Source organism: Diadema antillarum, unplaced genomic scaffold (genome assembly GCF_040938485.1).
Source record: "Diadema antillarum isolate AM-2024a unplaced genomic scaffold, OU_Dant_1.0 seq00001497_RagTag, whole genome shotgun sequence".
Classification (NCBI taxonomy): domain Eukaryota; kingdom Metazoa; phylum Echinodermata; class Echinoidea; order Diadematoida; family Diadematidae; genus Diadema; species Diadema antillarum.
Genome location: NW_027272234.1, coordinates 946432 through 1018520, shown reverse-complemented (window position 1 = coordinate 1018520; position 72089 = coordinate 946432). Strand labels below are relative to the sequence as shown.

General features: G+C 36.9%; 2 protein-coding genes across 2 annotated transcripts; both read left to right on the top strand.

The window, feature by feature from the left end:
• The first annotated feature begins 30454 nt into the window (after window positions 1-30454).
• LOC139710089 (uncharacterized) lies at window positions 30455-41712 on the top strand. Its single transcript, XM_071622032.1, has 10 exons — window positions 30455-30815; window positions 32608-32655; window positions 33945-34156; window positions 34690-34779; window positions 35681-35831; window positions 36373-36540; window positions 36832-36837; window positions 38971-39255; window positions 40190-40392; window positions 41560-41712. Exons 1-10 carry the CDS (start codon window positions 30455-30457, stop codon window positions 41710-41712), a joined length of 1677 nt encoding a protein of 558 aa, XP_071478133.1.
• An 18374-nt stretch (window positions 41713-60086) lies between these two features.
• LOC139710072 (5-hydroxytryptamine receptor 1A-like) lies at window positions 60087-68666 on the top strand. Its single transcript, XM_071622017.1, has 4 exons — window positions 60087-60368; window positions 64127-64340; window positions 65586-66468; window positions 67711-68666. The coding sequence occupies exons 1-4, from the start codon at window positions 60259-60261 to the stop codon at window positions 67995-67997; spliced, it is 1494 nt and encodes a 497-aa protein (XP_071478118.1). The 5' UTR covers window positions 60087-60258; the 3' UTR covers window positions 67998-68666.
• The last annotated feature ends 3423 nt before the right edge of the window (window positions 68667-72089 follow it).

Sequence of the window (72089 nt, the reverse complement as noted above, 5' to 3'; positions counted from 1 at the left end):
ACACACACACACATATATATATATATATACATATATATATATATATATGTGTGTGTGTGTGTGCGTTTGTGTGTGCGTTTGTGGGCGCCCTTGATGTCGAGCTAGAGAGGACGCAAAATTTGGAGCTGCGCTTCAACCGTTATTTTTGACGGCCTAATTTCATTTGGACCAAGCTTTAACAGTTTTTTCTTTCCTGAAAGTAAAGAGCCATGCTTAGTTTCAAACGTCTCCGTGTGTCGAGTTCTGAGGATAAATCAGGAGAAGCGGACCAAGAGAAAACAGTAAGTGAAAGTGCCACTCCCATATCACCTTCCATTGCTGAGGTACGTACGGAAAATACCGAGTCTCTACTACGTAACATTCTAGAAAAGGTGTCGATGCTCGATGGTATGTGCAAAAAAATTGATGTTATCTCCGAAAAAGTCACGAAGATAGAGGGAAACATTGAAAGCCTAGACACTAGAATATCTGACCTTGAACATGGAGTGTCATATATGGAGACAGAAATGGGAGAAATCAAGCAAGATCTTGGGGAAATTCGCAAAGTAAAGGCCGACCTTGAGTATGTAAATGAGCTACGCAGGAATGTTGTTGACCTTGTCAACCGCAGCAAGCAGAACAACGTCATACTACACGGGATTCCAGAAGGGGAAGAATTATCGAATGGATCACAGGATTGCGTAACCTATGCCCGCGACTTCTTGGCGACTCATTTGAATATGCGTGAGGTGGAGATTGAGCGTGCCCATCGCACACCACGTGTACACCGCCCTACTGGGAACGAAGGTAGCCTCGAGACCACGCCCCATCCATATCAAGCTGCTGCGTTTCACTGATCGCGAAGCGATTCTGAAGCGTAGTTCCGTTCTGAAAGGTGTCACCATTCGCGGATCCAAAGTGGGCGTGAGCGACGATGTACACAAAGACACGCGGATGGAACACAAGCAGCTCATGGTCAAAGTGAAAAAGCTCAGGGAGGAAAACAAGTTCGCTTTCATCCCGAACTCGGTACCAAGACTTATCAAGTACAAAGATGGCCCTAAAGATTCCCCCGGTTCTCTGAAAACACTGAGGTTGTCAGATTTGCATAAAGTGTAGGTCGTACAGTCTTTAGTGCATAGAATGATGTTCTATGGAGGTAGCTATTCTGTTCGTTACGTCTATTGTTAATTGTATGTTTCGAATAAAAGACAAAATTGCTATCACAGAGACGTAACTATTCAAACGACACACTATATAGATCTTTTGCTCGAGATAACAAAGTCAAATAATGTGAGTTATTTTATTTCATGCTGTTTTAGAAGGCCAAAAATGTTCAAATGACGAGCTCCTTTTCGCACGCCACGGAAATGTGTGCTGGCGGAAAAACGAAAATCGCAAATCAGCAATTTTCATGTTTTACGGTTTCTTTTGGGTGGTGGTGGTTTTTGCTTTGTTTCATTTCAAATCTGCCTACAAATCTAGGCCAAAAACTCAATTCACATCACTTGTTCATACTGTGCCTTTTGAGTTTCGGAATGAAAATACATGCCAATTTCCTTCTCATATATTGTCTGTACAATCCGTATAATACTCTGAGAATGTTTTACGTACGTCATGAGTGAGCCAATTGATATCAAACTCTGTTCTTTGAATGTGAGGGGACTTGGAAACCCCTTTAAAAGACGATGCGTTTTTAATTGGATAAGAAATTCAGATTATCATGTGATTTTCTTACAAGAAACGCATTCTTCACCAGATTCAGAAAAAAGATGGTGTCAAGAATGGGGATATAAAATCATATTCAACCATGGTCGATCTGACAGTGCAGGAGTATGTATGCTTCTGAAACCTTCTGCAACTTTTGAAATAGTAAACACTGTTAGAGATGACAATGGTAGAATATTGTTGGTCGTCCTGAAATTAAATGCAAATTTGTTAACACTCGGTAATATTTACGGCCCCAATAATGACAACGATAGTTTTTTTGCTGATTTGCATAAGCTACTTGCAATGCACGGGGAAGAACCATATGTAATCGGTGGTGATTTTAATACAATTTTAGATGCTAAGTTAGATAAATTGCCGAATTTGATCCAAAATCATCCACGATGCTTCAAGGCCATAACTGATATAATGTTAGATTTTGATTTGATTGATATATGGAGATCCTTTAATTTATCAAAATTGAAATACACTTGGATGTCTCATGACAGTAAGATAGGAAGTCGTATTGATTATTTTTTGATATCCCAAAGCTTAACCACTTCAGTTGAAAAATGTGATATCCGCTTTGGCTATAAAACGGACCATTCTTTGATTTCTTTGATGTTAATGAAGTCCGTTGCAAAGCGGGGGCCGGGATTTTGGAAACTCAACACATCTATTTTAGCTTCGGCAAAAAATGTGGAAAAGATACAAAGTGTAGTAGATTTAGTTTTGACTGAAAACAAAGATTCGAACCCAATAAAGACTTGGGAATATTTGAAATACAAAGTAAGACAAAAGTGTATTCAAATTTCAAAAGAAAATAAAAGTGTCCGTCAGAAAAGATTGAGTAAATTAGAATCAGAAATTAATAAATTGCGTAATACAGATAAATTGAATGATAACAATGTGTTATTGAATGATCTGAAAAGGAAAGAAAGGGAATATGAAGAATTACAGGAAGAAGTCGTGCGTGGTATAATTATCCGCACCAAAGCCAAATGGATTGCTGAAGGTGAACGTAATACTAAGTATTTCTTTAATTTGGAAAAGAGAAATTTTCAACAGAAGTGTATTTCTCGATTATCTACAAACAATGGCATTTTAACCGATGCAACTGATATTCTTGAAGAAGAAAGGTTATTTTATCTTCGGTTATATACCAAAGACAATCTGAAAAAGTTAGATGTTGATCCAATTAAAAATTTGGTGTTACCTACACTGCATCAGAATGAAGAACGATTCATTGGTGGAAAGATTTCAGAGAAAGAATGTTATGAAACTATAATGTCATTTGCAAACGATAAAAACCGGGATCTGATGGTTTACCCATCGAGTTTTACAAAATATTTTGGTTTCAGATTAGAGATTTGCTATGTTCTATGAATAATAAATGTTTTGAGGAAAAATCTCTTCCACATTCAATGCGAAGAAGCATTATAACTTTGATTCCAAAAAAAGGTAAAGACCTGTTACTTTTAAAGAACTGGCGTCCAATATCACTTCTTAATAGTGACTACAAGATTTTGGCAAAAATTCTCTCCCAAAGACTTAAAAAGGTTTTACCTTATATAATAAGTAGGGATCAATATGGTTTCCTGAAAGGTAGATACATAGGAGAAATTATACGGTTGTTCATTGATATAAAACATTATTGTGAAATGCATAACATGGAAGGTATTGCTTTAAGCATTGATTTTGAAAAAGCCTTTGATATGTTAGATTGGGATTTCTTATATTATGCTCTTTATACCTTTGGTTTTGATCAGTCTTTTATTCAGTGGGTCAAATTGCTATACTGCAAAATTGAGGGTTGCGTAATAAATAATGGGTTTTCTTCGAAATCTTTTGATATACAACGTGGAGTGAGACAAGGTTGTCCTTTATCTCCATATCTTTTTATAATTGCAGTTGAGTTACTTGGCTGTTCAATGCGACAAAATGAGGAAATCAAGGGATTAAGAATATACGATATAGATGTGAAAATATGTCAATATGCAGACGACACAATTATGTTTTTGAAGCCGAATGAATTGAATCTAAGAAAATGTCTTGGAGTGTTGGATAGTTTTAGAGAAATGTCAGGCCTAAAAATAAACCTTGAAAAATGCAATGTAGTCAGACTTGGAGGTTTTTCAGAAACATTGTGTCGAGACATTCCATTTATTTGGCCAACAGATTTGTTTATGTATCTAGGAATAAAGATTCCCCTCTCTGATTGTACCAACGATTATGATTTGAATTTCAAACCTAAAATTGCAGAAATAAGAGCACTTTTGAATTTGTGGAATTGTAGATCTTTGACACTTTATGGAAAAATTGTTATTATAAAATCTTTGATAATTCCAAAATTGATTTATCCTTTAAGTATATTGCCAAATCCTCCTCCATCTTTCTTTGATGAGGTTCAAAAATTATTCTTTGGGTTTTTATGGAGTTATAAGAACGATAAGATAAGACGTTCTTTGTTGTATAATGATTATGATGAGGGTGGTCTGAAAATGCCGCATCTGCAATCTTTTACCTCTGGTATGAAAATAACTTGGGTAAAGAGGTACCTTGATAAAGAAAATGAGAGTAAACACAAAGTTTTTCTTAGAATGTATGTAAAAACTATGGGCGGTGATATGTTCTTTAAATGGAATCTTTCACCTCGGCACCTTATTCTAAATGATAATATTGATATTTTTTGGTACAATGTTCTCTTTGCATGGTGTCATTACAAGTACTACAATCCAGTTAAATTCAAGGAAATTGTTTCACAGCCATTATGGTTTAATTCCCATATTTTAGTTGATGGTCAGCCTATTTATTCTAGAAATTTGTTTGAATCAAACATGATTTACATAGGAAATATTATCAACCCTGATGGTTCCTTCATGAATTATGACCAAATATTACAGAAATTTAATCCAGGGTCATTCTTGATTTATTTTTCAATAGTATATGCAATTCCTCAAGAATGGAAATTCACCATAAAACAAAATATGGATTGTCAAAGTGTTATATTACTTTCGAATCCTTGTGATCTTCTACTGAACAATTTTCTTAAATCCAAAAGAGTTTCAAATTTTTGTTACCCATACTTTGTAAAGAATCATAAAACCACACTTTCAGAGACAGACCATCAAGTAAAATGGGAAACTGATTTACTGTTGAACTTACAAGATTCTTTGTTATGGAAGTCTCGATTTTCTTTGATCTATAGATCATCGATAGAGAACAGAATTCGTAATTTTCAATTTAAGTTCGTACATAGAAAAATCGCTACTCAATATTATCTATGTAAAATAGGTATCAGTGATTCTGCACTTTGTAATTTTTGTGACTCTCATCCACAGACATTATTACATTTATTTCTGAAATGTACCCATGTGTCATCCTTCTGGTATGAAGTATTTCTTTGGCTCAAAGCTAAAAATGTCCGCAATGTTATGTTCACAGATGAAGAAATCTGTTTTGGAACTTTGCATGTTGAAAGGGGACATTTCGTGAATACAATTATCTATTATGCAAAATATTTTATATTTTCTTGTAAAATCAAAAATATCATTCCAACTCTAAATCCGTTTCTGTTTTCTATGAAGCATTTGGAAAATACAGAACGCATCATAGCTATGAAAAAGAATCGTCTAGATTTTCATGTGAGCAAATGGCAAGCTCTTATACCATAGTTTTCTATGTTATACTTGTATGTTTTTTCCATAATGTACTATTCATTATTTTGCATGTATTTGGTTTATGAAGCAGCATGTGAATTGGGAAAATAAAGTTGGAAAAAAAAAAAAAGGTTGCACGTTCGAATATTTTTTCTACTCTTTTTCTATTTTTTTTTATTATATTTGACGATGTTTTATTTCATTACTTCAGTGACCATGACATCGATTGTCATATGTCTCTCTGTGTGGGTGGTTAATGGTACATTAATTAATTACATCGACAGCTCAATATAGAATGGAGTGGGATAGCCACGCTTTGCTTTGTTCTTCTGAGAAAGTATAATATTTGAGAATCGTAATTATTTGAGTTTTAAAAATAAAAATGCCTGATTGTAGTTGATGTTGATTATGGGAGAACTATGATATTACTGACGAGCTTGTAATAGCTAATGTCTGTTTTCACACGCTTCCAGCAAAGGTGTAGACACATGTCATTCGTGCGTTATCTTGGTCTTTCTGTCTTAACAACATTTCAAAACTTTCCATAATTATTGGTGTGAATGCCAATTGGGAATCCCTTTTTATTGTTATTTCGTATTTGTCTCTTCTGTTGTGGTTTAATAAAGGTACATCTTTACGTTGTTGCATATATTCTTTTGCTTAGATGCTTTTATCTTTCTTTGTTGTCGATCGATTGATGATTTAAATAGGCTAATATCTAATTAAATTACCTTTAACATGGTATACAAAACACCATTTTCATCCAGATAGTCTATGAGAAAGATGAACTTGAAAAAGTGTTTACTTTCTTTCTTTTTTTTTGCTGAGCGTATATACAGTGTGTACACACACACACACACACACACACACACATATATATATATATATATATATATATATACATATATATATATGTGTGTGTGTGTGTGTGCGTTTGTGTGTATGTGTGTGTGAGAGAGAGAGAGAGAGAGAGAGTTTGTGTGTCCGTTTAGAGACATAAAACTTACAGGAATCCCCTTTGTCAAAAGTGATCTATGCTTCCTTTTAAAACAAAAATACAGTGCACTTGTCTTTCATTGCAAACGTAATGCTATATAATGAGAATGAGGTAAGAACCAAACAACTTTTGGGGGAACCTCTCCCCACAGACACACTCTTTCATGAATAAATCGAAATTCTCTATAACTCTACAAACTTCACGCACGATTATCACTCTTAAGCTAATAATAATGAATACAATATCAGTGCAATTATCGGTTTTATTATCACGGATTTTTTTTTATGAGCCATTATTATTATTATTATTATTATTATTATTATCATTATCATTATTGTTATTATTATTTTTATTATCATTATTGTTAGAAGGACACAATATAATCCATTATTTACGTTATTTCACTCTTTCATAATATGCAAAATCCGTCCTGAGTAGGGAACTCATCTACGCCTCTATTTGGAGCAAATCTGAAAAAAAGAAGATTATATGTACTATCCGCCCGTATAGATTACATTAAAAATATAAATGAATGAAAGGATGTTTAAAGGGCTTTAGAGAAATGAAACGGAGACTCTGAGACACACCTAATCATACGACTCTACAAAAAACACCACCCCCAAAAAACAAAAAAAAAAAACAAACAAAACAAAACAACAAAACACACACACACACACATACACACACACATACGAGTGTTCTTATACGAAACTGCTAAAAACGCGATTTTCCATTCGTTTTATGAGCCCAAACATTACCACGATGTATCAAAGAAGTATCGCTCTTTCAGAAAATACGAAAACTCAATGTTGACTAGGTTGACCCATTTGACCTATTTCGAGTCCTGACACAAAATCATTGTGTGCAACTTTCTGTTGGTCATGTCTGTCTGATGCAGGGTCACACCATATCATTTCCAAATTTTCTGTGAAAACCCCATCTAATGACAGATTTTCACCAAACAGGACAGGTATAGCATCCATATGATGACAGGATCTCAATTTATTCAAATGGATACAATGTCCAGAAGGCCCCAATATCTTCAGAACAGGCACATTTTGTTTCTACAACGGACTTTCTTCAGGAGTTCTTTCGTATAACTGCAGCTTTGTCTGGAGTAATTGGAATATATCATTGATCCTTCTTGAACATCCCAAATTCCAAAGGCTGCATGTCATTGGCCTTCCACTGTTTAAATTCAAGGAAAACACCATGGCTATGAAGAAAAGCTGCTTCTGAAAAGGACGGGATGGGACCTATGGCATCACTAGTCTGTATGTGCTATAAAACTTTCTACTGGAATCGTTGGACACGGGAAATAATGTTATCTTGTTTCTCATCTGACTTCCGACTGCTTTTTGCCAACAGATGTCGGCACTTTCACAAAGTTAATGTGTGACACCGCACTAAGATATAACAAGAGCAACTTGCAGGCGAATTACTAAAGTCTTAGCTTATGTGTCGTTGCTCAAAGATAAACAATGCTCTTGATGATGTACCTCCCTTCCCACAAGTATTGCAACATTAAAGCAAGCATTAGACACGTAGGCAAATTATCACAGGTAATAAACAGATGTTTTTAAAGATTTAAAGGAGTTTAGACGTCAATTTTTGTTTACCGTTAAGGGACATTTTGGAAACAGGAAAACAAAAAATAGGTTCTACTGATGACATTTTCAGTTGTTAAATTCATTGAGGTAAAAAATGGATTATTATGTAGTAGGTCTGCTTTAAATTACAAAAATGCAAATTTGTGCAACTGGCAATCAGGATATGCGTCAATGTTTCTCATGCTACTACAACGATTGTTCTTTGCCTTTGGAAATATCGCAATTAACATTCAGCAGATTGTATAGATCGTGAAAGAATAAGGTTAGGTATAAACATGTACATAGTAATCTGAATACATTAATATCCAAGTTTTTAGATAGTGAATTAATCCAGAGGGTTGGATACACTGCAACAATGACTCCTACAGAGGTAAAATATGACTACAGACACAGAAGTAACTATCAGATTCACAGGCCCGTAGCCAGGATTTTTCAAGGGGGGGGGGGTGCGGTCACTAAAAAAACGGACCTTCGGTACCAATACCAATGATGACACACACACACACACACACACACACACACACACACACAATTATATATATATATATATATATATATCCCTAGTTGGCACCTTAGGGAGACATATTGGGGGGAAGTGTCTTCATTAGGGAGACAACTGGTCATTAAGGAGACAATTTTCGTGTCTCCATTGCGTAAACTGCCAGTGAACATGTAATAATAAATTTGCATATAAAACAAATGGAAATGTCTTCCAAATGACCCATCTAGGAGTATATATATATATATATATATATATATTTATTTATTTATTTATTCTTTGGACGACCGAACTACAAAAGTTGTATAAGAATTTGCGCGCGAAGCGCGCCGCAAATTGTGAATTTTGACTGTTTTAATGACGTTTTAAAGTCTCGAGGAAATTTGTATTTTTGTCTGTTGCATGCAATCGCGTTACGGTATTTCATCTAGGAAATAGTGAAAACTCATTTTGCCAGGAAGTTGCAAAGTTTAATTGTGTTCGAGACTCTGCGCGCGTAGCGCGCCGCAAAATTGAGAATAGTGATTTTCCTGGTGTTGTTTTAACTTTTTTTTTCTATTGTATACCCGCGTTAGCAGGTAAAGGAAGGGGGGATTGCGTTAATTAACAAAACGGTCCTTTGATACTGTCCCGGGAGCGATTTTTTTTTCCGTAACCCTAACGCGTCGAAATTGCCAATAGTGTCACTTGAGCAAAGACTATCAGTGTACAAGTTGGTTTTTGTACGCATGTGCGTGGACTCCAAGCATGTGCGTGGACTTCATGCAGTTAGGCGTTGAGTTCGTACTGTTACACAGTATACAGAGTACCATTGGCATGGTCGTCTGCTAACCACAGAATCAGATTACAATGTGAGAATGGGACGCCGTCCTTCAAGCAGAAACATAACAACGGGTTTGTGTGTATGGGTATGTGTATGCGCGTGTGTGAGTGTTTGTTTGTTTGTGTGTGTGTGTGTGTGTGTGTGTGTGTGTTTCCACTTCATATGTCATCGCCATCGCGTTCGGCTTTGCCTTAGGTGTATTTCTGTAGTTTTGTTCGCCGACTGCTGACACTTTTCCTGTGTCTCGCGAGACTTGTGTTACTATAGGATGCATGTAAACTCGACGTCGTCATCAATATCTTGCAAAAAGTAAATTGGAAATCTAATTGAAGCTTGGAATAAATCATAATCAAAGTGTTATGTATACGTATCATAGCGACACGTAGCGGTATATAGGTTAGTGAAGGAACCTTCTTTGTCAAATTTGTAATCTTCTATTTACATGTAGATTAATGTCTGAATATCTTTTCATTTTACTCATGTTTGTATTCCCATATACATTATAATCTTGCATATCTTTGAGTCATGTGTAATCTTTGAGTATTGTATTCACTGGTTTGTTATATTGTTATTTATACTCTTTGTTTGCTACTCTCATACCCCGAGAGGAGGTCGAAAGAGTCAAAAGAATTCACAAAATTCACAGATATGTAGGTCTACAGCGATTGCTATTGTTAACATTGATCATGTTTATTAAGCCCCACAAAATCATATTCGAAGAGGGCATTTGGTCTTGGGTAACATGGATGAACTCCTGGGTTAATTTGGGTTTATCCTCCAACTTCACAATGATTCAGAAAGGCGTAGTAGACTCCATTTTAGTTCAGGTTCATATATATCAACGTATATGATTACATTCTCATGCAATAACATCCATGATGAAGATGGGGGAGGGAAGAGAAACTGCGGGAGGCGGGGGAGCTAGTAATCATCGATTTTGATCAATGAAATCTCTCTATAAATGTTTTGATTTAATCAGCTTTAAAAAGGAATTTTGGATCGGCATTTAAAAATCAAAAGATGTGCTATTTCCATCAAATTCAATTCATTTTCCCAGTCCACACATGTGCAAAATTGCTCTAGTGTCACGGTATGAATGGCTCTATCAATAATTTGTTGATGTTCACTTTATCATTGCCAACCCTATAGTCCTTCTCATCACTTACCATCGTCACCTCTACCATCACGACCATCATTGAAGGAAACCAAAACCCAAAAAGAAATGTGGATTGAGTGAAAGGAGCAACATTAGTAGAACACATCAGTGAAAGTTTAAGGAAAATCGGGCAATCGATGCAAAAGTTATGAATTTTTTAAGTTTGGATGTTGGAACCACTGGATGCATGACATCATGGTATTGTGAGGGCAACAACATAAAGAAAAGCAAAGAAAACAAATATGTTTTCACTTTTCTTGAGTAATGGAAGAGCATTTGATTAACCACTTTCAGAGAGTATAGGGGGAATGATTACTACCCTTAACATAAATTATGTCAGTATCAATTAAGTTGATGGAATGTATCATTTCAACGATTTTTTTTTTTGATGGAATTCTCTTCATATTTTCTTTACACTGTTGCCCATCATGGTCTCTAAGAGTCTCTTTATTCAGTGATTACAACACAGAAATATATATCAACGAAAAACTTTGCATCGATTGTCCGATTTTTCCTCAACTTTCGCTGATGTATAATGCTAATGTTGCTGCGTTCACTCAATCCATATTAGTCTTTGGGTTTTGGTTTCCTTTAATATCAACCAATCATCACTATATACCATCATTGCTTTTATTAGATTACCATGCACGACCATAAACATCATTACTATCATTTATTTTCACAACTGGATATCATCTTATCACCACAATTATCACTCGTATTATACCATCGTATACATATCACCACAAGCAATATATCTTCCACCACTATCAATACTTTTTCCATGTCATCAATCCATCAACAACAACTTCACGAAATCTCTTTCAAAGTTTTCAGCATCATCATCATTATCATCAGTCTAAATAAGCATTGCGACTGGCAATATATTCATACTCGATCCCTCCCTTCAATGCGCACATGGCCTAGCACCCGTAATTGAAATGATGAAGAGAAACGATTGAATATTAAAACACTGATTTGTTGGTTGGTTTGTTTGTTTGTTTGTAAGAACACTAGCCGCATTCACACGTACAAAATAGCTGGTTTTTGTTTAATATACTCGCAACTTTTTATAAACTTCATGATCGATATATTATAGAAACAAACACCAGGCTTTAATTGGTATCAGATTCCCAGGTGGGTTCATGACTTTAAATGTGTATAAACCATTTGTTGTCGACTGACACCCAAAAAGGGAAGCCATGCGTGATTTGTTGTCTCGAAGTCGGGCAGTATCGTACACATAGAGCTGTGATAGAAGTTTACCAGTATATGGAGTTTATCAATATCAGCAGCCATGTTTACTATGTGAGAGAGAGAGAGAAAAAAAATCAAACCCACAGCTCCGATTCTCATGTAAAACACATGTGCTTTGTAGAATAGATTTGAAACGATCGTTTTATAATGTTTTATTTGGCACAAAATAATTTCACTTATTTTTAATAATATTAATCGATAACCAAACTAAAATCAATTTGCCCGATATTCAGCCAAATTTAAGATCTTTTCATTAAGTTGGAGCAACGAGCATTAGTTCAGAGTCATAGAGGCTACTTTCGAGTTTTTATGAAAAGATAAGCTATAAGTTTGAACGATGATAGCACCCAAAATATCATGGTTACAGCTCGTTATTGAGAAGGTTCGTTATTCAGAAGGTTCTTTGTTCCGAAGGTTCGTTATTCCAAAGATTCGTTATTCCGAAGTTCTTTATTCCGAAGGTTCGTTATTCCGAAGGTTCGTTATTCCGAAGGTTCGTTATGGACCCTATTTCATTGTCGGATCGATGAACCTTCGGAATAACGAACCCTATTTTATTTTCGGATTAGCGAACCTTCGGCATAACGAACCCTATTTCATTTTCGAATAAACGAGCCTTCAGAAAGCGAACCCCATTTTTTTTTTTGGATAAACGAACCTTCGGAATAACTAACCTGCGGAATATCGCCACAAATGTTCGGAATAACATACCCTTTTTTGATTTTCGGATTAACGAATCTTCGGAATAACGAATATCCGAAACACACAAATTCCCTATATACTTAGAGGTTTGTTAACCCTAAATTAAAGAAAGGTTCGTTAATCCGAACATTTGTGACGTTATTCCGGGCTCGTTAAAAGGCTCGTTTATTCGAAAATGAAATAGGGTTCATTATTCCGAAGGGTCGTTAATCCAAAAGTCAAACAGGGTTCTGGAATGGGTCATAAGACTTTTTTTGTTCAAAAGTTATCTGGATGTCTATAACGTATACAAACGCGTTCTGTCGGTCCTTAAAGTATTAGAAAGGTTTCTTGTTATTTTAACGTTTAAAAAACGTTTTTATAACGTCCAATTGAAACGTTTTGAATACGTCGAAAATCTTCCAGAAAAATGATGTTCTGAAATCGTTTTGACAAAACGTCCAAATAACGAACTTGGAACGTTTCAAGAACGTTTAGAAACGTCCAAATGTCAGCTAGGACCCAGATTTGTATCATGGTTGTACTTTGAGGTACTCACAGTCATGCTCTTTATTAGACCTTAACCGCCCACGATCTAAAAATGACGTCAAAATCACGTCCATTTTCCTTGTTCACATAGTTTTCGTGAAAAAAGCGTCTTTCAGACGTCTTCCTTTTTTTCTTTTCCAATATACATCACAAAGGCATGAATTAACGTGTAGATGACGTGCTCGTGACGTCATTCTGACGTAAATCTTGTCTTTAGAATTGTGATTTACACGTCATTTAGACGAATCTAATGACCACCAATGACATCTTTGGGACAACTTCCATTTGAGCAAAAATACGACATAATTTATATTGACGTCAGTTTGAAAAATACGACATATTCACGTCAGTTTGAAACGATTATGATGTCAAGTATCTGTGTTTATTTTCGTCTATAAGACTTTAAATTAGTAATCTACACGTCTTTACAACGCCTTCGTATAACCAACCAGGCGTCAGAAAGACGTCACAAATATGACGTCTTTTAGATATGGGTTCAAACAACAATACGATTTATTGGCGTCAGTTTGAGACGTCTTAATAGCGTCTGTTTTCTTTGCTTATTTACCGCAAACAAACGACGGTTATTACGCCTTTCTAAAGTCTAGATAATGACGTCTCTCTATGTCTTCCATTTGAGCAAAAAAAAAATCTTATTTTTGACAGTTGACTGACGTGAAATTGTCGTCGTTCTGACGACAGTATATATGTCGCAAACTGATATAACTCTATAAAATTATAATTCCTAGGCCTTATCATATGAAGTTACAAAGACGTCGCAAAACTGACGTAAAGTTAACGTCACGTCATTAATATGACGTGGTAAATAGATTGCAAAGCAAAGTAAATTTTATTTCACTAATACGTCGTAAATATGAAGTGAAAATAATGCGTCTCAAAACTGACTTGAATTTTACGTCTTTACCCAGCTAACACAAAGACGTTTTCTAAACGTTCTTGAAACATTCCAAGTTCGTTATTTGAACGTTTTGTCAAAACTTTTTCAGAACGTCTTCTTGTGGAAGGTTTTCGACGTATTTAAACGTTTCAATTGGACGTTTAAAAACGTTGTTTTAAACGGTAAGATAACACTAAAAAAACTTTCTAAAGTTTTAAGGACCGACAGAAAAACGTTTGGACGTTATAGACATCCAGATAACTTTTGAAAACCCTCTAGAAGGTTTAAAAACGTTCTAAGAACGTTCAAAAAAAGTCTTATGACCCGTTCCAGAACCTTGTTTGATTTTGGGATTAACGAATCTCGGAATAACGAACCCTATTTCATTTTCGAATAAACGACCTTTTGGAATAGCGAACCCTATTTTATTTTCGGACTAACGAACCTTCGGAATAACGTTACAAATGTTCGGATTAACGAACCTTTCTTGAATTTAGGGTTAACAAACCTCTATAAGTATATAGGGAATTTGTGTGTTTCGAATATTCCGAAGGTTCGTTAATCCGAAAATCAAAAAGGGTATGTTATTCCGAACATTTGTGGCGATATTCCGCAGGTTCGTTATTCCGAAGGTTCGTTTATCCGAAAAAATATGGATCGCTTTCTGAAGGCTCGTTTATTCGAAAATGAAATAGGGTTCGTTATTCCGAAGATTCATTGATCCGACAATGAAATAGGGTCCATAACGAACCTTCGGAATAACGAACCTTTGGAAAACGAAACTTCGGAATAACGAACCTTCGGAATAAAGAACTTCGGAATAACGAATCTTTGGAATAACGAACCTACGGAATAAAGAACCTTCTGAATAACGAACCTTCTCAATAACGAACTGTAACCATGATATTTTGGGTGCTATCATACTTATCAAACTTATAGCTATCAGTTTCCTATGAATGTATTTCATAAAAACTCGAAAGTAGCCTCTGTGACTCTCAACTAATGCTCGTTGCTCCAACTTAATGAAAAGATCTTAAATTTGGCTGAATATCGGGCAAATTGATTTTAATTTGGTTATCGATTAATATTATTAAAAATAAGTGAAATTATTTTGTGCCAAATAACACATTATAAAACGATCGTTTCAAATCTCTTCTACAAATGTGTTGTACTTGAGAATCGGAGCTGTGGGTTTGATTTTTTTTCTCTCTCTCTCACATATAGTAAACATATAGCTATGCTGATATTGATAAACTTCATATACTGGTAAACTACTATCACAGCTCTATGTGTACGATACTGCACGACTTCGAGACAACAAATCACGCATGGCTTCCTTTTTTGGGTGTCAATCGACAACAAATGGTTTATACACATTTAAAGTCATGAACCCACCTGGGAATCTGATACCAGTTAAAGCCTGGTGTTTGTTTCTATAATATATCGATCATGAAGTTTATATCGATCATGAAGTTGCGAGTATAACAAGAACTCTCGAGTTTTGGAGCGCGCTCGGTAACCAGCTATTTTGTACGTGTGAATGCAGCTAGTGTTCTTACAAACAAACAAACAAACAAACAAACAAACAAATCAGTGTTTTACTATTCAATCGTTTCTCTTCATCATTTCAATTACGGGTGCTAGGCCATGTGGGCAATGGAGGGAGGGATCGAGTATGAACATATTGCCAGTCGCAATGCTTATTTAGACTTATGATAATGATGATGATGCTGACAACTTTGAAAGAGATTTCGTGAAGTTGTTGTTGATGGATTGATGACTTGGAAAAAAAGTATTGATAGTGGTGGAAGATATTGCTTGTGGTGATATGTATACGATGGTAATACGAGTGATAATCGTGGTGATGATGATAAGATGATATCCAGTTGTGAAATGATAGTAATGATGTTTATGGTCGTGCATGGTAATCTAATAAAAGCAATGATGGTATAGTGATGATCGGTTGATATTAAAGGAAACCAAAACCCAAAGACCAATATGGATTGAGTGAACGCAGCAACATTAGCATTATACATCAGTGAAAGTTTGAGGAAAAATCGGACAATCGATGCAAAGTTTTTCGTTCATATATTTTTTGTGTTGTAATCACTGAATAAAGAGACTACTAGAGACCATGATGGGCAACAATGTACAGAAAATATGAAGAGAATTCCACCCCCCCCCCAAAAACAAATCGATAAAATTATACATTCCATCAACTTAATTGATACTGACATAATTTATGTTAAAGGTAGGGGATACCTTTTACAGAACTCCCAAAATGCAGCAAAACATTAAATATGAACCTCAGGGGACTTGTTTAGGCCACTGCTTAAATTTGGAAGTCAACAGTTATCTACAATTTGAATAATGCACAAAACTCTTAACTACTCAGTAGTTTTGTGTGTCAGCACACTTAAGCCTTTTTGCTGCAGTCTTCTGTATTTTTATCTACAAACACAAATCTAAAAGTATAAGAGCTGATGTAATAACATATAGAGTGTGTGGCAAGAATGTATATAGAAATGTTTGTAAGTTTTGATGAACTTTCTTCACAAAATATACATGATTGACACACATGCAGTGCATGGGTCTGCAAAGGTAGCCTAGTAATGTACTGGAATTTACGGTGAGCCCCGAAAAAAAATTCAATTCAAAATCTAACGGTCTAAAAATGTACTAAATGTTACCTTCCACTTTCAATACTTTATGGGAGTTTCTAAAATGATACTCTCTTCAACATACCACTGTATTTATACAACTCTTCATTTAAGGCATGCAAATGGGATTCCCTACCTTTAAGGGTAGTAATCATTCCCCATATACTTTCTGAAAGTGGTTAATCAAATGCTCTTCCATTACTCAAGAAAAGTGAAAACATATTTGTTTTCTTTGGTTTTCTTTATGTTGTTGCCCACACATGATGTCATGCATCCAGTGGTTCCAACATCCAAACTTAAAAAATTCATAACTTTTGCATCGATTGCCCGATTTTCCTTAAACTTTCACTGATGTGTTCTACTAATGTTGCTCCTTTCACTCAATCCACATTTCTTTTTGAGTTTGGTTTCCTTCAATGATGGTCGTGATGGTAGAGGTGACGATGGTAAGTGATGAGAAGGACTATAGGGTTGGCAATGATAAAGTGAACATCAACAAATTATTGATAGAGCCATTCATACCGTGACACTAGAGCAATTTTGCACATGTGTGGACTGGGAAAATGAATTGAATTTGATGGAAATAGCACATCTTTTGATTTTTAAATGCCGATCCAAAATTCCTTTTTAAAGCTGATTAAATCAAAACATTTATAGAGAGATTTCATTGATCAAAATCGATGATTACTAGCTCCCCCGCCTCCCGCAGTTTCTCTTCCCTCCCCCATCTTCATCATGGATGTTATTGCATGAGAATGTAATCATATACGTTGATATATATGAACCTGAACTAAAATGGAGTCTACTACGCCTTTCTGAATCATTGTGAAGTTGGAGGATAAACCCAAATTAACCTAGGAGTTCATCCATGTTACCCAAGACCAAATGCCCTCTTCGAATATGATTTTGTGGGGCTTAATAAACATGATCAATGTTAACACTAGCAATCGCTGCAGACCTAAATATTTGTGAATTTTGTGAATTTTATTGACTCTTTCGACCTCCTCTCGGGGTATGAGAGTAGCAAACAAAGAGTATGAATAACAATATAACAAACCAGTGAATACAATACTAACGATTACACATGACACAAAAGATATACAAGATTATAGTGTATATGGGAATACAAACATGAGTAAAATAACAGATATACAGACGTTAATCATCTGCATGTAAATAGCAGATTACAAATTTGACAAAGAATGTTGCTTCACTAACCTAAATACCGCTACGTGTCGCTACGTATATATAATACTCACAAACACTCACACACGCGCATACACATACCCATACACACAAACCGTTGTTATGTTTCTGCTTGAAGGACGGCGTCCCATTCTCACGTTGTAATCTGATTCTGTGGTTAACAGACGACCATGCCAATGGTACTCTGTATACTGTGTAACAGTGCGAACTCAACGCCTAACTGCCAAGTCCACGCACATGCGTACAAAAAAACCAACTTGTACACTGATAGTCTTTGCTCAAGTGACACAATGGGCAATTTCGACGCGTTAGGGTTACGGAAAAAAAAATCGCGTCCCGGGAGGGGTAGCGACAATTAAAAGGTGGACACCATGCTCATACATGGACTTTCAAAATGGCCCCTAAACGCCGCAAAATTGAGAATAGTGATTTTCCTGGTGTTGTTTTAACTTTTTTTTTCTATTGTATACCCGCGTTAGCAGGTAAAGGAAGGGGGGATTGCGTTAATTAACAAAACGGTCCTTTGATACTGTCCCGGGAGGGGTAGCGACAATTAAAAGGTGGACACCATGCTCATACATGGACTTTCAAAATGGCCCCTAAACGAGTAATGATCATATGATTTTTTCGGGCCTTAAAAACAAGTATTCCTTAAATGTTTCCTGCACCCTAAAGAAGTACTTCATCATGATTGAACAATATACCATTTTCCCAAATTTCGGCCTTTTTGATACCCTTTGATTATATACGCTCGTACATCACACTTTCCATCTAATCCGTGAGAAAAAACGACCCCTATTACGCGTTTTCTTTAGCGAGTATGGTCACGGTGTCCACCTTTCAGTTGGAGTTTTCCATCCCATTGGATGCTGTTTGGAAGATGAAACATTCACTTTACTATACAGTATATCAGCCGTTGGTATGCGAGTTTGTCAAAAACGAAAATAAATAAGAAAATTTTTAAAACAAAATGAATTGTAAATGTGAACCATTTATATTTTGCCTCCTTGTGGTAGGATATTTCCAGCATTTCCGAACTTTCAAATAATCATTTTAGATTTAATGATATTAAAGGTAGTAGATCCGATTCGCAAACATGTCCAATATCAGTCAAATGTCATATTAACCATCATGCTAAGAAGGTTTTCTTTGTGAAATTTGGAGGTCAGTGAAATTAAAAAATTAAACATCCGTTAGCCATTGGAAGAAGTTGAGTGCAAATTCAGACCTCAGGCTTAGTGCTCAGATGTTTTCCTATTTGATTTGATCTGTCTTACTGTGCACACTAAGATACATACTGGAATGGTTATTTCTTATTTATTAAATTATAGTAGCATATTTGGTTACTAGCTGTCTCTAGGCATTTTCGAATTTGGGCTGCAAAGAGATCCACTACCTTTAAGTTAGAAGAGAGATAAGTAAATAATGATAAAATAAACAAACAAAACAAACAAACAAAAAAGAATGAGTTTCTTTTGTAATACTCTCTGACAAACTTTTTACTTTACCATTTTACTTCATAGCTCAGCACTTTCCATTCTCTCTCATACCCTCTTACCCATTACATTTAAATGAAATACAACTAAAATGAGTTTGCGTGCATGCATAATACTCTTTGGAAATTATAAGTGAGAATGTTTTTAGGTTATGGCTCACTTTAAAATGAGAACCAATAGAACTGTCACAACATGAGAAAATGTATAAGTAATAATCAACAGTACATTTCCGAATTTGGCCTGCAAAGAAATCCGCTACCTGTAAGTTAGAAAAGAGATTAGTAAATAATGATAAAATAAACAACAAAAAAGAATGAGTTTCTACCGCCGTATCCAGAACAGAGCCTGAAACGGTGCAGGCTCAAGAAATCGTTTGTACTAATACGTCTTGAAGTACTGTGTGATACTGTTGACTCAGACTTCTACAAAGCTGTAAGTGAGAGTTTTAACCCAATCCGGCTCATTACCTGTGTTTTTTATGAAAAATATGAATAAAGAATGTAAATTAAATAACGACGCGTCACAATGCAGTCTAACGCTCTCACAATGTTATCATACATAGGGTTTTTCCCTGACTGTTTTTACTCCGGAGCTCTTGCAATATTCAGGCTTTTGTAATACTATCTGACAAACTTTTTACTTTACCATTTTACTTCATAGCTCAGCATTCTCTCTCATACCCTCCTACCCATTACATTTATGAAATACAACTAAATTGAGTTTGCGTGCCTGCATAATACTCTTGGAAATTATAAGTGAGAATGTTCTTAGGTTTTGGCTCACTTCAAAATGAGAACCAATCGAACTGTCACAACATGAGAAAATGTATAACTAATAATCAACAATATATTGAGAATGTCTCAGGTTTTCGATTATAGTAATTTCGAGGAAATTTCTTTAATTTTTATCATATATGTAAACTTGAGGCTATTAGATTTTCATCCACTTACCTCTGTTCCTGTGAAAAAATGCAAGTGTCAACCTCAATGTCATCCACAAATCGCACGTACTCGGGCGGCCAGTGGAAAAAAAAAACACACCGGTCACACGCGCCAAGGGCCATGGCATGCAGTGCCAATATAATAATAGCTCGCACAAATTGATACATAACATTTGTGTTTGTGTGCATGGGGACGATCCGATGGTTCATACAACAAAAGGGTTTCGTACAATTATTTGTAACATTGTTAAACGTACTCTTCCACATTTACGTAGCATATAATGTGTCTTTATATTTATGTGGATTGTTATCTTGAGAATTGCTAAAAACCGTTATGAAAAAGTGGACCTTTCAGAATTGGGGGGGGGGGGGTGCGTACGCACCCGACGCACCCCCCCCCCCCCCTTGGCTACGGGCCTGGATTCAGTTGTAGAGATATGGCATTAACAGGCCATAATGGCGGCCATTTCCCATGCATTCACATACGAATTTATACAGACAATGTAAATAGGAATGCTCTGAAGTTATTTCCAAGATCATTTTTCTGATCGTTGACCTCAGAAACATTCTGATACGAACATTTTAATATAGGCATGTATTAGTTACATGGCACATGGGGACTATTTTGAGTCTATGAGAAATGAACTTACATGTAGGTTCTCGAATTTCAATGAACTTTAAGTATGTTATTTAAATAGCTCTGTGAGGTTGAATACAAGTGGATTCTTTTCCTTTACAGTTAGTTTGGGCTTATCTACTTTTTACATATTTTGACTAGACTTGTAGCTGCCTATTCAAACACTGCATCAATTGTGGATTCTAAAAGTAAACATGTCAAAATATAATCCTCGGCTATTTGTAAAGGGCAAAAATGACCTTCCAGAGATTAGGAAGCAAGAACTTGAATGAAAGCGTAAAAACTTGAATTTTTACTTGCATGAGGTTGATACTCCTGCCTGTTTATAGCACTCTATCAACACATGAACTGATTTTTGTTTTTGTCTCGTCTGAACACGCAATTTCAAAATGAAACAAACCAGTAGTGTACCTGCATCATCATCATAATCACCATCATTATGCATCATCATGCGCAACTTATGCGTTATTGTGACACGGATGAGTTTACGCTAAAACCCTGTCTGCTGCCAGATCGGACGCACCAGAGCAAAAAAGTCCTATGTTTTGCATGGTGTTTTCAGTCCAAGTTGTTTCGTCTCACTTGCTTCCTGTTCCCTCCCATTTTCCTTTGAAGAAGAGTCTTTTCCTTGCAATTTTTTTAAATGATAATTCTGTTTAAAACTGTAAGCATTCTAGTTTAATAATATTCCCCTACGTGGGGCTGATTCAACCTTCTGCAACACCCAATCATTTTCTCTCGTGTGCATTCCGTGATATTCCTAGTGTGCTGCGGTAACACCACATTTCAAATGCATCCAACTTATTTCCTGAAATAAGCTTGTTTCACTGCAGAAGTGTCACATCCATATCTTATACTAGGAAATACAATGGCCATTAAAAAAGAGTACCTTCTGTGCGATGTCTTTGCTTGTCAAAACCGTTGGCATTTTCATGCACTGTGTACCCCTGCCATGACTATTATAGGCTATCCTGATTCCAGGTGTGCTGGAGCTCTCTTCGATCATGCACTTCATCAATTATCTTCCCTTTTAGAATACAATTGTCTTTAATTACTCTATTCCAGTTGATCAATATGAGTTCGTTATCTTCATAATATGCTTATGACTGTACGAATTGATTGTATGTATTCCATGCTCGTTTCCTTGAATTCTTGCTTTACTCTTGCATGTGACTGTGTGAGGGTTTACGCGCCGTTGGAAAAAAATCCCTCAAAAATCAGTCAAGATGAAGAGGGAAAAAAGTTGCCGAGTAACAGAGCAATCACGCGTTAATATTACAGAGGACGGTGTACTTGCTGTGATATGCAGTAACTTCTGAGGGCAAATAAAAAATGTATATTTACATATGTATATGTATATGTATATATATATATATATATATACATATATATGTATATATATCTTATATGTATATATATGTATATATATGTATATATATATATATATAGATATATGTACATATATATATATATATATATATATATACATACATATATAGCTATATATCTTTATCAAAAGTACATACATATATAGCTATATATCTTTATCAAAAGTCAAAGAGGAGAGTACAGTGAAACCCCGTTATAACGAGGTCCGTGGGACCGGTGATATTACCTCGTTATAACCGGTGCCTCGTTATATCCGTACGCATCAAAAACAAAGAAAAACATAAGCATATTTTATATGTATATATATATATATATATATATATATATATATATACATATATATATAATTCTTCAGTTGTCAGCGCTGACAAACGTTGATGAAACACCCCCCCCCCCCAGAACGCAAGTCGTCTGGTTGACTGAAAGATCGGTCTGTATCTGGGGGCGTTTCATCAACGAGTTCGTTGGAGGTTTTCACCGACGAATTTGCTATTAGCCAATCAGACGCAAGGATTTCAGTAGCTTTTAACAGTTGTCAGTGTAAATCACTGACAAAAAGTTTCATGAAACGGTCCCCTGGTCGTCGGGGAATGTTCCGAGGAGACTACGTCTGGCTTCAAGGATCCCCTTCTTATACGGAGGAGAGCGATAACGTCAAAAATATTTAAGACTCCTCCGGACAGACGGATCTTTCCGTCTAGTCGTCTGGGTGCTGAACTAGTGTTACAGTAGTGGTTACTGCACCACACTAGTGATTACAGAATTGAGTACGTCGGTGTCATCCCGATCCCGTCGCACACGTACCCATCCCAGCCCAGTTTATCTTCATGTGTACTAGAAAACTGTACACATTACATCATTCTTCAGACAGTGTCGATGAGCTTGATACCACACTCTCCCTCACACACACACACACACACACACACACACACACACACTTTGTTTAAAGCCCAACTGCTCACGTCTGTATCACCCCTAAATGTAATATCAACGCTTAATGTAATATCGACCCTCAATGTAATACACCTTAACCCTAAGTGTAATAACAACCCTAAATGTAATACATTTTAACCCTAAATGTAATAACCGGAGACAACCCTAAATGTAATACATGTCAACCCTAAATGTAATATCGACCCTAAATGTAATACATGTCAACCCTAAATGTAATATCAGCCCTAAATGTAATACTTTTTAACCCTAAATGTAATATCGACCCTAAATGTAATACATGTCAACCCTAAATGTAATATCGACCCTAACTGTAATACACCTCAACCCTAAATGTAATATCGACCCTAAATGTAATACATGTCAACCCTATATGTAATATCGACCCTAAATGAAATACTTTTTTACCCTAAATGTAATATCGACCCTAAATGTAATACATCTTAACCCTAAATGTAATATCGACCCTAAATGTAATACATCTTAACCCTAAATGTAGTATTGACCCTAAATGTAATACATGTCAACCCTAAATGTAATATCGACCCTAAATGTAATACACCTTAACCCTTAATGTAATAACAACCCTAAATGTAATACATTTCAACCCTAAATGTAATATCGACCCTAAATGTAATACACCTCAACCCTAAATGTAATATCGACCCTAAATGTAATACATGTCAACCCTAAATGTGATATCGACCCTAAATGTAATACACCTTAACCCTTAATGTAATAACAACCCTAAATGTAATACATTTCAACCCTATATGTAATATCGACCCTAAATGTAATACTTTTTTACCCTAAATGTAATATCGACCCTAAATGTAATACATCTTAACCCTAAATGTAATACTAGTATCGACCCTTAATGTAATACATCTTAACCCTAAATGTAATATTGACCCTAAGTGTAATACATGTCAACCCTAAATGTAATATCGACCCTAAATGTAATACACCTTAACCCTTAATGTAATAACAACCCTAAATGTAATGCATTTCAACCCTATATGTAATATCCACCCTAAATGTAATACATCTTAACCCTTTATGTAATATCGACCCTAAATGTAATACACCTTAACCCTTAATGTAATAACAACCCTAAATGTAATACATTTCAACCCTAAATGCAATATCGACCCTAAATGTAATACATCTTAACGCTAAATGTAATATCACCCCTAAATGTAATATCAACGCTTAATGTAATATCGACCCTAAATGTAATACACCTTAACCCTAAGTGTAATAACAACCCTAAATGTAATACATTTTAACACTAAATGTAATAATCGAGTCAACCCTAAATGTAATATTTTAACCCTAAATGTAATAACCGGAGACAACCCTAAATGTAATACATGTCAACCCTAAATGTAATATCGACCCTAAATGTAATACATGTCAACCCTAAATGTAATATCAGCCCTAAATGTAATACTTTTTAACCCTAAATGTAATATCGACCCTAAATGTAATACATGTCAACCCTAAATGTAATATCGACCCTAACTGTAATACACCTCAACCCTAAATGTAATATCGACCCTAAATGTAATACATGTCAACCCTATATGTAATATCGACCCTAAATGAAATACTTTTTTACCCTAAATGTAATATCGACCCTAAATGTAATACATCTTAACCCTAAATGTAATATCGACCCTAAATGTAATACATTTTAACCCTAAATGTAATATTGACCCTAAATGTAATACATGTCAACCCTAAATGTAATATCGACCCTAAATGTAACACACCTTAACCCTTAATGTAATAACAACCCTAAATGTAATACATTTCAACCCTTAATGTAATATCGACCCTAAATGTAATACACCTCAACCCTAAATGTAATATCGACCCTAAATGTAATACATGTCAACCCTAAATGTGATATCGACCCTAAATGTAATACACCTTAACCCTTAATGTAATAACAACCCTAAATGTAATACATTTCAACCCTATATGTAATATCGACCCTAAATGTAATACTTTTTTACCCTAAATGTAATATCGACCCTAAATGTAATACTAGTATCGACCCTTAATGTAATACATCTTAACCCTAAATGTAATATTGACGCTAAGTGTAATACATGTCAACCCTAAATGTAATATCGACCCTAAATGTAATACACCTTAACCCTTAATGTAATAACAACCCTAAATGTAATGCATTTCAACCCTATATGTAATATCGACCCTAAATGTAATACATCTTAACCCTAAATGTAATATCGACCCTAAATGTAATACACCTTAACCCTAAATGTAATATCGACCCTAAATGTAATACATGTCAACCCTAAATGTAATATCGACTCTAAATGTAATGCATCTTAACGCTAAATATAATAACAACCCTAAATGTTATAGATTTTAATGCTAAATGTAATAACAATCTTAAATGTAATTCATGTCAACCTTATTAGATATAATATATTCAACGCTTAAATGTGATTACGGCCTTAAATGTAATACACCTGATTATAGAGAGGGTAAGCAACGCAGAATATCGGGCAAATGTCAAGGGGTATACGAAGGAGATATGACGCAACTTTCTCTCGCACTCTTGAAAGAACGACAACAGTAGTTGCTTAGACTTGTTTTTGTTGTTTACCCAGGTAAAAATCACACAGTCTTATTAAATCTATTGTTTGCTGCAAAGTTAAGTAGGTCCATGTGACATGACTCTTAAATCTATTACCTTTTTCATACTATCACATAAACATTTTGTATTCCAATCTTTATTCAGTGTTCATTATTGCAGTTTTTGTTGAAAAACAAAAAAAAAAATGGGCAAAAGTTAAGTCAGTTTGCGTTACTCATACATTCATATATCATATAGGAAAGTCTATATACAAATGGTGACTCAGAGATGATAAAAAAAGACATCTATTTCTTTTCGCTTTACTGGCTTTATTAAATTTATTTCGTGTACCCTCCCCACGACCAATTGTCTCAGTTTCGTGTCACTAAGTTTAGTAGTGATTACCAGGAGTATAGTAAACAATGTCATGAGGCTAATATTTCGGACAGTGATTTGCTGCCATGTCAATGTGTGACAGATATTTCGTCATTGAAACATTACATAGATAATGATGGTTGATAAAAAAATTTGCGAAATCTTTCTAAATCTTTCTAATTTCAAATTTTTTCAATCTTCTCGCTCTATCATCCCGTTTCATCAGTAGGTATATGTTTTTTTTTTCTTGCAATATTATTCATATTCAGATTTTCCTTGCAAAGAATATTTGCCCATTTTTTTCTTTTTCATCAAAACTTTAAACAAACATGAACACTGAATGAAGATTGGAATACAAAATGTTTATGTGATTGTATGATAAAGGTATAGATTTAAAAAAAAAAACTATGTTGAATGTACCTAATTAACTTTGCAGCAAACAAAGGAATTAGTAAGACTGTGTGATCTTTACCTGGGTAAACAACAAAAACAAATCTAAGCAACTATTACTGCTCTTTCAAGAGTGCTATAAAAAGTTGCGTCATATCCCCTTCATATACCCCCTGACCTTTTGCCCTATATTCTGCATTGGTTACACTCTCTATAATGAGTTTTTACATTCAGGGTGGCAATTACATTAAGCGTCAAGATATATCACATTTATAGGGTTAACATGAATTACATTTAGGATTGTTATTACATTTAGCGTTAAAATGTATTACATTTAGGGTTGTTATTACATTTAGCGTTAAGATGTATTACATTTAGGGTCGATATTACATTTAGCGTTAAGATGTATTACATTTAGGGTCGATATTACATTTAGGGTTGAAATGTACTACATTTAGGGTTGTTATTACATTAAGGGTTAAGGTGTATTACATTTAGGGTCGATATTACATAAAGGGTTAAGATGTATTACATTTAGGGTCTATATTACATATAGGGTTAAAAAGTATTACATTTAGGGTCGATATAACATTTGGGGTTGACATGTATTACATTTAGGGTTACAAAGTATTACATTTAGGATCAATATTACATTTAGGGTTGACATGTATTACATTTAGGGTCGATATTACATTTAGGGTTGACATGTATTACATTTAGGGTTGTCTCCAGTTATTACATTTAGGGTTAAAATGTATTACATTTAGGGTTGACTCGATTATTACATTTAGCGTTAAAATGTATTACATTTAGGGTTAAGGTGTATTACATTTAGGGTCGATATTACATTTAGCCTTGATATTACATTTAGGGGTGATACAACGTCACTGTATAGTATAAAGTCAGTATGTTCTACTTAACTTAAGAAAAATATGCCCATAGACTTTCCAGTATGAGTAGGGTTTTATACCCCAATATTTACTACAAATGAACAGTGAAACTCACTGTAAGCTGTGTTCAAACCGTACATGAAGGAAGTTGCATGCAATCCTATGTCAGTAGTAGCCGCTATAGAGTACAAATATCTAACGTTATGGACTCTAACAATCAATGGGACAATGCGAACAAATGTCACACGAGCAGGCTGTGTATTTACAGAGTTCATACAACTAACGTTAGACGTTAATGATATGTACAGACACCTCAAAACATTCACCACTCATGGTGGTGGTGGTGATAGTTGATATAAGAACTGACAAACACAGCACCTGATGGTCAGGAACAAAATGTAGCTACTGTTAACAGGAAATGTAATGCAAAATGAAAACGGAAGATGATTTAGACGAGAAATAAGATCGATGTTGAAGTTATCACACGGGTTACATTTCGAGCACCACAAATCACTGTTTTGTTACAGAAGTGAAAAATGGACTATGCAAGAGGCAGACGGCACAACGTAAAGACGTAACAGAACTTTGTCGGACTCTTTAATTCAAGGACATAAGCATATTCCCTTGTTTTTGACCATATGCATTTCAATTACAATTCGTTGATGCACTGACGTTGATAGCTAATCTTCTACCAGCAACAATTTGTCTGTCCGTTACGAATGAAAAATCAGGGCAAATCGCAATAAACCGCCTTGACCTCGCACTTGATTGTCCACTCTTAAAACAACACAAAACACTCAAATTAAGGACAATGGTCAGGTTGATTTCCCTCTTTTTAAACAAAAAAATCCAACAACTTGGTAAACATCCGCCTTTTAAGTGCAATCCACGCCATATTCACGTTGATATCAACTAACAGAGTATTAAAATCAGAGCTATGCAACTGATCTACTGGATTTCCAGGCACAGTTGGGTATATTTCCATTTCTTTATTTTTTCTAATTGCATAGTGTAGGCATGATAGGCCAATTCATGCTTTTAGAGGATTCATACCAGACACCCGCGAGTCATATCATACAGCCACCGTGTTACCAGCTCACGAGCCATATACACCCATGAGCTTTAAAGGGAAAGTCCAGTCCAAATATGTTAGTCTGATAAGAAAGAGTAGTAAAATAAGGAAGTTATGACATTTTGAAGTTTCGCTATGGGGGGACAGTTCTTGAACAGTCAATATGAATATGCAAATGACAAAGTGAGCATGTCATTCCCTCACAACTTACCATATACATGTACTTTGTACATACAATTTTGAAATTTCCAGTTTTTCATTCAAACGCAATAATGCCCGACCCTCAAATCCTCATACCACTGATCACTATTCTAAAGTTATTCAAACAGGAATAACGTCGTATTTCAAACTTCAAGGACAGAAACATTGAATTTTCGTCATTTTTTTTTTTGTACACGATCAATGGAAAATTGTGACGGTATAACATCGTTAGCTCACTCATTTGCATATTCATACCCACTGTACAAGAACTGTTTGGAGGCATTATCAATACTTCAAAATTTCATAACTTCCTTCTTTTTATTTCAATCATAAGTGACGGGATATGTTTTATTGGGTTCTATAGCTCGTGGGTTGTACGATTTGGGGTTTTATGGCACGTCGGTTAGATTCATTGACTTTTTCTTTTTCAATGGTGTCCAGCTCGTGAGATGATCCCGAATTAGAGGCCGTATATCCTCACAAATTTATCACTATAGCATGAACATAAATCCCCAATGGATAACTAGTAACACTTACTAAAATCACATGAGAGAATTAAGGTTAAAATATTCACTGAGTGCATGTGGCTGCGACTAAGCCATTTTCCTGTGAAGAATAATGAGAAAAATGTTTTTGACATCTTTCTTATTTTCTATGAAACCGTCAACTTTCTCTTTGTTTGATTTCACTCTATCGATAATATCAGTCATGTTGTTCATGATGTGGAATAGGCCTTAGGGATGTCTTGTTCATTCAAGGGTCAGTGCCTGCTTTCAAAGCGATTATTTTATCAATAACAATCTAATAAACTGTTATATTCCAAGACGACAGTTTAGGTGACCAGATGGCGACTGGGCAGTTGCTTTTTCCGGTCGTCCAGCCTTGCCCCAATAATTGAAGTGGAAAATAAACAACTTTAGTATGATATACATTTACACTTGAACTTCTACTGGGTTTTTGTTTTCGGTGTTTGTGCGCAGTGTTCATGCTGTTGGAAAGCCAACTATAAGTGAGTATCCAGGAAGTCCAAGGAGGGGGGGGGGGGGCACAAAAATATTTCTTTCTGGTGTCACTTCTTGGTTCCATTTCATTTTTTTTTCTTTGTCCAAGCAAAATGAAAGGAGGCGCGCCCGGTGCGCCCCCTCTGGATCCGCCACTGAAAGCGGTGCCACTTGTGGGTCTAAGTGATATTAGCTAGGATGTATTTCGGCCAAGTTGTCAGTGCTGAGGTTTGTCGCGTTGCGGTAACCGCTGATGACTCCGAGTTCTATTAGCGGCCCATATTGCAGCGTCCAACAAGAAACAGACGTCTCTCTGATATTCCCACACCAAGCAGGTTGTGGACAGGTATGACCGAGCTGTGGGTTTGACAGTTTTCAGTCAAACAGCAATTAATTACATTGCAATACATTGACATAATAGTTGTTAGCGATATTCTATATGGTCGCTCTGAAATTTTGCAAGATTAAAAATAAAATGTACTTTAACACTGAGTACTTAAAATGTACTTAATAATCAAACATTGGACCATAGGCCCAAAATAGTTCATGATAATAATTATAAAGCCAGACGCATCCACCTGAACTTTTGTAATAAGAAAATAAAGGAGTGCAGTGTTAAATCTTAGTCCAAGTCTTTTAAACTACAATTCAGTGTTTTCTCTTCATGATCTTATGCTATAAGGTCACTCTTTACTCTTCTAGACAAAACTTCTAATTCCACTCCTTTAAAGTTTATTCTTATTTTGCTGGCACGTAAGGATTTTACGTGTTTCTTTTCTTCTTTACCTGTCTCGACTCTGTTTTCATGGAAGCCGTAAAGATGCCAGGCCCCATCGTTTTCATCTCTATTCTGGTGTGCCTGTCGCAGCACACCCGTCCCATTGGGGCGCTGCCCAGGCCGAGCGCACTGAATTTCATCGGTGTTGGCTACAACATCTTAGACGGGAACCCCGAAGGAGCGGAACTAAGCTCTGGAGGCGTGGACCCCGGTATCAACATTGGTCGCAGGGTGTTGGGACTCACCTGGGATGATGACCTCACTTCGACGGACGGGGAGTACTCGGTCCCAGACCAGTGCGTATTTGTACCTCGCAGCAGCGCCTTCACTACGTCAACAAGAAGTACCTTCTACGGCACGGCCAGCTACGCTTCCAAGTTGTCCGCGCAGGTCGATGTATCAGGTGAGTATTCTGCTTTGTACAGTACTGTTTGAGGTAAGGGATTCATGTTTTGAACATTTCTAAGTGAGATAATGAGAAACCTCTTATGAAATATGAAAGAGCATGTCATTTTAAGAAGGATTCAACGTTTATTTGATGAAAATTGGTTTTGAAGTGGCTGAGATATCCAAAAAAGTGATAATAATAAAAGGCGACAGGCCACAACTTTATTAGGATCTCTTTGTTTCACATTGTTTTTGAATATCTCAGCCATTTCAAAACCGATTTTCATCAAATAAACTTTTGATACCCTTTAGAATTGCATGCTCTTTGACATCTCATAGAGTGGTTTCTGAGTATCTTGCAGTAACGCTAGATCCTCACCTCGTCCAGAACTGTACACACACCCTTTAAACAAATTTTCATTTTCTTATTTCCCCGTTACAATCGATGACTTTGTCGGGTTGAGTGTCTTTCCGTATAATTCTCCGATTGAAGTATTATTAAGAGGTGGGGTGGTGGAGCAACTGGGTGAGATACATTCATATTATGACATCGCTGGCATTGTAGGGTAAATAGCAAACGAAGAGCTACACGTTGATGAAGAGATGTGTAAGAACGATACTTAATCCTCAGTCTCGACGAGTGTCGGAGTTATTATTTTATTTGAGTCTGATTTTAATTTTACTGTTGAATTTCTAAGAAACATTTGAAATAAACTCAGAATATACAGTATGATTGTACATTCATTCACGTTTATATTGTAATCTTAAAGATTTGGATCACGTGTTCAATACTAAAATTTAACTGAAAATGCTTTCAACCCTATTTTAAGTGGGCTATTTGAGACCAAGTTTTTTACTGGGGGGGGGGGGGGTCAATTTGCCCCCCCCCCCTTCAGATCTCGGCCGCCGATCGCGCGATCGCCGCGAAATTTTGCCTGCACATAGAGCCGGATGTCAACTACAAGATTATAATTATGGTCATATAATAGAAAATATTTGATTTTATATTTTTTAATAGATTAATTATGCAAATTTACGCATGAAATCATATTTCATTTCATTCATATTTCATAATTCCATTAAAAAGATAAAAGGATTGCTACATTTTTGTGTCAGAGTTCCTCAAGACACATCGAACATTTTTTTTTGTTAAAAAAATAGCACAATCAAAATCAGTTTCTTTTGTTTTTTATTGCTTTGTTAATTTCTTATGTATTTTATTGTTTTTTGACCCTTTGTTTTCTATTGTTTTTTGGCCAAAATTTGTTGCAGGCACTTTTTCAAGCTTATCTACATTAGAATTGATTAATTTCAATGGTTAAAAGTTGAAATAATCTAATTTATAACAATTAAACAAAAAAAAAACACAATTTTCATTGGATTTGCACACGAAATCATGAATTTGAGCTGTTTTCGGGTTGACATGCATATGCAAAACATTGCGTAACTTCAGAATGGTGTACCCGGACGTTGCAAATTTGGTCTCAAAATATGCGGGAGACTTCAATAAAAAAAGTTGTGAAACGACGCGGCAAAATCTTTGCGCGTTGTGAAATCGTGGCACGAAAAGTCGGGGGGGGGGGGTCTATTTGACCCCCCTCCAGTTAAAATAGGGTTAAGGGGATCAAGCTGTGAGTATCTCTGACCCCTTGCCTCCAAAATATTACATACTGTCTTAGACTTCATACTTGATACTTCCGTATAACAAGTTAGCATTTAAAGAGTTAAGTCAAATTGTACTTCAGAGCACTGTGAGTGTAGAAATCAACATAGAACAGCAACCCCTTTTCTTCCATGTTGATTTCCAGGATCTTACAGCAGCCTGTTTTCCAGTGTAGAATTTTCTGCAAGCTCCCGTAAGTCGAAATCATTGATGACATTTACTATTGTTTGCAAAGTGTAACATTTTTTTTTTTAAATGAAAGTACATTGAATAAAAACTGAACATATTTATAAATGCGGTATAAGGGGAATGTCTCGGGATAGTTCACTGACCATCACTCCAGCAGAAAACAATTTGTTTTTGTATAGCGGTTTTGAATTTCATACTCTTTCATTTGTTTACTTTTTTTGTAATGTTCTACAGAGCTTGTTATTGGGGCCGTAATTGCTTTTGTTAAACATTCTTGATCTATCATCCAAGAGAATTTCTTTTTATTTCCTGGCGATATATATATATATATATATATATATATATATGTGTGTGTGTGTGTGTGTGTGTGTATATTGAAACAAGGAAGGAAAAACTGACCAGAAACAATTGTAATAATAAATAGCGAAAACTTCGAGCAAAGAAAATGGGTTTTCATCGGGTCTTCATCCTTACATCATTTGGGTTTATGTCAGGTTAATGTGTGCGTGTGTGGCACACATACACACACTATAGCTTCTGACCACACGAGCAAAGAGAGTTAACAGTTTGGGACGAACACTGATCTAGGGCTTTCAATAGCTCAGCCGGTAGAGCACCGGTCTAGTAATCCGGAGATCCCTATGAAAACCCATTTTCTTTGCTCAAAGTTTTCACTATATATATATATATATATATATATATATATATATATATATATACATGGAAGTAATATGAAACAAGTTCACGCGGTTGACTGCAGGTTCATCCGTATTTAGTGCAACTTTGAGTTTCATGCAACCTCTGTGAGGTGCAATCGTCAGGCAATCATCAGGCAATATTGCCTGATGATTGCACCAAATGGAGGTTGCAAGAAACTCAGAGTTGCAATAAATACGGATGAACCTGCAGTCAACCGCGTGAGCTTGTTTCATATTACTTCCATATATATATATATATATATATATATATGTATTTATCGATGTGTGTGTACCATATACATAGTTTATAAAATAAAGAGCTTGCTTCCAAAAAGGCGCTTGATCCATCATTTTTCAATGGATTTAGCGCCTTTTGGAAGCAAGCTCTTCATAAATTGTAAGGAATCTACCTTTGTGTTACCGCCTTGATTCGTGTCTACTTGTGACTATAACGTGTGACCCATTCTTCTGAATAAAAAGGACCAAAAGTCAGTGTTTGTTGATTAAAAGCATTCAATGATCATCTCTTAATTAGAGTGTGTAGACAGCGAAACAAGTTCAACAACTGTGTAACACTTAGCTGCTTACTGTTCAGGCTACCAGGAAATTTCCTCCAGGGTGTCGTCGCTTGGAACGGTGTATTTCTCCACCGAGACGGTACAGAACTTAGGCCATGCCCGCTACATGACGTCGCTGGCATCCAGCGGTTTGTACCCGCTAGGCGATGACTTTGTGGCCAGCGCATGCCAGCTGCCTAGTTCGTATAACGAGTATAGTTACATGACTTTCCTCAGTACCTGGGGAACGGTGAGTGGCATTGCCTATCTTCGTCAAACACCTTGAAAGAAACCACATTCTTCATTATCATATTCATTTTTACTCATTATCAACAATATTATTGTTTATGATAATACATTACCGTAATTATGATCGTCATTAATTTCATCCTTGAATTCAGTAGGAATTTACGTACTGATGCTTGTACATTGCTTAGCTCATGTAAATGAACAACTATGTGGCTTCGTTTGGCTTCTTCGAGCTTCTGCGTGCAACCAGATCATGGACAAAATTATATATATATATATATATATATATATGTATACGAATATATATATGAATATATATATATATATTTGTATATTTAAATATACAAGACAAGAAAAATGTGACAAGAAAAATGACAAGAAAAATGACAAGAAAAATGTGGAAAAGCAATTCATCAAAAGCAGCAGAGCATTAAAGCTAGAAAGAGCGAATATTAATTGATTGATTGACTGATTGATTGATTGATTTTTTTTGATTGATTAATTAATTGATAGATTGATTCGATATTCAAATAGCACGTCGTAACAGAAGTGGATGTAGGGGTACGTTCAGGAGTGAATTATGAGTCGGAAACATCGTCTTTCGTGGAATACGCTGCTACAGAGGTAGGTACATTTACTATGATATTTCAAAATTGACTCCCAAATTTAAATTATAGGCATTGTGTCTCGTCCTTCTTTTGGATTAAAATTATTTTCCAATTTGTTCAATCATCCGAAACGCTGTAATCTAACGAATCAAAACACACCATCACACGTTTAATACAAACAAAGATCCATGTTATGTTTACCTCCTGCTACCTGGAAACTGATTAGAGACATTTTAAGTACCCGCGAGTTCAATTCAAAAGTTTACCCCCCCAAAAAAACAACAACAAACAAACAAACAAACAAACAAACAAACAAACAAACAAATCCTGCTTGAACAGCAAAACTGAAAAGTACTTTATCTAATGGTGGCACGTTCTCTCTTTCGCCAATATTAGATCGTCACATCAAACACACAGCTGTTGAATACTAGTATGCTTTTAATACGGAAAGAATCAAAATATTACCACAATCGCTTTGTTCTATAATTTTCAGTTTACATGATCAGTGATAGGGTGTCCTTGTTACCGACCATATAGGATTCACGTGCAATGGTTGAATACGATTTGTTAAAAGTTGGCATGCAATTTAATTCATTTCACAAATTAATGAAACTATTGTAACGTTCATATGACATTCTACGAATGTACAAAGATGATGAATAATTATGAACTATGATGACAAGATTGAATACTACAATAATTCCATTTTTAATAGCTCTCTGCTTCATCGACTTTAAATTATTGAGCACACACTATGTTACTTCCATTTTTCTTTTTTTCGTCTAATATGAATGTGTGTATAAGAGTACGTTGAAATGCACTGTACTTGTAAATCTGTATGAGCCTTTTTCGAAAATATGAAATTTGTTTAATGCATTCCTTCAAAGTGTTTAATTCTATGAAATCACTTTATACAGACCAGTAATAGCCTCAGCGCTGGAGGGAGCTACGGAGGTTTCAGCGCCTCTCTTTCGGTCAATATGGACACTTTCAACAGTCAGATGAATTCTGGGACTTCGTTTGGGAGCGAGTACTCGTCGTATACTGTGGGAAGCACATCACTTAATGGTGAACAGTCCTTACATACAACCATTCTAGACCTAAATGCGCTTTGTCCCCATTTAACAATTTTTTTTTTTTTTTTTTGTGTGTGTGTGTGTGTGTGTGTGTGTATTTCCACAGTATTGTGACGCTGTAGAAGTCGCACAGCTGGTCGAGAATGGACGCTGATTTTCAAAGACATGAGTGACTGAATTTAACTTTCCCGCCACCACCCCTGACGATATCATCACTCTACTCTACAATACATAAAGTAGGCCTACCTACCCATCTGACGCATGAAGCCACCCCGCACTCCACCCCCCATTTTACACACACACGCACGCACGCACGCACGCACACACACACACACACTGAAAATAAATCGACATTATTTGGCGAACTTCAGAAAATATCTCGAAAAAGATGTAAATTACCATTGGATGAAAAATTATCTTCCTTTATAGGAATAATCTTACTGACATGTTACTCTCAAGTTTTATTGTTTAGTCTATGGATCATTTTGTTGGTGTTGAGTTTTTTCTTTCTCTTTTTTTTTTCTTTCTTTCAGAACCAATAAGTTTGACTATGATGACAATGAATGAAGCATTCGACGATGCATTTTGGCTCAATCGTGATTACTCACAATACTGTGCTTCCAACTGGGATCGAGCCTCTGTCAAGGGACACGTGCTCACTGCTTTGACTAACTATGCGACATACAGGAGTCTGGCAGCCAGTACAAGTAAGTGCTCACTGCTTTTGACGAACTATGCGACATACAGGAGTCTACCAGCAAGTACAAGTAAGATACTATACACACGGCACTAGTTAGCAAACGTGTGGCAACAAGTAAGGTTGGATTTGTTGGACCACTATTCAAACTTCCCCTTCCATTTCCATTTCCAGGTTTTTTCAGCTGACAAGCAAAAAAAAACAAGAAAAAACAAGAATCAAAACAAAACAAAAAACCCGCCCTCACACTTCAAGATCTCTATTTATTTCTATTTAGTGCCACTTACCTATACAGCTCCGGGTTAAACTAAAAAAAAAAGTTTGGGGGCCCAAAGTGATCACACCTTATGTATTCCTTTGTATGGTGTACAAAAAGTGTGGGGGCCCGAGCCCCCACGGCCCCCACGGTTTCGCGGTCATGAGCTCACGAGGGATGACTGTAAATTTTACGGCATCGGGGAGATTAAGAATTTGGTTGTATGGGGTGCGTAAACAGATTCTCCCCCTCCCTCCCTCCCCCCCCCCCATAAAAAGAAATTGCTCATGTACCAACATATCAAGTTAGCTACTGCCATTATAAATCATCAGGCGTCCATCGTAAGTCCTGCCTAAATATTTGACATTTCAGCTCTTAATTGAAGACCCAAGGACTGATTTTTCACCAAACTTGGCCGATAGTATCCTTGCAGGGTGATAATATCTCAGCTGATTCAAATGGGCACCTCGTCAAATGGGACCCAATTTTCAAATGCTGATTTATTTCCTGAAAAGGCATTGTCAAAATTTTGCCAAACCATGATCATTACATGTAAAGACAAATATCAATTTTAGCTTCAAGCATAACAATCGATTGTATCATTTAAGATGATTAGAATGCAGTAGAAGCAAAGGATGTTCTCGCATTAAAGGGGAAATCCTAATTTCTGCAAAACTATTCTTGTGCAGTGGATTTGAATAAACAAATGAGTGACCTGACCATGTCATAACCTCCCAATTTTGACTGTGTACAAAAATAACAAAAATTTAATGTTTCTGTCATTGAAGTCTGACACATGAAGTATTTCCTGGCAAAATAACCTCAGAATAGTGATCACTTAAATATATCAGGATTTGAGCCTCGCGCATAATTGCGTTTGAATGAAAAACTAGAAATTTCAAAATGTTATTTACAAACTACAAGGTTATAGTTGTGAGGCGATGACATGAATAACTTTGGTATTTGCATATTCATAATTATTGACTGTTCAAGAACTGTTCCCCCCCCCCCCAAAAAAAAAATAGCGAAACTTCAAATGTCATAACTTCCTTATTTTCCACTCGGTTTCAGGCAAATGTTTACTGTTGAACTCGTACGATTTTACTCTTTTTTTTTATCAGACTAACTTATGTTTGGACTGGATTTTTCCCCCTTAATGATGTAGTGGCATTCGACACAAAACTGTTACTTCTGAAGCTTTGAGGAGAACTTAGGTTGTGGTTGGAAAAGTAATCAAGGTGTTACTCTGACGTTTAAGTGCTATTTTAAATGTGGGGTTCATTGGAGTGCCTGCAACGTATGGATGATATTGTTGCCAGGTGTCATTCTCATACTTTCAGATGGCACATGAAATAGCTTACTGTCCTTCGTGATAAATGATAGTTTGGGGGAATTTTGATAAAGGGCATGGAAGATATTAGGAAAAATGCAAATATTGTCCTTTCTGAAAAATTATGAATTGATATGGGCTCAATGCAGAATTGAACTGACAAGAGCTCAAAATGCATGTTATACTGCGAAATTCTGTATGTTCATGAGAAAATACAGCTCTTTTAAAGAAAAAGCAGATATACCTAAATGCCCCCCAATGACCCGTTTTCTACGCACATCCAATATACACCCGTAAATTTCCCATTGGAACGATACAGGTACCTTGTTTTCAGACGTATATTCCCCCATGGACACTTTTTAAGAAGCTTATTACACTGGCTTCCAGTCAAAAATCGGATTCAGTTTAAGATATTGTTATTAGCATTTGAATGTTTTTACATATGTTTGCTCCACATTATTCAAGGGAGCTACTTCAAATCTACACACCAGAGAGGAACCTTCGTTCAAAAAGCAAAGATATATTTGTTATTCCGAACAAAAGCACCAAATTTTACGGAGAACGAACATTTGCTTTTAATGCCCCTACTGAATTGAATAAGTTACCTCAGAAATTAAGACAAATCACTGATATAAGTATATTTAAGTCTGCTTTGAAAACGCATTTGTTTTCGGTGTAAGCAAACTTGAAACTCGGTACCATCACGGTAATTGGAATTTGTATAATCGTTTCGAGTTTGTTTTTTTTAGCGCATAGGGACATTATCACTTTGTGTTATGCGCTATATTAGCAGTGTCAATTATTATTATTATCATTATTATTCTTATCATTACTCTGTTGTTATGTAGATCCTGGGGTTACAATCCCCATCACATGGCCTGTTGGCACATATGGTCTTCAAAAGCCGACAACTGGCTGTCCGAGAGATTGGGACGATGGTTATCGCTATCACGACACCGAAGACGACAACAGCAACAACTACTGGAGCAACCCCTTTACCATGAGTGGTTACAAGGGTAGTAACAACAGGCGAGATGAGTTCTGCATCAAGACTGTCAGCAACATGTACGACTACCAGTGGATTTGGCAGCCGGGTTCCTACTGCATCTACAAGCGAGGAGACTGTCCCGAGAGTATGTTTTTGGTGTATGTGTGTGCGTTTGAGGAAAAGAGAGAGTGAGAGCGCACTATTGTACTGTATATCATAGATGTGCGTTTATGACATCATAGTTCAGTAGACAATGTAATAGACTATGTACATGACGTGGAAGTACAAGTTTTTATGTGTGTTTGTGAATTCGTGTTCTACAAGGGTGCTGAAGTAGATTTAGTTTGGTTGCCAAGACCTTGGGTAACTTTTTTTAGTAGCATGATTTTTTTATTAAAGTTCAAATATGTCACATGCCTGTACAGTGTCGGGGCGATCGTTAAAGGGCCGTTAACATGGCTAACGATCGCCCCGACACTGTACAGGCATGCTAACCTGGAAACATTGAACTGCACATTAATTGAATAATATCATATTATGAGACCATTCTAAAGCAAATAATTTTCACACAACAATAGATATATGATGTACTCTTAAATGAATCCCAGAAGGATTGGAACAATCATCCCCCAGCATTCCCACTTATTCCCACTGCAAAAAAAAAGTAGCCATCCCCTTTAATCGCACAAATCTATACATAGCACTGTCCAAATCAAGCAATGCCTAAGCTGTAGCCCTTCTGTGTTATTCATTGCATCGCTGATAAATGTTTTGTTGTACATTGTAAAGGCAATGAAGAAATTTGCTTTGTTATATTGTACATGACACCAACAATGTATATAATGTAATGTGTATGTATCTACTTGGGCAATGATATAATGCAGGAACCAATAAAATCAAATCAAAATTATGAAAATCTTCTGGAATTCCCCTTCAATGAATTTGTATACTTATTTCCAGCTAGAGAGAGAAAAAACCCGAAGGAGTCTGCAATATCAGTCAGGGGTTGATAATGATAGCAGCCCCAGAAAATTTTCAAAATGAAACTGAATGATTTTAAGTTCTTTTTAATTGAATAGATTTTGATGAGGGCTCCATCTATTGGGACGACGAAGATGACAACAACCGCAACTCTCATGGAGGGCAGGTTCCTGACGGAAGCTTTGGAGGTAACACCAGGTTGTATTTCTGTTGCCGCAACGATGGAGCAACTAACAACGAAATTTATCTGCCAACAGACCAAAGTTTTGTTCTGTTAAGTCGTTATGGAACTTGCCAACAAGTAAGTCTATCTCTCTCTCTCTCTCTCTCTAATTATATATATAAACATATATATTTATATATATATATATATATATATATATATATATATTGATATATTGATATTAACAAGAACTCTGGGTGGCCGCTTTAGACAGGCCGCTTATCCTTATATATATGGGAATTGTGAGTCATGTATTGTTTATTTAAAGTTACTGTTTACCATTGGGTGCAGTAATTTGAAAATAAACTGAAAAAAATGTTCAGTATATCACATTTGACGCATATGTGTAGGTTAGATGTATCACAAAACGTACTACCATATAAAAAATCGTTACAAAACCTAAAATATAACGAGATGTATGACTATTTACCCATTAAACCATAACCATAGATGGTTTAGTCTTGATCTTTTTTAAATTAAAACTTTAAATATTTTATATGCAACAATGCTTAACATTCATTGTACTTATTCTTTTTTTTAATCGGTAGTTTCTACCTCGAACTTACTCAGAATTATTTTGAAGAACTAAAGCTGGGTTTTTGTTTCATGTGCAAATGGTAAATGATGAATTAAAACTTGAATGTTCTCATCATCAATCAAATACTTATATTGTCATCTATGGTCTGCACTCCTGCTGGTTATAATCTCTGGAACGCAAACAATAATCATCAAAAAGAAGATTGTGATGATATTGTATAATCGAAATCTGTACCGAGCCCTATGCAGTATTTCAGCCGGTTTGAAAATTACCTGGTCTGATTTGTGAAACACGATATCTGTGGACTGGATGACAAATTTAAATATTGATCAAGGAAAGGAAGTTTACATCACAGGGATACTGGGGTTGTGAGTTTTAGAAGATGGTCAGGCGGCATCAATGATGTTAGGCTGCATTGATAATGGTCACCGTACTTGATTACTCAACTTAGCCAATGCTTGTAGGAAGATACGAGAATAAGCGTGAGCATAATGATATGCTACATGCGATCTAAGTTCTCAGATGAATTATCCGTCGTTCTCAAATGAGACGAAAATAGGATTTCACTAAATATTAGCAAATATTTTGTCTGCTTCTACAGAAAAAAACAATAACAAAAAACGTTTACCATTCTGTTTCTCATCAGCTGATCAAGAAGGCATAAGAATGATATTGCACGTGTTTTGCGTTTTACCAATTATTTGTAGGTTTATGGAATGAGTGTGAGGGAGGAATACTTCCGATACGACAACGAAGATGACAACAATAGAGATTCCCAGACCGCAGTCCACCCGTACCAAGGTCTGCAGTCATCCGGCCATAACGTTGTACTGGAATTCTGTTTTTACCAACGAGATTAAAATGGAGATCTTACTCACTGAAAAAGTGTTGATTTGAATAAATGCGTGGTTACAAAGCTTAACTACCTCTGAAACATGGCGAAGCATCTGACGGAATGTTGAATTGGCGCTTATGATCATTAGATTGTCGACTTCGAGACAAAATCTCTTTACGCATTAAAGCGTGGTGCTCAACTGACTATCAATAATTATTCCTCCTTTTAAATGAAGAATATACGGTGTTAGATAAAAATAGACCAACAGCCTTGAATATAAGCCACAATATGAGATAATTCAATACTGAACTCAAATGGTTTAATTTGAATGAAGAAAGTCAATGCAGAGCTAAAATTCTTATCTTTTCATTAATATTTGCTAGCTTAGTATGGGTTGTGGATTGTCGGTTGATATTTTCTGTACTCTTAAACTCGGGAAAAGTGGAAAATAACTAGTTATATCAGAAAGGTAAATATTTACTTGCTTTCCTTTTACCTACAAGTGATTCTTGCAAAACTTGTGTGGCAATTCATTTCTATGAGAAGAAATAACATTGTAAAGGTGTAGTGTGATAATATGATATGAGTTATAATTCAGCCATCAAATGCCAATGATTTTGATGAACGCATGCAGTTTATGGGCAGTGACTTTAAGATACGTCAAGCGCGAACAATACATAATCGCAGTAGATGAATAATGTCTAGTTTGAATTTAAAGAACCCCCTATTCCTATTGTTGATGCAGATACAATAACATCTTGAGATTCTTAATAAAAAAAGGAAACATACAACGCACATCACATTTTTTTCTCATAATTAAGATAAGGGACGTAGGGTGATGTAAATTTAATCAGTTGTATTCTTCTACCAATTACTCATCTCTCAATTATTTTCAAATACAAGTTAAGTCTTACTACTTTTATCACTTCATGGGTTTGTGTGTATTTTTTTTTCTTATATCTTGATGTTATTCGTGTTTGGGTTTATTAAAGGTACATCTCTGGTATGCATACATCCACTCATGTTTTGAGAGCCTTTATCTTCCTACGTATTTTTAGTGCATGTTTATAATGGGAAGAACGCTTGGAAATTACGCATACCGTACGCTCAGTAATGACTTTGACTTTATTCGTATAGGACAATCATGCCTATCTTTAAAGACATTCTTAAACATGTTTCAAAAGACAGAAAAAACACAAATTAAGCTACACAGCATGAAAGGACTACACATACTCTTAGATCGAGTCTCGAAATTGTCATTAAAATAGAAATGAAACAAACAACAGGTGTAGTATGATTCAACTGAATGCTTCGAAGAAAAAAAAAACGACAAACAAACATAATTATCTGAGTATTAGGGAGTGAGAAAGCTAAACTGCCATGCTCAAGTTTCCCGGAGGGCAGTGTCAGAATATACCATTTTCTGAACGGTTAACTGGCATTGTACATAATGTTTGCTATCAATCTAAAAAGTACACATGCCTTCAGAGTTTCTCCATTTCTTTTGAACATCATAACGCAGCTCATTATGCAGAGTTTGGCACTTCTTTAAAATTGAGCCCTTACAAAAGTTGTAATGTGAGGATACTGAGCACAAAAGAAGGTGATTTCAACCCCGACATGTCTACACTTTCTGGTTGAAACGAACTTGAACATGTTTCACAAAGTTTTAAACTTAACTTACAAATTATATAGAACTATTATGATTTTTTTTCCCGATGAAACCTAACGCAGGGTCGGGTTGCATTTTATTACATGTACTACGTGTGTTCAGTGTATGAATAAACTCGGACACTTGTGGTAGACACACGCCCGCACGCACACCCACCCATCCACACACACACACACACACACACAGACACACACACACACACACACATATATATATATACAGGGCTCGACACTAACGGTGGCCCGGTGGCCCGGGGCCACCAAAAATGAAAGTCGGGCCACCAAAATTTTTTGAAAAGTATGTCAATGAATTCGTAACTTTTTGCGCCGGAAATCAGCAGTTAAATTTGTTCAAAGGCTGGATGAAAAGGACTGAATGAGTGCCTGAGAGTGAGTGTTGCAAGTTTGTTGAAGTTTATTTATGAGTAGATATGTCCAACTTCTAATTCTTACTATCATAAATCTTAAATATTTGACTCATTAAAAAAAAAAGAACTTTTATGTTTTTTTATTGGGTTTTTTTCGGGACACCAATTTTTCTCTCGGGCCACCAAAAATTTGAAATTTAGGATTTTGGTGGCCGCATCGGGCCACCAAACAAGAAAGTTAGTGTCGAGCCATGATACATATATATATATATATATATATATATATATATATATATATATAGGCCTATTACATAGGAGTAATTAGTATTCCACCTTCATCAGGATCTATAAAATGTGCCACTGCCAGCGATATTTATAACATGACTTATATAGATGTGAAATAACATTGCTACAAAGCAATATGTCATTTCGTGCGAATATAAGAGCAACCGTATACACAACATTTCATGCATATATATATATATATATATATATATATATGTGTGTGTGTGTGTGTGTCTGTGTGTGTCAGTGTGTGTCTGTGTGTGTGTCTGTGTGTGCATATGTGACCCTGCATAAAAAAACCAAACAAACAAACAAGAAAGAAAGTCGCCAGGCATGAATTTTTAGTAAAGAGTAGATTCTTGAAGAGCAGACGTTAAGCTTTAAAATGATTCAAATAAATTAACCGAATTAATTCGAATAGACCCTCCTAACCTTTCTAAATATTGGAAAAAACAAACAAACGGAGGCTCTGAAGTGTAGGGGCTATTCAAGTGCTTAAAATCTGACCGTGAGCCGTGCTGTGTGCAAGGAATGTGTCAAAAAACCAGGATATAAAACTTCATATAAGCAGCAATGAAGAGATTATCATCCATGACTAACCCTATTTTTCAAAGCAGTAGTCTCATCCTTTTAAAAGTCATCAGAGTTGAAAGTGAAGAGTGTGTAAAGGGTTTTTTGCACAATTTTCCAATTTATGATTCCAAACTTTCATTAGCATAATGTAGAAGACTTGCTCTTTCACAAAATATGAAAACCCCAAGATTGACCAGGTTGACTCATTTCACCTATTATGAGTCCTCACACAAAATCAGGGCGTGCGACTTTTTGCTGGTTTCGTGATGCACACGCACACACACACACACACACACGTATGCATTCAGATATACCAAAAACAAAGGAATCTAACTTTGGAGGGCTACTATTTCATACTAATCAGCTATGAGGAGCACAATATTGGATGTAAAGAAAGAAGTCATGCATGAATGACAATGGATGAGCACATGATCTTTAAAGACAACAATGGCAAATATCATTGCATTTTTTTCTTCCAAATTTGAGTGTCATATAAAGGAACAATGCATGTCTCACTGAATGAATGAGATCTGTCAATTAAAGTGATCAAATGGCCACCTGTCCGATAACGTGGTCACTCCCACTAACAGACTACGGCAAACCCACACAGTCCATTTTTCTCTGTTCATATTCAACACATATAGCTTGCAGGGACAAACCATGTTTTCAATATGGAGAGAGAAAATGAATAATGGTTAGAATTTGTGGGAGTGACCAAGATATCAAAAATGGTTCCATTAACAAAAATGTGCTAATGGAAATAAAATCTCATTTAAAATTGAACTTGAACAAGCAATATTAAGTAATGCGTCCGTAATTTTGCGATGTGTATGCACGGACAGTGATGGATGTGGGCCATGCACGAGAACTTGCTAGCTACTCACGTGGCCGATAGATGCGAGCGATACCTTGATCAACTCCAATCGCCGGTATGTAAAAAGTGGTAACGAAAAAGACAGGCACATATCTATAGGCGTTTTCACTTCAGCCCGATAAAAATCCAAGCTCGAGATATTTTTTAATTTCCAAAGTCAGAAAATATCGCGCTATTTCGAAACATCGGGCTGATGTGACAACGCCTTATGTGATAGTACTGTACCACGGCATGGATGTTGGAAGAAAAACATCTCTCTGTCAAGTGTTCCAAATTCAAGTAATCCCATTGGTCAAACATGCGTGGGATGAAAATATATAATATGTTGGGTTTGTTTTCTAAGGGTCCCATATCGTACAAGCTTTTTAGCGGAAACCCTCCATTTCCATCCCCGTCCTTGTTTAATCTGTGCTATGCATAATCACGTATATTCAAAAAATATACAAATATGGTTTCTTCATTTTTCTACTCATTGTCACATGTAGTTTGTTAATTTACGCTTTGCAATATTACAATATATGTTCTGATTTACATTGTTAAAATTTCTCTGTTTATTTGATGGGAATGAAAATGAATTTGAACTTTGAACTTTGAATAATAACAGAGAACATAATCCATGACGGAATCACGAGAGAGAGTGGTACGATAAGTCAAATGTAGCGTCTTGATGTTGGAAATATGGTTGGAAATTATTACGAATTTATACACCAAATGTGACTCATTCTTTCAAAAATGTGTGTTCTCATTTTACGCGAGCGGCTAAGAAACTGACACAATAACGAAGAATAATGAAAACGGTTGTTCAATATGAGTATTTATTTTCTTTCTGTTAACTTCTTGATTATCATCAGCAAACAAATTCATCCAGAGTGCTGCCGCATCACGCCTTCTTGCAGGCACCATGAAGTTTGACCGTATCTCACCAACACTTCATTGGCTGCATGTGCAACGTAGAAATCGTAGAGTGCAGTATAAGATCTTGATTGCTGCTCACTTATTTGAACTACGCTCTTCATGAATTGTCTCTTCGCTACATAATATATCTGCACTATGAGTGTACGTCAGCGAAGGCCAGGATTACGATGTACAGGACTGACTGTTCATGTGCCCAATGTTTTACCCGCCTTAAAAACTGTAGGGATAGAGTCTTTTCTTTGGTCACGCCATATCTGTATGTGGAACTCTCTACCAATCCCACTTCGGAATTGTAACAACCTCCAAATCTGTTCTGAATATCTATTTTTTCCCCAGCAACTTTATGGAGGATGTTTGACACAGCATGATGGGAGTCGAGCGCCTGAAAATGCTCAACAGACAATGGCGATACGTAAATGCTGTTTATCATCAATGTCGTTACTATCATATACCATACGAGTTCTTATAATGAATCTTTCGGAGGGCTTCGTAATCGGTAGTTAAAATCAAAAGTGCACTTTTATTCCTTTTTTGCACATTCTATTTGTTAGTTAGAGTGAAAGTAAACTCGTAAAGGAAAACTTATATTTTGTTCACTTTGAACATAAATTATGTTCAAAGTTCAAAATTGCATAATCCCAGCATCTTTCCATGATAATCATGGAGATAATTAAATACTGGCTTTACATTAACAATTTGCTTTATGTTAATACCAGTTTACTTTATGTTCTATATATCGGAATCAGTTCTTATCATGCATGTAGAACGACGAAGGGATGAACGCTGGTGGCTTAAAATGTCGCAGGCAAGAACGATGTTCTTCAAGACGAATGCAGCCTCGTTATATAACTGACGTTGTAGGCTGCGTCGACCATAGCAGGAAGCAGGCCTAATGGTAAACACGAGCCCTGGGAACGCATAAAGAAGAGTGTCCTGACTGTAATGCCGGTGAAACTCTCAGTAAACCCGGGGTTTGTTGAGAGTGTCCTGGATGTAACGCTGGTGAAAGTCTCAATACACCCGCGGGGTTTGTTGAGAGTGTTCTGGCTGTAACGCTGGTGAAACTCTCAATACACCCGGGGTTTGTTGGTCCTGACCCTACTGAAAAGCAGTGTGGGGAAATGTATTTAATTGACTGTAACAGTCTACTGTCCAGGTTATCTTTAGACAATTATTCTATCAAAAACATTTCCTGCATTGATATAAACAAAGTGTGTCTCATCAACAGCTTAAGACATTGCTCTACTTTGAAAATTGGAATTCCCGATTCTATTAAACATCACCAGTGCTTATATATTAAGGTACACCATGGAGTCTTAATGCACATTGAAAATCAAAACCGATTCTTCGTTTGTCTTCATTACTACAATTCACTGAACATGCCATCATGCATTGGCCTGCGAATGCACTGCTTCTAAATAAATGTACAACGGTCAATGTCTAAACTTGCTAAATCCACTATATCAACACTTATCTTGAGAATACATGTTATCTTTATACTTATTGACTAACTTAATACAGAAAGTCAATTCAATACACAATATATTCATGTCTCTAGATAAATGGCAGGTAAAGTGCATATCTCTGAATTCACTTCAATGCAGTTCAAGAACATATTGTATCTCCCTGCTGGAAAGAATTAACACAGTGTCCAGCAGTGTAAAATACAATTTGAAACACAGTGTGAAACACAGTGTGAACACATTATAAACACAGTGTGAAAACTCTTCACACTGTTAAATGAACAGTTTGTGAATCATCCATTCATATTGTGTAACAGAATATTACAACGTGAACTTTCTGTGAAAAACAAAACCACAGACAATATAAAATCATTTTCACACTGTTAAAATCGAATGTTTTCACGTGTAGGTGAACACATTGTGAACACTCTGTGGGACACTCTATGTACCAACTAAATGCTTTTTAACCAAAACATCTCCTGCATTCGAATTGTAGAATATATTCTAATCTCACAGTTTGACATCACTGCGACATGGTAGGGTGTGACAAAATAATAGCTGCTTGGCCAGTAGAAAGAGGTAAAAGAAGGCAATACTGTGTAATCAACTCCTGCGTGCTGCCTTCTGACAAAAAAAAAAATCCAAACTTTTTAGCCCTCCATGGACTATTCTATTTTCTCCAGGTCAACATAATACAAATTCAAAACACTCAACCATAGTCTCCTTTTTTTCTTAACATTTCTCTCGTGAACGTTTACACAAACAAATGTTGTGGTGACTGCCACTTTAAACTGAACTTGTTGAGAGTACCCGAAACAGAATAAATATATCTCTCCTCTGCATAATATTCAATAATTTTTTTCTTCTTAGTGTTAAACCTAGGGACTATAGCCCTTTTTACACTTGTGTTTCTTAACCCCGTACTTTCTCTGACCCAGGACAATCGTTAATCTTGTACCAATTTTTTCAGCTCTTAAGTCCCGTACTAAGCTGTTGTCCTGGGCCAAGGAGAAAACTGACCTTTTTACACTCGTATTTCTTAGTCCCGTACTTTCAAAACCACATGAATATTCATGATTACGCTGTGCACTGTATAAGTACACGCACGCACCGGCAGCACTTGATTCCACCTCGTTTCTGGTTGGTCAGTGAGGGTCGGACTTCGTCTCCGTCGCTTAGCCCCGGATTATTTTTTCGTTCTGTTTACACTCGCTTGCTTGGCACAACAATTGCGGGGTTAGCACCGTAATTGCGGTGCTAACCCTGCTATTTTGCAGGGCCAGAGAGTACGGGATTATCGGTGGGGCTAGCCCACTTTGGCAAAAACAAGTGTAACAGAAAGTGAGCTAAGGAAAGTCCGGTACCAACGGTGGGGCTAAGCCCCCCCCCCCCCCCCTAGCCCCACCGTTGGTACGGGACTAAGCAGAAATTTGCAAGTGTAAAAAGCCCTTTTGTTTTTTAACTTTTGTACAAACAGTTGTTATTTAATCTAAATCACAACACAATTTACAGCATAATTTCTCTTTTCTTTAAAACCAAAAATAATATTTTCCAGACTAGATTTTATCTGTGCTCAAAAACCTTCATTGTTTATCCATTTTTCAGTTTCATTCCAGATTGACTTACTAGTTTCATATTCATATAAGAAATGTACGGTATCTGCCAACTCTTCTTTACAAAACGACTATTTATCACTAATGACTTTTTTCATCTTGTACAGTTGCTTATTTAAAAACAAAATCTTATTTACTATTTTATACTGAAAATATCTCAACCCAATGTCCACAGTAAAACGAAATATCATAATGTGATACTTTTCCATTTCGGCAGTTTCAGAGGGACTATCTAAATGTCTTTCCCATTTAGAACATATCAAAGGTAAACATTTTGTTTTTCCAAGAAGAGCTGATAAATACACCTGCATCTGACCAAAAAAAAATGGCCACAAAGCACTCACTTCAATTAATGCATTGCTCTAGCTCTCGATCACTGAACGCTTGGCACTAGTAAACAAAATGTCTTTTTTTTAAATGTAATTTTCCCATATATATATATACATATATATATATATATATATATATATATATATATACAGCAATATAGACTTAAAGGGGCATTCAAAATTATTTATATAATTAGTACATATATCAAAAGCGTCATGTCTAGATTTGTGGAATATTTCTTTTGTGGTCCTTGTTTATTGAGCAGATGAACCAATGCTCTGAAAACTCCAAAACAAATTACTCTGAACAAGTATGATTATATACTAATGTAGGAGGCTGACATATTCCAGTAATGTGGCAATGGCATTCCATTACAATACCACTTGTTTAACAAGTTCACTTACAAAGGATTTATTCCTGCTTCCTTCTTTCTTTCTTTTTGTTTTTGCTTCCTTAAGCATATCATTATGTTATCATCCTCGTTCATTGTGATTTGTCATGAATTTTGAAAACATTCTTATTCCTCAACCTATCAATTCTGAAACTCCTAACCCAATATAACCAATTTTGCCCGATATAACCAATTTATTGGTGTTCAAATGCAAAACTTTACGAAATGTGGAGGTTTTCTTAATAATGCTAATTAATACACACATAAATCAGTAAACCAGATTCATCTTTGCAACCTCTGGAAAGGTACAAGGTGCATAAGTAAGCTCGATCATTACACTGGATTTACAATTATCAAAATTTCTGAAAACTGTAGCATTAAACAACAGACCATTATAGAAAAACGTTTTCCGGTTTGGTTAATATCTTTGTTCATAGTTATATGTTCTTAGAGATTTTGATAGGGGCTGCATGATTTTCAAAACACCTATGAGCATGAATTTTTCTTCATCGATTTTTAAGGAGTCAGAGACGTTCATTTTTTCGTTATTGAGCCGCCACGTTATCAAACAGTTAAGGAGGCGAATAACGTAAAACCAGATACAGATCCAACCGAAAATTATCGGGTGCTGTTCGTTATTCCGAAGGTTCGTTAATCCGAAACACACAAATTCCCTATACCTAGAGGTTCGTTAATCCGAAAATGAAACGGGTTCGTTAATCCGAACATTTGTGGCGTTATTCCGAAGGTTCGTTAATCCGTAGGTTCGTTGATCCGACAATGAAATAGGGTCCGTAACGAACCTTCGGAATAACGGGCTTTTTTTCATTTTCGGATTAACGAACCTTCGGAATAACGAACCTTCGGAATAACGAACTGTAACCAAATTATCACCGTATACTAAATTCTGAACAAAACACACACAAAAAAAGACACAACATAACAAAGCAGCAATAAAATGAATGTGTAACGTATATTTGATAACCCTTTTTGTAAATGCCACAATTCAAGGGATGGTAGAGTTCTGGTTTAGATAAGTATTTAGGTTTTAACTTTTTGCAAGATAATCGAAATCCACATGACCCTGCATCACAAAACCAACAAAAAGTCGTCAGTCATGGATTTTTAGTTAAGGGCAGATTCGTAAAGAGCAGACTCTAAGCTTTGAAATGATGTATAACTCAATTCAAATGGACTCCCCTAACCTATATAAATACTAGAAAGAAAGCACACACTCTGGACTCAAAAGTGTGAACTGAGAAAATAAGAGGCTCTGAAGTACAGGGTCTATATTCAAGCGCTTAATCTTTACCAAGCCGTGCTAGCTGTACAATGAAAGGGACAAAACACAGGATGTAAACCACCAGAGCATCAACAATGAAGAGATTATCAGATTTAGCTGAAATTGAGCATGTTCTATTAACAATTCTGTCCACGATTAATGCCAACTTTCAAAGCAGTCGTGTTATTTCTCAAGTTATTTGACTTGAAAGTGAAGAGTGTGGAAAGGATTTCAACATAGAGGGGACTCTAAGACAAACCCGATCATTCTAATCTCTCCCATAAAAGGGTTGTAGAAAAACTGCCGAAAACATACTTTCCCATCAATGTTATGATCCAAAACTAAAGAATAATGTAATAGAAGAATAGCTCTTTCAGAAAATATAAAAACTCAATATTGACTCGGTTGACCCATTTCACCATTTTTGAGTCCTCCTGTAAAATCAAGGGGTGCGACTTTTTGTTCGTTTTGTGATGCACGGTCACATATACGAAATACTTCAGAGCATACAACTCTAACTGTCTAAGAGGAATTAAGTATTCATTTGATAAAATCGGTTTTGAAATAACTGAGATGTCCAAAATAAAGTAAAAGAAAGATGTCCAAATAAAAGTAGACGAGCCATCACATTTTGATAGGACCTCTTTCGTTTACTTCATTTTGGATATATCGGCCATTTCAAAACCGATTTTCATCAAATAAACTTTTAATTCCTCTTAGAACTATATGTCCTCTAAGTAAGTCATAAAGAGCACGTTGTCAACCTGTTAAATCCTCGCGCAAAAGCGCGTCGCGGTTAACCTTGCTGCACAATGGTCCTTTGATTGGTAACGTATCTGACATGTTTGATGTGCCGTCGCCGTTCTCACACTATTATCTACAATAAAAATATTAATTTTCTCCAACAATTTCTGTTGTGTGATTAATCATTACATTAAGTATTCAAAACTATCTGAGCTTTGTTTTTATTTACAGCATACTTTTTTTTCTAAATGAAGCAAAGCATCATATTGTTATGTAATATTATTTGTCAGTAAGGCACTAGAGGCACTTCTTTTTCTGGCGACATGGGGTATTTAGGGTTACATCAAACTTCGGATCGTATTTCTAATATTATCCCGGATGTCCCAATAGCTTTATTGATATGTATTTTACAGGTCTAACCTCTCGGATGAATTTAACTAAAAAAAGAATATATTTCTGAGGGACAAAATATAGATTTAAACTGTATGAACATGCTGGCGACATGAAAATCGCAGTTTTGCACACTTTTTGGGAGAATGGTCCATTTGCGCTCTCTGTGAGAAGGCAAATCCAGGGCGATTTCCAAACAAGATGACAACTTAATCGTCCGGAAGTCGCAGGGACGTCGTGCGATGTCTTCGAGAAGTCTTCTCAGACGTCTTTTCGGAGACATCTCCGCGACATCCCCACATCGTCGCCGGTATACGGGTCGCCATGAAACAAAGTCGCGACGTCTTGAAAAGTCTCCGCATTTTGGCCTCAACAAAAGAGACGTTTGGGAGACGTCGTGGAGACATATCCGATAGAATATCTCAGGTTCATGGAGACTGTATTACTTGTACTCCCTAAAGACATTTCACAACTCTAATCACAAGCGAAAAAAAAAACCACTTGCACAATGTGAGCACTGAAATATGAGATAGAGTTAAAGGAAGTGACGTCAAGATTGTGAAAATCAATTAACTTTTCAAATTTATTAGCCAACTAGCTCATGTTCAACTAATTCTCACACTTCGTCTGAGTTGAATTTTGTATTTGTTCTCCGTAAGTCAGGCAATGCTGATGTACTGAGAATTAAAGTTAACAAGCCTTCGAATGTTGGGGTTTCTCATGGCGTATATGAATGGATTCGCGCAAGAATTGCAGAATGCTAGGACAATAAACGCACGATCTAGTGGCGAGTATAAGTATGATTCCGAGAGGATACCAAATATGTGAACGAGATAACTCGTGAACAGAGGACCCCAACAAATTATATACACAACAAACACGATGAAGAATATCTGGAGCATGCGTTTCCTGGCGACAAGATGTGTGGACCTGGGGTTTGACCTCTCCTTGCGAGTGTGTTCTTGAAGGTTGAGGTTAGACTGACGTTTTAGCGCGCAAACTGCCAGTACTTGGCTCGTCATCATGGTGACAATCGGGATTATGATGTGGAATATATACAATATGAAGGCTAAAGCTCGTTGCACACTGACAGACTGATCAACCAGCACACACTCCCCTCCTTCTACTTTCGACAAGATAATCATGTCCAAGCACATAGCACCTGCACAGAGCCAGATGAGTATGATGGAGCCCACAATCCTCTTGCGCCTTACAAGCATCTTAAACTTTAGTGGAAACGCTATGGCAAGGTACAACTCTAGTTGTATCAGAGTTAGAGTAAGTATTGACGCATCGATAGAAAGCCACATGAAAAGTGACGTATATATCACCTTACAATACAGATTTCCGAGCCACGAGGCAGGTAATCTAGACACTTGAAACGGGAGAGGAGTCATGAAGACGGACGTCAAAAAGTCGGCGACAGCCAACGCTCCGATCAAGGTGTTGCTTGAGCGATGTCTGTGCCTTCTTTGGAAGACGACAAGGATGACAAGACCGTTGCCAGTGATCCCCAGCACGACAGCCGTGGTCTGAGCAACCGTGATCCACGTCCAGGTCAATGGCCGCCACGCCCATGTTGGCTCCACCCCTTCTATGTCTTCAGGCTCATCAAGATTAACCTCATCTGTGGGGTTCGTCAGGGCGTCTTTACTTTCATAGCTTTGAGTTACAAGTTCTTCCATCAAAGTTGTGAGATACATTTCTCCCCGATTCTTTAGAAGATGACGATGATTTGGATGTAGAGACCCCGTCGAAACGGTAGAAATCTTGACTGGGCGATCCACTGACATGATACCGTCAGACGACGCAGACGTAAGCGATATACTGTCCACCATGAGGTGTTTTTCGGTGTCTTTACCGGTGGCTTGGTAGTGGCCTCTTAGCAGCATGAAGGTAATAAAAACTCGAACGATGTTCCCAGCCATTCTTTGTAGGTACGCAGATGTGATTGCAGCTAATAACATAAACATCACGTAGAGAAAGTGGTGATCAGTGTATTTCATCTAGAAACAAGTTGGAGTGGGCCTATACATTATCATGTCATCATTTAAAAAATGATATTTTGAGATAGTTATGTAGCAAACTACAAAACATATCTGGTGCCAAACGTCAACAGCAAGAGAAAAAAAAAAACCCGTGAAAACATTCTTTCCGTAGTTTTGGTAATGAATAAACGTCCGAGTTGAATAACACATGATATCTTTCCTTCATGTATATTTCATAACTATGTAACATAATTTATGCAAAATTTACACATAAGAGTCTTTTTGCCCAATACTGACTGATGAAAATGACATTTAGTATGATATGTTCGAGTAGCTTGCATAAAAATGATATTGTCATATTTTGGGATGTAGAGTAGAAACGTTTTTATGAACATTTCATTAAGGATTTCAAGATTGAAGATTTTGCAGCTAGTCATCCAGCAAACAGTGCAAATTCTAAACCGATGTACTGTGAGATTCTGGAATCCCATTCGCTTCGCACTGTGACCCATCGGGCTCTAGTCTCCGTTATGTGGAATGCAGACCTTATAGGCGACTTTCGGATGATTTTCAGACTTTTTGCATTTTAACATCACTAAATTGGTTACTGGATGAGGAATAAGAATGGTTTCAAAACTGATAAACAATCACAATAAATAAGGATGATTACACAGCAGCTTCACATAAGAATGTATAATGGTTCGGTGATCAAGGGAGCAGAACCAAAGATGACACCATGCATGAATTCTGCACAGGTGAATTTCAAAAGCAAGTATATCAAAATAAGTATTATAATGGAATTACATTCACCGTATTATGTTTCGGGTTTTTAGACCTGTGGTTTATCTGCTCAAAGACCACAATGAATTTCATAAATCTATACATGGCACTATCGATTTATATACTACATGATGTGAAATGATGTAAATCGTCTGGAATGCTCCTAATAGAATCCTACAGAGAATCTTTATCTAGTGAGTTAGAGTAGCAGAATGACATTTTATTACAATTTTTGACGTAAACATTTATTTCCTTGTGTACATTTTCGAATGAAACTTTTTGAAGAAAGCAATGCATAGCATACTCACCGAGAGTTACGGATGCAAAGTACACAATTCCCTCCGATGAATCGATGTAAGTTCGTACTTGCTTGGAACATCGTATTTAAACCTCTCATCGACTAACAAACAAACAAGGAAATATCACAAGAGCGCTGTCATAATTGCAGAAAACACACTGCGCTTGCGCACTGTTTTCTGATATAAAAGATATCATAGTTAAAGTTTCTTTAGACGTTCGCATAACTTCAGTCTTTCTTCTCTTTTTCTTTCTTGTTTGTACAAAAGTAAGGGAGATTTCTTTGTTTCTTCAGTCTCATGACAATTTAATTTTCTCTCCGGTTCTTTTTTTTTTTTCGTTCAGCTTTCCATTGTACCTTATTTCAGCATTTTTTAGTTTGATTTTTTTCCTTTTGTGCCTTTCGATTATCGAGTCGACTAAAAATATATTTCGCAAAAGCGTTGTTATCATTGCAGAAAACACACTGCGCTTGCGCACTGACTGTTTTCAAGTATGAAGATTTTAACGATAAAGTTTCTCTGGACGTTCGTACAACTTCACACTTTCTTCTCTATTTTCCTTTTTCTTTTTCTTTTTTACGTGAAAGTATCAAAGGGACATTTTATTGTCACTTCAGTTTATCTCTCCTTTTTCCACCCCATCTTTTCATTCCAATTTATTTCAGCATTTTCTAATCTTTCTTTCCTCTTGGGATTTCGACATCTGAACGTCGTCTTTTCAAAACTAAGTTGACCTGCTGTAATCTGCTTTTTGCATTGTTTTTCTGACTGATGCTATTTTTTGTTTGTGTCTCTGTCGATATTTGCCACTGAGCAGAGAAGATGATACAAACTGCAAGCGTCACAAACACAGGTCAAGAGCGATCTTACCTTTCAATACAATTTTGACTCAAACGATCTCTGTGTCCTTTTGACGTATAATGCGATCAAATTCGAATGAGAACTCAGCGAGTAGCTATTAGTATTCATCGTTATACAACGTCTCGGCAAAGATTAATTCTTCGTCTTTTCAACTTAAGTCTGGCACAGCGGGTTGCCTTTTTAACATGTCTGAAGTTGACCTTAAGAACACCGAGAAAACGCCCCTAAGAAGCTTCACACTCACCTTAAATAACCTTTTTTTTCTTTTTTTTTAGTCGTACACTGCGTTAATAACAAAGCCAGTAAAGTAACTTCAGAAACTGCAACGTTACGAAAGCAAATGTAAGATATTCAGGGGGAAAAATTTGTGAGATAAAAGATTGATTTCAGTCTTGTTTGGTCATTACTTTTTCAGTATTGTAAGGAATGCTACGTGGAGTTTTCACGGAATTCTAACAGACACATGGATGGGGAAAAGGTTTAGTTACTATAATGCGTGTGGTGTTGGCTGCCAGAGTGAGCTATGGAAAATAAATATCATAATGGAAAACATTGATTTCGCTGGTGAAATCGAAAACATGGATTAAGCGATACGACAGCTAAGAATTTCCCAATGGTACAATTTTTTCTTGTTTTTTTAGTGTGCATTGTTTTTCCAGATATATGATTATGTATACATTGTGTATTGTATCATATTTCAGGATCTGTATTTTTTTTTTTCAAAATGCTCAATTCCATAACCTGGTGTGTACATTATTTTGTTACTGATGGAAATAAATCAAATTGAACTGAACTGAACTAAACTAAACAGGATGGTTTTTGTACCGAGAATATAATAAGGAGCGTTAAGACAGACGGTACAAGCTGAAATGAGTATTAGGATTACTTGATGACGAGAAAAGAATAAAATAAAAATAAGGTCTTAATCCGGGGTAGCCCCTCTTCAGTGTTTCCACTGCTCTACTAGAGGGCCGCGCCATTATTATTACCCTAGCATTGCCAGGTACCCATTTATACACCTGGGTCGAGAGGGACATTGTGTGTAAAATATCTTGTCCAAGGACGTCAGCACTGGGTGGGATTCGAACACTGGTCCTCCGATCGGGATTCTCATTCAATAATGCCACAGCGCCCCCACGAGAACTAGGATTACTTGAAGACGAGAAACACTGTGAGGGAGAGAGCCAATAGTGGTATATAATAAGACGAGAGGCTGCAAGTGATTATTTTATTAGTAAATTGGATTGTATAGATCACAACATGTGATCTGGAAATAAGTTGCTTCTCCCTATAGGAGGCCTCGTGAGACCTAGAGGTTTACTCAACCAGGGAGGTGATGGGAACCACCTCCTTGACTCAACGGAGACCAGCCCGAACGCAAGAGCCAGTATCGTCGGCCCTACCACTATACATCAGTGTAGTGTCTGCAATGAAACGTCCCGGGAGCGGGAGTAATAGTAATACTATTTTGACCATGGCTGCTTGGCTGAGGTCTGCTTTCTGGGAGCACTCCTCTATAGTTCTTTCTACTGCATGTTAGCTCCTGTCAGATACATAATTATCATTTCATTTCATTTACTTCCTGTATCCAAACGATATCAGCTTATTCCAAAGGAAGACCTTTAATGGACATAAATAAGATGTATAGCAATATTCCGATTTGATATATTTCTGAGTTCAAAAGAATATGAAAAGTAATACAGTATCATAATACTTTGCTCTATGTCTTTCCATTTATATATACATCATTACAGATATGCATGTTTGATTAGTGAAAGTATTTGTATGGGTGTGCGTTTGTGTGTGTGTGTGTGTGTGTGTGTGTGTGTGTGTGTGTGTGGAGAGAGCATAAAGAAGAATAACTTCATTTACATACTTGAAGAATATCAAAATTTTCTAATGATTCTGTGTGTGTGTGTCAGCAATGGCACAGCAATGACACACTTTGACAACATGAAGCTGTAAAAGTTGTGTGCCTTTTATCATTGGTAAAAGCTCATAAGAGTGAAGACTTGGCGTGCACAGTTTCATACCTTCCTCTCCTTCTTTCTTCACCTCTTTAAATGCTTTCATTCCATCAGCCTTGCGTAAACAGCGCCACCACTCTCATATAAAGTTCTCGTCATGACAACAATGGTTGCCCGAAAGACCCGAAAGATCAAAATTAGTCCCACATACTAGTAGGCCTACATGTATAATTTTATACCAAGCCAAGTAATGAGGGAAATCCCTATGATTCCATACGTTTACTTGGTCGAATAACACCAATATTGTGATAGATGATACATTCCTGCTGTAATTGAAAAAAAAAACTTTAAAAAAAACCCACCCAACCGTAAGAGTAATCTGCTTTTGCTCTTGCTTCTTTTGCAATGTGTCTGAAAATGCGTTATGTCTCGATCACGTTACATTTAGCATGCTTAACATATACATCTGGCTTTCTGTGTGTCGAAAAACTTATACAGAAACACGTCATTAGAATCTTTGATATTTTTTTTTTTACCTTCATCCATCGTTTCATTGCGTGAACGCCTTCTGCTGTTATTGATAAGAGTGGATCGCAAGACACACCATCACAGACGAGACTTTACTATAATGGCTATTCTCATGTCAAACGAGTAAGAGTATGAGTTTTATACAATCACAGTCTGGCTTTTCGCGAGTTTGTTTCGTTTCTCCAAGCCAATCTGTCCTTAGCAGTGGAAATAAGTGAAGCTTATACTCACACTACTTATGCACTTTGTATGAATCTGTAGTGCAACAAATAACAATGATAGCTAAAGCACACCTTTCCACTGTGCCGATATTGCACAACCAAGGACAGTCAGTCCCCTTTTTACGTGTGCATGAGGGCGGGTACCACATCTTCAAAGTAGGTATTACTATCATGACTATACATCTCCCTGGAAAGCACATCGCCGAAAGCTGTTGGGAAATCCCTAGGCGATTTGAAAGCTAAACCATACAATAAATTACAGTCGTTTCCTGCATTGTCATTGTGTGTAGGCTTTCTGCCTGGTGAAAGAGTTGTCACAGGTAAAAGTTGAAATTTTCTGTAGGACTAGTTAAAGTATTCAAAGACAGATACTGGGATGCCATTTTCGCTGTTTCGTATGATGCAACCACCCCCCCCCCCCCCCCTTTCCGAAGAAAAGGTGGAGAAACGCGAAATGTACATGCCTTGCCAAGTATATTCCAAAGAATGTACCTTATTTGTGAGCATTTAAGACGTCAGATCCCCCTTCTTATATAATCAACGATTCAGTGCTCTTTGTGGTACCTGTAATCAATAAATATGTCAAGTCTATAGTTTCGGTACATACTTTAATTACCACATTGATACTATCCGTCGTAATTTCCTAAACATCTTCTAGATGGTTGATGGACTCATCATGCGGGTGTAAAAACCAAAAGGGTCATCACACCTAATCACGTGATCGAAACTGCTCCGCATAGCTCTATGACAGTCCCAGCCGAGAGATGCAAATGAATAGGCTCGATCCTGAACAGTTCATCGCTCATATACTAAAGTAGCCTGGCCATAGTCAGTAAAGTCCTAGGTAGCGGTGCTCAACACTGTCTGGCACGTACATGTTCGAGCTTCAGAAGGAGTTCAAGACAAATACTTCCTGCACTCAAAACAACAAACACGACGAGAAGAAGGAATTGAAGAAACTGACGACGTGAGAAAAAAAAATAGGAGCAGAAGTAGAAGTAGAAGTAGCAGGAGGGAAGCGCATCAAGATGACAGAAGGTGTCATAGTGATCTTGAACGGGACCACAAACGGGTCTGGTACGACGCCCGGCGACGATCCTGGTACTTCTCAGATCCTTAAGGTCCTAGGAGCGTTAAGGTGACAACCATTTTGATACAATTGTAGATTGCAATAACCGATCTGCATTCACATTTTTTCTCCTTTTAGTGCTTTACGTAATTATTGGACAGTATAGTCTTCGCTTTCTTTTTCACTGGCTTTTACTATCTCTGCAGGTATATGCTTCTTGGTGTCATGTGTCAAAGGTCAAAAGGTCACTCTTATATCTGATACTTTCCTTGCGTGGCCCTGTGCTTCATCTCAAAGTTAGTTATATTTTCTTGATTCAATACTCTTTTTTTCTAATTCATAGGGATTTTTTTTTTATGCTGGCAGAAGTGTAAAATTTCCCTGTCAGCCTCCAAGACTGTACAACAACGAGTGTAATCATTATACGTTTCATTTCATTTATTTAATTTCCAACAATTTATAATTTCAGCACAAACTCTGCATAGTGAACAAAGTTATACAAAATCAATGAGGCTCATTACTTATAATAACTTAGGGAACATAGTGAACGGAATTACAAACAAATAACATGTAAAATGTGACATTTATGAAAAGAAAATGTTGTCGGAAATGGAATGAAATATCAAATGCAATGAAATATCAAAGGTGACTGCCTTCCCTAACATAATGATTACGGGTCTTCAGTATTACTTTTTTACTTGTCTATTTATATCAATCTTGTGGCGGAAATGTTAGTCTGTTAGTGTTAAAATGTACCATTCTCGTCATTGATTATACCAAACATGTCGAATACTGAAATATTGTTTGAGAGGTACTCTCTGTTTTTTACTGTAATTGATTAGAGCATGTTTCACTTTCATTTACTTCAGTTCTCTATTCCAAATTACGATTGATTTGTGTCGTGAGGCCCCTATCATCATAATTATACACACATACATCACATTTCAGATTTATATTGTGACACACAAATTTTGCAAGTCACTTTCAGAGTTGGAAATTCATTCCTTATTTCTGTGAATTCATTTCTTTTCAATTTTCCTTACAGATTTTGATATTAACTCACAGATAAACATTTGCGACTAAAGGTCATCAAAAAACCCCGATTCAATACCAATCCTATACCAAGAGAATAGAAACGAAAATACGTGACAGTTACAATCATGATATTATTCAAGCATCAACGTGGTTACAAAAAACAAAGGAAGAGAAAGATGATACAGCCTTTTGTTTTGAGTCCTGTAATGGTTTTGGAATGGCTTAGACATAAATGATCATGTACTTACAACAGTTGTTGGTGTTCAAAGTCGAATCCTCCCGGTGAGTGATTCTCTTCTGGTCGATCAAGGCTATCCGGGCCAAAATGCATCAATCCCTGAATCACAATGATTCCAACACTGCTACACTGAACTTCCCAATTTTGAAGTGACGTAGCCTGATCCTGAGTGTTCAGCAATATGTGGCATCTGAATTTTGCACTTAAACATTGCATATTTATACATTTATTGGACCACAGGTCTCCATGTAAAATAAGTCAAATGAGGTGGAAAGTTTTCACAGAAGTCCTGCCCCCCCCCCCCTTTCCTTATTTACTGGCATTTTTTTGCCTGTCAAAACTTTATTAACCGTTTTGTTTTGCACTGGTCAAGCCTCCGCTTGACGTCATTACTTCCTGTCCACGGAAACCAAGAATTTTCTGAGATGGTCCTGTTTTGACCAAGCTGTAAACTTGTGCTGCTACGTCCTGAATGACGTCCACATTCCAGACAGTGTGAAGGATACCTTTTTCTCGTATTTTGACGTCACATTATAAAGGGTCTACTCATTCTAAAGACATCGATGCAGATCTAATTCCAAGTCACTGTCTTTTACTTTGATTGTGCATCATAAAATCTCCTTATTTGGTCATGCTGATGCAGGCTTGTGTCTTTGAAGTCGCAGTACTTTTCTAACCATTACGGCAATATCAATTTCTTACATGATAAACATTAATAAGATGAGACAAATTATTACGTGATAAATACAAAATATGTCATATCATGACAGACATCGCGGGGCACTCCGGTCCGTGCACCGTGGCACGCGGCTTCATGGCTCTGTCCGCCTTGGCTCGGTTCGCTTTGGGAGCATCCAGTCCAACCCGAGCTATACGCTCTATACATGGCGCGCTTTGAAGACTATGAATAATAGTTCTGATTTCTACTTTAAGAGGTTCGCGAACTTGAGAATAGCAATTAAGAGGCCGTCATTGTGAGTATTCAATGAGACAATCACCTTTGCGTGCGTAGGCCTGTACACCGAAAGTGAAGTGACGCAATTTGTCATTGACGAGAGTAGCATCTATTTCTGATACCATTCAGTGCTATGCGTGTTTTGTTACCAAAATCGCATTATAGAAACGTGCATGGAAATCAGCCGTTGCCTTAAATACCAGATTCGCTGGCTGCCGTTTGGTAATCGCTCAGCCCTCGGTATATGAAATTTCATAAATTGTATAATATGTTTGAAGCGATTCCAGGAACTATCAAAAGAGGATAAGAGCAGATAAGGTCAGGGTTGAACTTAGAACAAAGAATGAGGTAAAGCGTTCGATGGTTTAATCTGTCGGTGAGCAAAGAAAACATGCATGCACTATCAGTATAAATATATCAAGTCATTGATGCATTTTAAACAAATAAAAAATCCAAACAAATCAAATCGATATCAGAAAGGGGTATTTAATATATTAAAGAGGCAACGATCATCAGCTCGGTTCCCCTTGGCGTGTGTACTCAGCCTAAAAGAAAGTAAACACTTTTTCAAGTTTATATTTCTCATAGTATATATATTTGGCTAAAACTTAATGTATCATATCAGGGAGGTGAGCTCACTGATTTATACCATATTGAAGGTAATTTAATTAGCCATCAGTCTGGTAGGTCAATAAAGAGGAAAACTTTACGCATGAGTGAACACCTTTGTTTTTATATTCCAAGGCACAAAAGCAAAAATTGCAAAAATGAACAAGTTTTCATTCATGCGTAAGTGCTCTTCGACAATAAGAACAAGAGACAAATTTAGCACAATTAGCTACATGACTTAAGTTGCAAAAATAAAGCTTTCATCTCTTTAATATCTTTGCCTCCCAAAATATCAATCAAAGCCTAAAATAAGGGAGAAAAATGAAGAATCTTGGGTCAAACCCAGATTCAAATGAAATAAGGGAAGGAGCAATATTAACAAAAATGGTAGAAATTTCTATTTGTTTTCATATGACAAAATTTGTAAGTAATATCAATTGGTTCTTAAATTTATCTCGTGAATTCTTAAATTTCTAAGTAAAAAGAGTGAAATAAGGAAATTTTGTTTATTTAGTCATCTGTATGTCATTACTCTCTATGTCGTTAAATTCTTATTTCCCCCCTTAAATTTCCCACTTTGTTATTATTTGGGGTTATAGATAAAGAGTGTCCATAATACTATTATGATATAATACTTAGATGGCATTACAGGGCCTACGGATCATGTAAGAAGAACGAGTGATGGGCGTCGTAAGATTCGATTCGTTCTATCAACCTATATCGCATTCTACGACCACAGAGAGAGGAAGTATCTCCATAAGAAAATGTCAACGTTGTTGGGAACATCCCTCCATCAGTGGTTGGTATCCGCAACATACATGCGTGCATGGTCAAGTCTGAAATTTTCATTTGTTGTTGTTGTTGTTGTTGTTGTTGTTGTTGTTGTTGTTGTTGTTGCTTAAAAGACATGCACATTCAGACAGCGGTGTTTGCAGTCGGGAATGAAAGAAAACTAAAAATCTGATTCATTTAAGTTTGTTTTCCTTGCAGTTTGGCGGTGATAATGATTTGCGCCATAACGTTCAACATCACTGCGTTGACGACGATAATTCGTGTGCCGAGTCTGAGGCAAAAGCCCCATAATCTGCTCTTATTCAACTTGGCCGTGGCGGATACCAGCATGGCTTTACTTGTCATGCCGTTTTCCTTGAACGCCATCTTAGACGATGGGGAGTATCTGAAAGGTCAACGTGCAGCTTGTCGGGTGAGTTTACATACACTGAAGTTGAAGCGCACATAGCACGACCTGTCCACCTGGCCATTGTACACTACACGACTTTGCCACGATTTCAATGGGCAATACGACCGTAAGAGTGACGTTACCAGGCTCGCCAGTTTCCAGTTGCGCGACTGGATCCCAATGCCAGTCGTGAAGATTTGACAAGATGAAATTTCACGCCAGACGTAGACTTTCAGCCAATCACGCTACATTAGCAGGGCGGACGCAACCACCCCCCCCCCCCCCCCTGGTTCACGCCAGACGTAGACTTTCAGCCAATCACGCTACATTAACAGAGCCGGCGCATCCCCCCCCCCCCCCCCCCCCCCCCGTTCACGCCAGACGTATAGACTTTCAGCCAATCACGCTACATCAACAGGGCCGGCACAGCCCCCCCCCCCCCCCCCCCCCCCCCACACACACACACACATTTTTCGCAGAAAATAAAGGGTTTGACTTTTGTTGTTTGTAGTTTTGTGTGTTTTATCGGCCGATTTTAGGAGGGAAATGGCATCCACAAGACTTAGTGTGTGACGAATTTGTTTTGTTTTTGTTTTCTGTTTTGTTTTCTTGTTTTGTTTTGTTCTGTTCTGTGTTTTTTGCCTGATGTTTCTGTTTATTTTTTTTATTTCCCCCCTTTTTTTTTTGCTTGTCAGTCTTTTAAACCCGGAAGTGGCACTGTATACCCAGAAACTGGGCCTCCTCACTTTTAAAAACGTAGCGCTTGCCAAAGTGCACTAACGCCAGTTTTATTGCTGTCATCGTACTCGGTCCTGCTTGCCTCCAGAGTCGTGTGACCAGTCAGGTCGTGAAGAGGCAGTTTCTTGTCCTGGGCAAGTTGAAAGCAATTGAGCTTTTTGTCTTCTTGCCCTGACGGATGCGACCCTGCGAGCTCGACAAGTCGTCTTTGCCTTTTCACTGCCAAGCTTTCGGAGGTAATGTTTTAGAAAGAAAAAAGGAAATGTATTAAAATTGGAAGGCTTTTGAACGGAAAACGAGATAATTTCTCGGCTCCTCGTACATTTCGAGTATTTATATACAAAAAAGATTGAAAGGAAAGAGTGCAAGAAGGTAAGATCTCGTACAACCTTTTACGTTCTTCTTTCATCTTTGTCTATATCATATTACAGCTGATTCACATTAGTGACTGCATATAATATTTAACTGTATTAATCCTTGTATAGAATAAAATTACATTGATCTCGTATCGTACTTTGTTTTTCCTTTCAGATGAGTGCGTTTATAATGAGGATCCTAACTCCATCTAATGTGTTCACTGTAATCGCCATTGGTTTCGATCGCGTTCTCATCGTGACTTCATCGAAAATTCTTCCGCGAGGTCGCCTGAGGGTTGCCGTACTAATAACATCTATATGGCTACTCAGTGTTGCATCAGCTCTTCCTTGCAACTTTGGAGTTTCGTCATGCGTAGATTACCAACATCCTTCACGTTGTTGTGACGTTGGATTTTCATCCCTGGATGATGTCATAACAATTGAGGCCATAGTAATGCTATGCATTACTCTACCATCGCTGATAACATCATACAGTGTTATATTCGTTTGTCTTCGGCGCCAAGCGAAAAAGCTGAAAGAGCCGAAACGCGGGCCGGTTATTTCTGAACCCATACTGACGTCCGCCTTACCCTCCAATCCCTCGGGACTGCGTCGTGTGAGATTCAATATGGCCAGTCTGGACAACGACGAGCAGGTCGATATCCACGATTCCACGCGTTCCATTCCCGAGTTGACCTCGGCTAACTGTATTCCAGGGAACTCCAATGAGCCATCAGTAGCGGCCCGTGGACTTCTGGTTGGGCTGCTGGTTCGAAACGGACGAAAGTATCAGATCGGGCGCGACGGCAGAGATGATTCTCCATCCGTATCCACCTGTGGCCTGAACGAAAGAGGCCCGGATGTAGGAGAGGAAACTTCAGGCGACAATTATTGTGAGGATTCAGTAGTGTCGAAGGGAAACCCCGTAGAACGTTCCACGGAGCCTGGTCAGGACAAGCATTCGGAAATCAGTATGACTCCTCGCACGAAGAGAAAGCATGTCAAGAGGAAAGCTTTGAAGAGACAGTACTTGGCTCACAGAAAGGTGGCGATGATGGGTGAGGGTCTTACCACTTCCAATTGTCTTTAAAAAAAAGTATGCATTGACGAGCAGTCTAAATCTCCCTTCTGCTTTAGGCAAGATTTATCTAAAATCATTTAACTTGCCATGATGAAAGCAGAGAACTGAAATTATTGGCTAAGGCTTTAGACTTCCTAAAGTTGAGCGTGATCTATTGAGTAAAGTGGAGCTCCTCAAAATTACTCCTCCTGAACAGGATTCAATAACTTGGAATTCTGTCTCACGCACACATCTTCGGAATAGGGCCTAGATTATAATCTGACAATCTTCTCTCATCTGACCAGATGTATAAATATGTCCTGTACTAGACAGTCCCGGATTATACTTGTACAATCGCCTTTTTCACTTTATATTGTTGTTCACAATTGTTGGTTGTTTTTTTTTTCTTTACAGTCACATACTCTATAGGTACTCTACACTCTGAGACAAATAGATACAACTTTGCACCTCAACGTGTGATTGATTGCAACTTTAGAGGTGCTCACCTGGTCTGAAAAGTGCAAAGTTGCGCCCGTAAAGGTGCTAGAGTTATTGTGTCACACGTAAAAGTGGAAAACGAACCTATTTCTCATAGAGTGTAGTCTCAGATTATAATCATCTTCACTGTCACTTCACACAACCACCCTCGTATAGTTTAACGAAATAGTCAAGCTGTTATCGAGGTTAAATCTTTACCGTTCAAATCCAGGGCCTCTAATTCATAAAATTTGTTAAGATAGCAAGTCTTGCTGAAAGGAAGTAAAGGAAGCTTGGAAGGAAGTTGGATTCTTGTCGGTACAAAGCATGGCATTTGCTTCTCCAACAATATAGTTGGTATCAATGCATTTTTAAAAAAATAAAATGGGGCATTTGGAATGATAATTATGGCTTGTACTCTATAGAGGCTCCCGTAGAGGTGACTATGACCATGTTGTTACTGTCATTGTTATCGGTGTACTGATCATGGAAACTCGTTTTTCGTGGTGCACAAGCTAGGTTGCACACACGCACACGCGCGCACACACAAACAACCGACAAACATGTAAAAGATAAATGATGGTCGAACCATGCAGGGAATTGGCAGAAGTCTCGCTTCTACGATATACTTCCAGGTCGAACAGCAGAAATATCTCTAAAAACATCACATATAACACGATAGATGCCTTTCAACATTTTGAATTGAGAATATTTTTCTTGTAAACCCCCATTGTTTACATGTTACACATACATTTCTTTACAGGCGTTATGCTGGTGCTGGCATCATCGGTATGCTATCATCCTTATGCGTTAGTTAGACTGATCGACTACTTCATTAAAGCTTGGACTACCCCTGACTGGCTCGGCGTTCTAACCAAATGGCTTTCGTACAGTATCACCGTCGTTGACCCGCTAATCTACACATTTATGAACAGGCGTGCTAGAAAGGAGTTGGATCATTACAGAAGTACGCTGAAGAAAACCTTTTCTCGAAAGCAGCGTGAGAAAGTAGTAAAGGAGAAAATCAACGAAAAAAATGTGATCGAGTAGTTTGGCCATACATTATCAGAAGCTTTGGATGTCATTTCATATACTAGATACAGTATAATATCCAGATCAAAATATAACACGACAGACATTATGCGTGTGGAATACATTGTAGCTTCAATATTATTGTATGTCCTACATCGTACTTAACATGATATCCGGCCAAGCTGTTAACTACTAAATATCATAACTTGTGCACAGAGGAAATTAATTGCCACTTATGATCTTTGTGTCACAGACGAAAGACATTCAGATTGTCGCGGTGAATCAAGTGACTTTATGATCCCGGGACTTTCTTTACCCGTCAAACTTCAATAGACTGTGATGGACAGATTTGGGGTAGACCTACTTACGATAGACAAGTACAAATTTGAGGGAATAATAAAAGAGATGACTGCATGCTGTTTTTTGCTGTTGTTGTTGGAGATACTTACAAACAGTTATTGCGTTTGAGTCTATGAAAAGAATAGCACAAGCGTATATAAGAACAGATACAGGAGTGACCAGTAATAGTGACCCTGAACATAATTGTATAAGTTAATCTTAATTAGTCCCCCTCCCCACTCTTGCTAGCAACTTTGCATTGCAAATGAACTATTGCATCTTTTGAAATCATGTTCGAAAGTGAAAACATTCCTTGTGATGACGCCATTCATGTGTCACGTAGGCCTATACGCTAATAGAGCTTTGATTAACTACCAAATACTAAGACACAATTCGTTTGTGTAGCTATCGTCTTATAACGCGATACAAGAAATTAGTCTATAGTATCAACATAGGTTTATGAATAAGAAATGTTTCTATATATACAGTAATATCACATATTTGTACTGTGGTTTAAGAAGATGCTGTCAAAAACGGTAACATGCCAATAATGCATCATACACTGTGTTAAAAGTAAGATATTAGTGGAAAAATGAGCAAAGAAAATGGGATTCCATTGATGGAATCGAGCAAAGAAAATGGGATTCCATTGATGGAATCCCATTTTCTTTGCTCATTTTTCCATTAATATATTCTTTCTGTTCAGTTTATTCTGTTTTCATTAACTTTTGTTAAATGTAAAATATATAACATTTCGTATTTTTCTATTTCTGTCTATTCCTACGATTTTACTCTGTAAAAATAATCAGAATTTGAACATGGTCTGTGTAAATATCAAAGATATGGGTAAGGATCATTGTGGGAAGACCATTAAATCTTCTATTGCAGCTTCAATTGTGGCATGTCGTGACGAGTTGCACATTAAATGTTGAACTGATCCTTAGAAACAAGTCAATCACATTTACACTGGTAATTATGTGTATGATATCACGTGATTGAAAGTATTTAATTGTCATTTCTACTCCGAACTATTCATCTGAAGGACCCTTATGATTCTTTAATATCCTTTGCACTTTCTCCTCCCTTCACGTTGTTACTTTAAAAGATTTCGATTTGGGTACTTATACACCTCTACCTATAATTTTTTTATAATAGTTATGATAATATCCGATATATATCTTTATTGTATTTTCATTGTATAACATTACTAACTTATATGTGTGATAATATCTAATATACATTTATATTGTATAATATTATACTTTATGATTGGTCGAATACATTGATGTAAGGGTAGCGGAACGATTTTGAGGGTGGGGGAGCTGCGCAATAGGGCGGGGAGGGGAGGGGGTCAAAGTCAATAGTGCCCCCACCCCCGCACACACCCACACACACACACACACACACACACACACAAACACACACACAAACACACACACGCCAAAGATGGGAAGACTCTAAGGACGAAATCTTTAGAAATTTGTGGGTGTTGTGATTTTTTTTTCTAATTGTCGTGAACTATAACCCACACTTTTTTTCCTATTCTTGCGTGCACGGGAAAAGCCTATTCTATACTCCATATCTAGCCCAGAGAAACTGGAGTTTGAAAATAACATTTTACCTCTACAAAATGTATTTAACAAAAAAGCTGTAGGCCTATAGCCTACATGCTCTTTCGAGTACTTTTCTAATAAAACCGCAATTTGAGTTAATTTTGATGGGTTATGTAGTGCATTCAATATCATGTATTACTTACAAAAGATGAATTTGTATCTATTTGTTTGTGTGTATGTGTGTGTGATGTATTATCATGAGGCGCCATTCGCCATCAATGCAACGATGGGTGCACATCACGAGACCGACCCCACGAGTCATACAGCCCAAGGGTTATACCGCCCTCAAGTCATACAGCTCACTAATTATACAGCCCACGAGTTCGACATCATGTAAAATAGGCTTATGAGTTATACAGCCTTCAAGTTATTGGATGGGTGAGGGATCCCAGATCTTCAATTTGCAGCGAGTTTACGATATAAGTTTATATAAACAACAATAGAAAATCTCAAGAAATCTAACGGCTTTGAAAATGATGACACTATCTAATCGTATCATTTTGCCTGTTTTGCATGCGTACTTTATCCGACTAAGGCTTAACTATGATTTAGAAATATGTCAGAGACTATTGTTGAACGACGATTGTAATTGGTTACAAGGTAATTTCATGCAATTATTTACAACATTGCCCTTGTTCATATGACGAAAATGCACCCGACAGTACGTTATTTTCCCTTTTTATGTCATTAATGCAACACCCTGTACAGTACAAAGGCCTACATAAAAATTATGTAGTAGAATTGCAGATGGCGCTGTTGAGCCTATCGATCGCATACAATTGTGCCTTCTGTTTGCCTAGTGTCGATCGGTCTCGTGAGCCTCTTTTGCGTAGTATCGGTCTTGTGAGTTGTGTGTGTGTGTGTGTGTGTGTGTGTGTGTGTGTGTGTGTGTGTGTGTGTGTGTGTGTACAGTGTATAGTGTGGATCTCGTGGGCTTTGTTTACGTAGTGTCGGTTTCGTGAACCTTTTGTGTGTAGTGTCGAACTCATGGTTTGTATAACTAGTGAGCTAATGGGCTATATGATTCATTTTCAATGTTGGTCTCGTGGGCCGTGTGACTCGTGGGCGTGGATGTGACACCCACGTGGGATGACCCGGCAACGATACGTTTTTGGACTGACTCCAATGTCCAGTTCATTCTATATAAATGATAACGGCAATTTCACACTTTCGTAACTTATCGTTTGATGTGTAGAATGTCAAAATGAAATGAAATAAAATGAAGTGTGGAACAAGAGTAGAGATTTTATGGGGGAACCTCCTACTTTAATCTAGTTTCATCAACATGCCAAAATAACACCGAAAACGGGATGAATCAACCCCAAGATGAGGCTTCACAACGTCTCACAAGCACACCATGAAAGGTTCTGTCATTCTTTAAAGGGGAAGGCTAGTAACTGATCAGTGGGAATCAGTGGAAATGCTGGGAGATGATTGTTCCAATTCTTATGGGATTCATTCAAGAGTTCATTGTATATCTATTGTTGTGTGAAAATGATTTGCTTCAGAATGGTCTCATAGTCAAGTAATGTGCAGTTTATCAATGCTTCCAGGTTAGCGTCCCTGGTCAGTGACGGAGCATTAATCTGCACATTACTTGAATATGAGACCGTTCTGAAGCAAATCATTTTCACACAACAATATATATACAATGAACTCTTGAATGAATCCCATAAGGATTGGAACAATCATCTGCCAGCATTTCTACTGATTCCCACTGATCAGTTACTAGCCTTCCCCTTTAAAGAGATTACTGATCAGTGTTTAGCAATGATGATGACCCATGACCAAGCACTCTCACAGCAGAGTCTTTGTTTAATTGCCAGTTGATATCGTGTAATTTATCATTGGCTGATATCGAAAGTGGGTGTTTGACGTGACACTTGAAAACTACATAGACGTGTGATGTGAGGCTTTGAAACATGAGCTACTCAATATTCTTTTCTGACTTGAAGTACAGGTTTATCGCCACCGGATGTCAGCTGTAATGATGGGTATACAATATGCTGTCATTAGTGTGTCACATCACGGAGAGATTGTTTAAACTCTCTTCTCTTTGCACTTCCCGCTGAAATAACCCCTAAATTTCAGCCAATTCAAAACACAGCGGCTCGTCTTCTCTGCTGGAGAGAACACAGTGTCTCACAATGTGTTCACA

What these genes read in the sequence shown, in the direction of transcription:
- LOC139710072 (XM_071622017.1), top strand. Translation starts at nt 60,259, where the DNA reads ATGACAGAAGGTGTCATAGTGATCTTGAACGGGACCACAAACGGGTCT. An exon ending in GTCAACGTGCAGCTTGTCGG is followed by an intron (nt 64,341 to 65,585) that starts GTGAGTTTACAT and finishes TTTTCCTTTCAG; the next exon opens with ATGAGTGCGTTTATAATGAG. An exon ending in CAGAAAGGTGGCGATGATGG is followed by an intron (nt 66,469 to 67,710) that starts GTGAGGGTCTTA and finishes ATTTCTTTACAG; the next exon opens with GCGTTATGCTGGTGCTGGCA.
- LOC139710089 (XM_071622032.1), top strand. Translation starts at nt 30,455, where the DNA reads ATGCCAGGCCCCATCGTTTTCATCTCTATTCTGGTGTGCCTGTCGCAG. An exon ending in AGAATTTTCTGCAAGCTCCC is followed by an intron (nt 32,656 to 33,944) that starts GTAAGTCGAAAT and finishes CTTACTGTTCAG; the next exon opens with GCTACCAGGAAATTTCCTCC. An exon ending in TCCTCAGTACCTGGGGAACG is followed by an intron (nt 34,157 to 34,689) that starts GTGAGTGGCATT and finishes ATATTCAAATAG; the next exon opens with CACGTCGTAACAGAAGTGGA.